The following is a 72,089-nucleotide window of genomic DNA, read 5'->3' as shown; positions in this document are numbered from 1 at the left end:
TGCAAATGACTCGTGAGAGAAGTACAGTGAGTCACTTGGGGGTATGTAGCAGGCACCAAACATTACTCCAGGTACACAACTCAGTTCAAACCACACCTGGTCACACATGCTCGTATCCACTCTTATTACATCTTCACTGAGACAGTTTTTTTTTTATCATAACAGTTGTTCCGCCACGATGAGCTGCGTTCTGATTGTAGCTCATGTAAGAAACATAGCCAGGCAAGCATACACGTAGCGATGTTTTCACTTCATTCAGTGCCACAATGTCATATTTCAGTAACATATCTTCCACATTCTTCTTTTCTAACTTAGTTTTGCAACCGTTAATATTCCAAGACAAGATTTTAAGAACTCTAGTATTATGTTGTGGTCGACCTAAAAACCCTGCCAGTTCCACTTATCGATCACAACACCATCCTTGTAGAGTTGACGCTCTCTTGCGTTAAACACAATGTTGCAGCCAACATTTTCCGGACGTTCCTTTTCTGCTTGCTCTGCTTCACGCAACCTCCTCCACTCTGCTCGGACACTCGGGTGAACATCCTTCTTAATGAAAATAGTCTTGTACGCTTCTGTGTTGCATTGTTTGAGATTCTTAGCCTTGTTGAGCACAACATCCCGGTCTTGCTTGGATCTCACGGTGACCAGGATGGGACGAGAGCGCCGTGGTCGTGCTCCCCCAGCAGCACCACCGTCACCCAGCCGTCGGACACTCAGCACCTCGCTCGTTACACCAGCTGCATCCCAGATTTTGTTAACCTTATCCACGTCCTCTGTCTCACCGTCCAGCTCTTCACCGTTATCTGGGACACCGAGTATTACTAAGTTGCATTCTCGTTCCTTCCTATCCAGTCCTTCAAGAAAACGTTGTTGTTTTGATATTATTTCAGCTTGCACGTTGACCTGCTGCTGCAACTCAGTAATCTTAGTGTTGATGACACTTCCAGATGACGTTAGTGCTTGTCTCAGGTCTGCCAATTCCTTTATTACATCGTTCAACTTCTCTGCAATAGAATCTTGTTCACTCGATGCAAGAATACTCTCTATTAGTTCGTCTTTTGACAACCGAGAAAGTTGAGTTTTCTGTAATTTTCTTAAATCTGACAACTGTCTTGCCATAATGAGAAGATGGGTAGGTAAGGTGTGGCAACTGTGGTTGCTATGAAAACAGCCCAGTCAGGTTCCAACTGCGCATGCGCCACCTGCAGAAATCTGGTCGTGGGGAGGGTTTGCCCAGGCACCACAGGTTTAAAGGCAAATAACGGCTAAGTCCAAAACTCCTCTTCTACATGAAGCAACCACAATGGACTCACGTACTTAATGCGTTGCTGAGTGAGTGTTGAAAGGTCGTAGGGTCTCTAGAGTCTCTTAAATCGCGATAAAACAAGGAGCACCTTCCCTCTTCTGTTTACTCCTCCGCCACACACACACTACACTACACTTGCCACCATCTCAGACAGGACGCCATCTTGTTGTGTCAGTCCGAGACGCCTCCTATCCCCCCAATCTCTCTCTCCTCACCACTCGCCAGCCACTCCTTCCCGTCCCACTTCCGCCAGCAGCAGCTTCTGGCCGCCCAATAGCCAGCAGCCCCTTCACGGCCACTACCTGCCACCACACCTTCCTGCCATTACCCCCTCCCACTCCTTCCTCCCCTCCCTTCAACCCACTCCTTCCTAGCCGCCATTCGCCACCCACTCCTGCCAGGCCCCTACCAGCAACCCACTCCTTCCCGCTCCCCGCCTGCCATCCGCCCCTTCCCGCCCCCCACCCACCATCCACTCCTGGCCCCCACTCGCCTCACGCTCCTTTCCCCTTTCCGCTGCCCACACAGTAGGTGCTCTACTCGCCCCCTCCCCCCCACTCATGACGTCACGGACGGCGATGACAGTGACTGGCTGGTGTGAACCGCACCTCACACTCGCTCTACCTAAATGCTGCTACTACTGCTACTACTGCTACTACTACTACTACTACTACTACTACTACTACTACTACTACTACTACTACTACTAATATAATATCTCCACCCCATGTTTATTGATGTGTCAATTAGGGGCTCCATTACTTGGAGGTCATTAGCCCCAGCTCCCGCTAATGACTGTGGCATCCAACCATATCTAATACTCTATACTACTACTACTACTACTACTACTACTACTATAATTACTAGTGCCACTACAATTACTTCTGTTACTACTGCTGCTACTACTACTAATACTACTAATACTAATACTCGTTCTACTTCTACTACTATACTAATATTAGTTCTACTACTACTACTACTACTATTATTACGATAACTTACTACTACTACTTCTACTGGTACTACTACGACTATTATTATTATTATTATTATTACGACTACTCTTACTACTATTTTGACTACTACTACTACTACTACTACTACTACTACTATTATTATGACTACTGTTACTACTACTACTACTACTACTACTACTACTACTACTACTACTACTACTACTACTACTTGTAAGCCTCCCTGTCCGCTTTACCGTCATTCCTAGATTCATATTTTTTTTCATTATTTTTATTATTATTATTATTATTATTATTATTATTATTATTATTATTATTATTAGTGTGTGTGTGTGTGTGTGTGTGTGTGTGTGTGTGTGTGTGTGTGTGTGTGTGTGTGTGTAGGATTACAGATAAAAATATTATTCATGGACACCGTAATTTATTCACAGAAATAACAAATAAAAAATCTTACAGTGCACTCTTCTCTCTCTCTCTCTCTCTCTCTCTCTCTCTCTCTCTTGTGAGTCAGTCAGCTGTTTTCAAGGTCGCTGGGCCTCGCTGCCCTCCTGTCTGGCTTGTATGATGCCACGTAGCATTTTACAGGAGTACTTTTAATCACCGCAGTAATGTTGTCGTGCAATGCTTGTCGGTAAATTACCTGCTTTTTATTGCCACTTGTCTTGTTATAACACACACACACACACACACACAGTTGTTTGCCTTCTCTCTCTCTCTCTCTCTCTCTCTCTCTCTCTCTCTCTCCATCCTCCTCCACCTGTGCATCCTCCTCCTAATAGTAGTAAATCTATTATTATTATTATTATTATTAGTAGTAGTAGTAGTAGTAGGAGGAGGAGGAGGAGGAGGAGCAGCAGCAGCACCAGTAGCAGTAGCAGAAATAGTAGTAACTGTGGTAGAAATAGTAGTAGTAGTAGTAGTAGTAGTAGTAGTAGTAATAGTAGTAGTAACAGTAGTTGTTGTCGTCGTCACCTCCTCCTCCCCCTCCTCCTCCTCCTCCTCCTCCTCCTCCTTCTCCTCCCCTCTCCTCCTCCACCTCCCCCTTGCTTCCCGTCATCTCCCTCTCCGCCACGCTCGCAGCAACGTCACGCGACCCGCTAAAGCTGCTTGCCGTCACTCACTGTTGTCTGTTTCCCTCCTTCAAAATTGTGTGTGTGTGTGGCTGCCAACATGAGTGTGCATTGTCACCAACACCATCACTGTTACTTACCGCAACACTCTTTCCTCTTTCACTACAAAGGAAAAACAAACTCACACAAAGGACACTCTTTTCTGCCCCCATGGCCTGCTACTACTACTACTACTGCTACTACTAATACTATTACGATTATTACTGATACTTCTACTACTACTACGATTATCACTGCTACTACTACTAATAATAAAAATATTATTACGAGTATTACTGCTACTTCTACTACGATTATCACTGCTACTACTACTATTACTGCTATAACTACTACTACTACTACTACTACTACTACTACTACTACTACTACTACTACTACTACTATTACTACTACTACTACTACGATTATGACTATTACTAATGTTAGTAGTACTTCAACTGCTGCTACTGTTAATACTACTGCTACTACTACTACTACTACTACTACTACTACTACTACTACTACGATTGTGACTGCTACTACTACTACTATTAATAATAATAATAGTACTACTACTACTGCTGCTACTACTGTTAATACTATTGCGACTACTGCTACTACTACTACTACTATTTCTACTGCTACTACTACTACTACTACCACCACCACCACCACCACCACCACCACCACCACCACTACCACCACCTCCACCACCACCATTACTGCTACTACTCCTATTACTACTACTCATAATAATAATAATAATAATAATAATAATAATAATAATAATAATAATAATAATAATAATAATAATAATACGAGTACTTCTACTACTGCTACTACTGTCAATACTACTGCGACTATTGGGACTACTACTGCTATTACTACTACTATTACTACTACTACCACTACTACTGCTGCTGCTGATGCTACTAGTACTGCTACTACTAGCACCACTACCATTACTACTACTACTACTACTACTACTACTACTACTTTTTTATGTAGGAAGGACACTGGCCAAGGGCAACAAAAGTCGAATTAAAAAAAATGCCCACTGAAATGCCAGTCCCATAAAAGGGTCCAAAGTGGTAGCCAAAAATTTAAGGATAAGTGTCTTGAATCGTCCTTCTTGAAGGAATTCAAGTCATAGGAAGGTGGAAATACAGAAGCAGGCAGGGAGTGCCAGAGTTTACCAGAGAAAGGGATGAATGACTGAGAATACATATGCAACATTGCGGCGGTGAGAGAGAGGTTGAAGACAGTCAGTTAGAGGAGAGGAGTTGATGAGACGAAAAGCTTTTGATTCCACCCTGTCTAGAAGAGACTAGTACTACTACCACCACCATTACTACAGCTGCTGCTACTACTACTACTACTACTACTACTACCACCGTTGTTACTACTACTACTACTGCTACTACTACTAATACCACCACTAGAACTATCACTACTACCACCATTACTACTACTTCTACTGCTATTATCACCACCATTGCTACTACTACTACTACTACTACTACTACTACTACACTAAAATAATACCTCCACCCCATGTTTATTGATGTGTCAATTAGGGGCTCCATTACTTGGAGGTCATTAGCCCCAGCTCTCGCTAATGACTGTGGCATCCAACCATATCTAATACTCTATAATATAAACATTAGTTGTTAACTATAAATTCACTCTACCTCTACTCTATCTACTCTTATGCCACTCTCCACCACTGTAGCCTCGCAGTCGAGGCCTCCTAAGTCTGCAGGTATGGGAGTGGAATGCCTTGTCCCCCTGAGACACAGGAGGGCAGATCTGAGGAGGGAGAATGAGAGACGGCACCTCATCCATGCGACGACATGGCTCCTTGGCTGGTGCTTCTTTTCTGCCATTAGGTCGGCTAGTCTTGAGTAGAAGCACTGAGCCTTGGAGCCCATCCCGCCAGATGTGGTGAAGACCAGAGGTGTGAAGCTGCCCTGGTCAACGTGTTGGATTCTCTCCCCATACGCTCGGATCTTCTCCTGCTCATTCTTGCGGTGGGCGGCCTCCAGGGAGAGTTCGTGGTGACAGGCGGCCATCGGGTCAAAGATCCGTATGTCCACGAATGCTTTCTGTCCCCTTGTCCAGAACCCTCGTGCACTGACGTCGACTCGAGCCTCGTTGGTGGTGTTGGCTGTTCTGTAGCGTAGGTGCTCGCCGTCTAGCGGCAGGAGGGTCGGTTCAGTGGAGACATCGTGGCACACCTCCCTGAGCATGCTGGCGGTCAGATCTCTCACCTCATCGTGCCTGATACATACGAATCCCTCCTTTTTGCACGTCATGGTGTGGTTGACGTCATTGGGGGAGCCACACACACAGGTACTGGGGAGTCCTTCCATCGGCCAGCCGTACCTCAGAGCAATGGCGTCGACAAATTATTCTTGTTTGTTGAGGCTGAAGCCCTTCGCTCTGATGGGCAGTGACGTTAGCCAGTTAGAGGCTCCCGTTTCCTGTGCGGTGAGGATTTTTCTCACTGTGGTTGCAGGCAGGATGTTTATCAGGTCTTCGAGACAGTTTCGTTGATGTTGTTGCCTATCTCTAGATATAGTTCGTCCTTGCTCAGTGACTGCACTTTGGGCTATTTCACCATGTGCGTCCTGAGCAATGATCTTCTCTGTGAGGGACCTGGTGAGCTTGAGGGAGTTGAGGTTCTCCACAGGTTCTCCACTACTACTACTACTACTACCACCTCCATTACTACTTCTGCTACTACTACTACAACCACCACTACTATTACTGCTACTGCTACTACTACTACTACTACTACTACTACAACTGCTACTACTACTAGTACCACCACCACTACTACCACTACCACTACTATCCCTAGCACCAGTGCCTGTATAATAGTCATCAGGTGTCACGGTGTGATGAGAGGAAGCCTTAAAAAGGAAAAACAAGTGTCTGTGTGGCAGCTTCGGCCTGACACAGTGAGGCAGAGTCAGACACGTGCACAGTGTGAATACAGTGTGTGTAAGGCAACGCCAATAAACACTTCCTTGCCTCTTCACACACACACACACACACACACACACACACACACACACACACACACACACACACACACACACACACACACACACACACACACACACACACATATTGTCATAAAATATATTTTTTATAGAAATATTTTTTGTTCATGGATTTACTGGAAGAGACTTTCTTCTTTCTCTCACCCCTATTCTGTCCACCTCTCTAACGCAAGAGTTAACCAGTATTCTCAATCATTCATCCCTTTCTCTGGTAAACTCTGGAACTCCCTGCCTGCTTCTGTATTTCCACCTTCCTATGACTTGAATTCCTTCAAGAGGGAGGTTTCAAGACACTTATCCACCAATTTTTGACCACTGCTTTGACCCCTTTATGGGACTGGCATTTCAGTGGGCACTTTTTTTATTAGATTTTTGTTGCCCCTGGCCAGTATCCTTCCTACATAAAAAAAAAAAAAAATACTGGTTAACTCTTGCGTTAGAAAGGTGGACAGAATAGGGGTGAGAAAAAGAAGAAAGTCTTGTGCAGCGAGGCCGCGGAAGGAGAAGAGACATGCAGTTAGCAAGATCAGAAGAACAGTTAGCATGAAAATAGCGGTAGAAGACATAATAATAATAACAATAATAATACTTTATTGCTCTTACAGAGAATTTGTCTTGTGCTTGCCAAAGTATAAAAGAGAAATTTAGAAGTATAAAAATTCTTAAAACTATCAGTTACATCTATTAAATTCTCAATCATAAACTATCAAAAATAGAACACATTAAAATATTAAAAACATTAAAAGTATTGCTGATGTCCCTGAGTGCTGCCTTCTTTTACAACTGTTGATTCCCATTCAATATCCTGATACTAGATGGAACATACGACTCCCTATACCGAGATGTTCGGCCCTGCACAGATCTCCATCTTCTGCCAGATGGTAACAATTCGAGGAGAAAGAGGAGGAGAAGGAAAAAGGGGGAGGAGGAGGAGGAGGACGAGGAGAAGGAAAAGGAGAAAGAGGAGGAGGAGGAGGAGGAGGAGGAGGAGGAGGAGGAGGAGGAGGAGGAAGAGGAAGAAGAAGAGGAAGAGTAAGACGAGGAGAAAGAAAAGAAGGAAGAGAAGTAGGACAAAGAGAAGGAAAAGGAAGATAAAGAGGAGGAGAAAGATGAAAACGATGAAGAGAGGCAAAGAAGGAAGAGGAGGAGGAAGAGGAGGAGTAGAGGAAAAAATAGTAGGAAGAAGAAAGAAAAGAAGAAGAGGAGAGAGAGAGAGAGAGAGAGAGAGAGAGAGAGAGAGAGAGAGAGAGAGAGAGAGAGAGAGAGAGAGAGAGAGAGAGTGTGGAAAGTTGGTAGATTCATGGTTCCTCTGGTCTCTCTCTCTCTCTCTCTCTCTCTCTCTCTCTCTCTCTCTCTCTCTCTCTCTCTCTCTCTCTCTCTCTCTATTATTGCTTTAGCACTACTACTACTACTACTACTACTACTACTACTACTACTACTATTATTATCGAATAAATAGATTAATACATAATACATGCAATAGTAACAATCAAAACAAACAAAAAGGCCAAATGACATGAATAAATAAATAAATAAATAAATAAACAATAAAACACAAAGAGGACAGACAACCGCCATCACCATCATCACCACCACAAGCACCACCACCATCACGACCCAAGCACCAATACCTGTCTCACTGCTCACCTTAATATAAGTATTTTCTCCCCCACATACACAACCAACTTGCCTGAAACCAATATTCTCAATCACTAAACACAACCACCACCACCACCACCACCACTGCCCTTGTTCGGAAGTATGTGTGTGTTCGGCTTCTTGACTTTGGCTTCGTCTTCGTCTGTTTATAAGAAGCGAGGCCGGAGTGTATGGAGAAGGATGAAGGAAGGGGAAGGATGGGGCAGGGAGGTTAGGAAGTGTGGGACACAAAAGGATACTGAGGATATTGGGGGGTGGGTACGGGGGTGAAGGATATTAGGAAGGCAATGTTATTTTGGCAAGGAGGAGGAAGAGGAAGGAGGAGATAAAAATATAAAAGGGATGAGGAGTAAACGGGTTAAAGGAGAGGAGATATAAAGGAAGAAGTGATGGAGGAATATACTGAAGGAAAGGTTGAAGGAAGGAAGGAAGAAAGGAAGGAAGGAAGGAAAGAAGAAAGAAGGAAGCAAAGTTATTGATTTTTTTCTTTGTCCTCTTTGCTTGACATCTTTTTTTCTCTCTCAGCGATCTATTTTCTTTAAGAACTCTCTTAAATATTTACTACACACCGACACACTTGAGAGAGAGAGAGAGAGAGAGAGAGAGAGAGAGAGAGAGAGAGAGAGGGGCACTCCAACACCCAATCATTACTTCTCTTCTTACTCTTCTTTCTTCCATAGCGCTTTCCTCCTTCTCCTCCTCCTCCTCCTCATCTCCTTCTCTCGCGCCTTCTTCTATTTTTCTTTCTCCTCCTCTGGCATTTCCTTTTACTTCTCTTCCTTTTCTTCCTCTTCGTATATAACCTTACCACCACATCCGCCGTCGCCACCACTACCGCCGCCGCCCAGCTGATGGTCCTGTCCCGAGCTAAGGACGGTCACCAATGATTACTCGTTTCTGGGACAAAGAAAAAGAAAAGAAAAAAAGCTTAATTAGAAAAGTTTGGTGCTCATAACAGACGCTTAAGGCTTGTTAATCTTTACACCAAGTTATCTTTGGCAAATCTGTTTTTCATGGCTTTAATTAAACTTTTTTATTTTATTTTATTTCCTGGGGGTGCGTGTGAATGACTTAAACACACACACACACACACACACACACACACACACACACACACACACACACACACATACTTTATAGGCGAAATGACGAATCACATACTGCAAAATACACGAGTAACAAAATTTATACAAATGAATAATAAAGAAAATAACACATAGAACTGAAACACATATCTGTCTGTCAATTGTCTAAATAAAACTACAATGTCATTTTTTTTTTTTTAGGTAGAGAAATAGGAGACCTGAAAGGAAGAAAAAAAGAAAAAAAGAAGAAAATAATGATAATAATAATAATAATAAGAAGAAGAAAGCTCAATTCTTTCCTGTATGATTGAACTTTCCAAGAACGACAAACGGAAAACACTCATTTAACACTCAACGTGAACCTTAAGTGTCGGTCTGTGTGTCTGTCTGTGCGTGCGTGTGTGTGTGTGTGTGTGTGTGTGTGTGTGTGTGTGTGTGTGTGTGTGTGTGTGTGTGTGTGTGTGTGTGTGTGCGTGTGTGTCTGTTTGAAAGGCGACAATCATCCATCATCTCCACGCTTCAGACAAACGGATGACTTGACAAGCCTTTCTGATTGGGAGAGCGAGGGCCAGAGTCAGGGAGGCGAGGAAATATAATGACAGACGACCAAGAGGAGGAGAAAGAGGAGGAGGAGGAGGAACGGAAAAAATCTATCAGTTTTCTCAAATTTTTCAGTGACGTTTTACAACTTCAACTCCTCCTCCTCCTCGTGGTCCTCCTCCTCCTCCTCCTCCTCTTCCTCGTAACTACCCTCCATTTTAACCACTAAGAGAGAGAAAGAAAAAAATACTTCAACACAAAGCTTTTCACTGATCTATTCTCTTCCTCGTCCTCTTTCTCCTCCTCCCCCTCCTCCTCCTCCACCTCCTCCTCTTCTTTCTCCTCCTCCTGTTCCTCGCGTTGTTTGAAGAGCCGTGCAGACGGACACTCTATAAAATAAGAAAAGGATGTCTTGGACTTTTTCTTCCCGAGTCTTTTTCTAAACCCTCCTCTGTGTGTCCTTCTCTCTGTCTCTCTCTTTCTTTCTCTCCGTCTATCTGTCCGGCTGGTTGGTTATATTGCTGAAGAAGGAGGAGGAGAAGGAGGAGGAAAAGGACGAATACAAAGGAATACAAAGAAAGTCCAAACAGCAACAGAGCTCCTTACTAAACTGTTTCGGTAACTATTCTACGCTATTAGTGGGAGAGACAGGATAATACAGACGCTCCTCCCCACCACTCTCATCACTCTAACCAATACTGCCCTGAAAAAAAAAAAAGATGTTGTATAGAAAAACCACATGAATTTGAGAGGAAAGTAATAAAGAATTAAGTCTAAGAGGAGGAGGAGGAGGAAGAGGAGGAAGAAGAGGAAGAAGAGGAAGAAGAGAGAGGGAGAGAGAGAGAGATAAAAAGCTACTCCAATTTCACTTGTTAATCGTTAAGACTGTAAAGATATGTAACAGGAGGAAATGAGAGGCAAGGGGGGGAGGGAGGAAGGTAACAAGAGAGAAATTAGAAGAAAGGAAGAGTAAAAAAAGAAAGACAGGTAGGAAAAGAGGATGAGAGGCAAAGAAGAGAAGGAAGAGTAAGTAGAGAGACAGGTTAGCAGAGAGAGAGGAGGATAATATGAGAGAGAAGTAGAGATAGGCAAGGAAAGGGAGTAAGAACAGAAAGGAAGAACGGAAAACAGAACAGGAGAGATAAGCAAGGAAAGGAAGATAAAGAAGAGAAAGGAAGATAATAAAAGCGAAATTAGAGGTAGGCAAAGAAAGGAAGGGTAAGGAAAGAAAGGAAGAAAGGAAAAGAGAACAGGAAAAATAAGCAATGGAAGGAAGAGTAAGAAGAGAGAGGAAGATAAGAAAATATAGAAATTAGAGGTAAGCAAGGAAATGAAGAGTAACACAAGAAAGGAAGAAAAGAAGAGAAATGAGAAGAGGTTAATCAAATAAAGAGATAGATAGATAGATAGATAGATAGAGAGAGAGAGAGAGAGAGAGAGAGAGAGAGAGAGAGAGAGAGAGAGAGAGAGAGAGAGAGAGAGAGAGAGAGAGAGAGAGAGAGAGAGAGAGAGAGAGTAAGAAAGAGACACAGCTAATCATGGAGAAAGAATAGGAAAGGGAGTAGCAAGATTTCCACAGCCTTTCGTTCAAAATCATCCTAATTAAACGCTGCCACTTTGCCACTTAAGCAGTCAAGAGGGGAAACTGACCGACGGAGCTTTTAAACCTCTCAACTCCCCGCCACTTCAAATCACACGCGTCGCAGGTCAAACGTAGCAAATCAAGTGGAAGCGAGGCCCTTTGCACCAAATCACTTGACCTCCATCACACGGACGCAAATGGAGGAGTTAAACAGAAAAAAAAAGACCAGAATCTATTAGTCGGAACTTGAAAGGCTGAAGGCTAAACACAGACGCACCCTTGACTGGGCCACTGCGACACTGCCTCTCCCAGTAATCAAGATGAGAACGGGAGGGAGAGAAGTGCAAGGAGACGATGAGGAAACCGACACGTGGATGGGAGGCTGGGGAGAGAGAGTAGGGTAGCATTGGTGTGTTGGGTATTAGTACGAGACAAACAAATGAGGAAAGACAGGCGTGTGGAGTGAGTACGAGTGACTGAAAGACTTGGAGGGGTTGGGGAGTGTCTGGAGATGGTGAAGATGAACAAGGAGTGACAGGGTTTGACAGGGAGTGACTATAGGAGTGCTTTGGAGTGAAGAAGAATGAAAATGGGAGTGATTTTGAGTGTTTTGGAGTGACGAGGTATGAAAATGAGAGTGATTTGGAGTGTTCTGGAGTGACGGGGTATGAAAATGAGTGATTTGGAGTGTTCTGGAGTGACGAGATATGAAAACGGGAGTGATTTGGAGTGTTCTGGAGTGACGAGGTATGAAAATGAGAGTGGCTGGGAGGCTTCTGGAGTGAGGAGTATAAAAAAATATGAGCGACTAGGAGTGTTTTGAAATTATGAAATTATATGGAGTTGACTGAAATGACTTGAAGTGATAAGAGATGATAAGGAAGGTGAAAAATGACTGCGAGTGACAAGGAATGACTAGCAGTGCCAAGAAACGACAAGGAATGATTAGGAATGAGTGGTAATGACACGTAATCCTAAAGAGTGCCAAGAGATCACAGAGAGGAATTAGGAATGACTGAGAATGACGTGGAATGATAACCAGCGGCAAGAAACGACAGGGAGTGATTAAGAATGAGTAACGAGGAATGGCAAGAAACAAGAGTGGTGGTGAATAACTGGTCAGGAGAGGAAGGGGAGTGAAAGCAGCAGGAACTGGTGATAAAAGAGACACAGAGAGAAACAGAGAGACACCAGGGAACTACAAAAGGGATAAATTAGAGGTATAAAATGATAGGAATGAAAGAGAGCAATTAATGAAACTTAGAAAAAGGAATGAGGACAACAGAAACTGGTGATAAAGGAAGAACAGAAAGCGACAAAGGGACACCAAGGGATTAGAAGAAAGTAGAAGTATAATAGGAATGAAAGACAACAAAATAATGATGCAGAGACAGCGGTAAAGTAAGTAGAAGAATGAGACTTGTTTCTGACACAAAGTAGAGCAGTGGAAGATGCGAAGATGGGCGTAAGGCAAACAGGGACGAAGAAAACGTAACACGGGTGAAGAAAACGAAACACGGATGAAGAAAACGTAATTCTAAAACTATCTTCCTTCCACGTCTATTCTATCTTGTCCTCCCACGCTCTCCCTCCGCTGTTTACTCATCGTGAAGAGGCGAATACCTTCCTGCCTCTTGGTATATGCTGGCTCGTCAGAGATTTAGATGCCTTACACCTTCCCCCTCATCCCTCTGTACTTTATCCTCTCTCCTCCTGCCTCCCGTGACCTCCTCCCTCCCCTCCTCACCTGCCACTCTGATCACAGGTAACCAAAAGGAGCCAGGCTTATGGGAAAGGTGTAAAGGTTTCTGACAGATGTGTAGTAGCAGGTGTGGATGGCTTTCTCGCCTGCGTATATGGAGGAAGGGAAGAAGGGAGGGAATGAAGGGAAAGGGAAGTACAATACGTGGAAAAATGAGCTGCTGAAAGGGAGGAAGGGGGAAAAAATAGATTTGTTGATTTTTAAAAAAGAAATTCTGAGATGAGGACTTTCTGTGTGTGTGTGTGTGTGTGAGTGAGAGAGAGAGAGAGAGAGAGAGAGAGAGAGAGAGAGAGAGAGAGAGAGAGAGAGAGAGAGAGAGAGAGTAATGGGGAGTATGTCATGATACACACTTCTCTGAGATTCACTTCCGTCTTAAGATTAATTACTGACAGCGTTGTTTCCTCTTGCCTTCCGTTACACACACACACACACACACACACACACACACACACACACACACACACACACACACACACACACACACACACACACACACACATTATTATTAATATTATTATTATCATTATTATTTTTATTATTATTATTATCATTATCATTATTATTATTATTATTATTATTATTATTATTTTATTGACCACAACGCTACTCTCAACATGTAATTACAAAGTTAAAGGTAAAATGGCAGTGACGCTGTCGGTCCACTGCAAAGTAGCAAGACTGTTATAAAGTCCATTAAGAACAGTAAGCAGTATTAATACACTATCAATATAAAAGGACAAGTTAAAATACGTAATGCTCTACAAACGGTTTACAAATAATAATTAGTTTCTATAGAGGATTATTTGATTTTATAAAATAATTGAATATTTCAAACATAGTATTGTTAAAGGAAAATAACATAATATAGAATTAACGCTTAAAAAATTCTAGCCAATAAAATTTAAAAAGTTATTACATACCAAAACTATGAAATAATAAAAGATAAAACTAACTAATAAAACTAACCTAATTAAAAAAGTTACTTATTGTTAATCAACGACTTAAAAATACAAAAATGTAAAATAAATAAAACTGCCTACATAGCTAAAAGTCACTTGACTAAAATAATATCACACAAAATGATCGACATGCCCATGATTTTGCATACAAGTGTGTTAGCCACATTTGCCAAAAATAAGTTAGTGGTGGTATATATATATATATATATAGAGAGAGAGAGAGAGAGAGAGAGAGAGAGAGAGAGAGAGAGAGAGAGAGAGAGAGAGAGAGAGAGAGAGAGAGAGAGAGAGAGAGAGAGAGAGAGAGAGAGAGAGAGAGAGAGAGAGAGAGAGAGAGAGAGAGACTAATAAAAGTATTTCTTAACCTGAAAAGAAAGAAAAAAGCAAACATTAGATGTGTGCAGTGTGTCATCCTTCGTGGCTTACCCAATGTTTCCTGACGGCGACGCGCGAGGCAGGCGAGGAGAGAACCAGAGATGAAGGGAAGGATGTCGTGTGAGGGGAGGGAATGTTTCTGTTGCTACTGCTGCTGTTGTTGTTATTGTTGTTGTTGTGTTGGCTATGTGTTGTACTGGCCTAACAGGACACCCGCGTAAGCTCAGTAACACAGTCAAGCCACACAGACGGCGGTGTGCCCTTTGCTGTAACACTTCGGAACCTACAAGGCGGTGGTTTGGATTCAGTTTTGCTTTTCCTGGGTTTTGTTTGCGCGTCTCCAAACAAAGGCCACGAGAAGCAAAGGTGTGAATGCAAACGACTGCTTTGTAGTGATGCGCTCCGTGTTAGAGCAGAGGCGACGCCCTCACTGTGACTGAGCGCTGGCGTCCTACGAGGCCTGCACGCAACACACCACCTGCACAACAACAACAACAACAGCAACAACAACATCTACCACTACTAGCAGCAGCAGTAGCAGTAGCTGTAGCTAGGAGTTCAGGACTGGCGCGTGGCCGTAAGGGGAATCTTCCTTTGAGGGAGGAGCAGCAGGTGACCTGAAGTCTCATGGCCTCATGGCCTGGGCTGTCTTGTTCATGCTCAGCCTGAGGGCCTGACCTGTCACAGATCTGCCCTCAATGGCTTGGCGGCGTGGTTGGCAGGGTGGTTGGCGCCACCCTCAACCCAGATACCCACCATTGCAGAACATGGCGGCGAGGCACTGCTGCTTTCACTTCACCTTGCCTCCTGCAGGGCTGAAGTGAGGCACAGCCTGTTGTGCTGTAGCGGTGCACGTCAGCACCTGCACGAGGGCGGCCAGCGCCACCTGCCTCCTGAAGACGGCCACCCCGTTCGCCACGCAGCGCACAGTGACGGGGGTCTGCCGTCCTCCCCAGCAGCCCAGGCCCATCTTGGCTACCTGGGCAGGACTGAGGGTTCCGCTCCCCCCACTGGAGAAGGTGAACGAAGCACTACGGCGCAGCACCCGGCCTGGGAGGGGACAGCCGCACACTCGCTGAGTCACGGGGCAGCCTCAGCCGCGCAGGGACACGCAGACAGTTGTTCTGTTGTTTCGTTGTGACGTCTGTCCGAAAAAGAAAATCCTGTTGCGTTGTGGTTCTGCGATGAACAAATTTCATGGATGGAGTGAATGAATGAGTGTGACATCATGGTGACTCCCTCACCTGCACACACACCTGAGGGCGCCACAGTGAGGCTGTGACTCACACGCCACGCACAGAGAGAAACAGAGAGAGAGAGAGAGAGAGAGAGAGCCAAGGGACAGCGAAAAAACAGAAAAAAAGGAAAAACCAGGAAAACGAAAAAGGAAAAAAAAGGGAAAAAGGGGAAAAAAAAAAAGATGTAGGAAACGAAGCATTTTTCCACCACACGAGCGCAGAGAATGAAGACAAAATATCCGTCCATTTTGTATCATTAACCTAACCACGCTGGCCTGCCCTAGGTAGCGGCTAAATTTACCGTTAATGTATAGTACTATACCTCCCTTGTATTACCTCCTGCACTTTACTACTAACCTACACCCTCCCTGGTACCGCGGCTAGTGTAAACAAAGGCCACACACCGCCAAGGCCTCGTCCTCTAAATATTTAAAACGATCTCCCAAAACCTGCTTCTTTTTACGTGCAGTAGACGAATGGTATAAAAAGATTGCGTAAGGGAAGCCGTAAGGAAAATGTTTTGGCAGAATGCTATAGTGTTTTTGCTTGGTGTAATGGAGAGCTATTTTCTTTCTCCCTCTTCCTCTAAATACTTAACACGATCTCCCAGAACTTGCTATTTATTTATTTTATTTATTTTAAGTACAGCAGACGAATGTTGTAGAAAAAATGACATAAGAGAAGCCATAATGGAAGAATGGTGTAGTTTTGTTGCTTGGTGTAGTGGAGACGAATTATTGGTAGTTTTTCTGCCTGTGGCTTCTGTTCGAACAAAGAAGATCTGGTATAGAAGAGTTGCATTAAGAGAAGCGAATAAGGAAAACGTATTGGTAAAATGTTATAGTTTTGTTGCTTGGTGTAATGTTGTTTTTTTTTTCTTTGTCCTTTAGCATTTATGTGGAAGCGTGCACTAGAGAGATCAGTTGTTGTAAGTGTGTTGCAGTAAGAGCGTGTTGTAGTAAGAGTGTGTTGTGGTAAGAGTGATTTGCAGTAAGAGTGTGTTGTAGTAAGAGTGTGTTGTAGTAAAAGTGCGTAGTTGTAATGATAAGGGAAGCGTATTGAGGGAAGATTATATAGACAAACTAGAAGAAAAAAGATTAGACATATTAAACAAAAATAGGGAAATTAAACAAAACAAAAATTAGACAGTGAACAAAAGATTTGACAAGTAAAATAAAAGAATAAACATAAAACAACAAATAAAACAGATAAAACAAAAGATTAGACAGATTAGACAAAAGATTAGAGAAATTAGACAAAAGAGAATTAGACAGATTAAACATAAGAAGAACAGACAGATGAGACAGAAAATAATTAGATAAATTAGACAAAAGAAGATTAGACAAAAAAAAAGATTAGGCAGATTACACAAAAAATAGACAAATTAAACAAAAGACGATTAGACAGATTAGACAAAAGGAGATTAAACAGACTAAACAAAAAAAAAGATTAAAGAGATTAAACAAAAGAGGATTAGACAATTAGACAAAATAATAGACAGATTAGAGAAAAGATTAGACAAAAAGTGGACAAAAGATTAGACAAATTAGACAAAATAAGATTAGACAAAAGTACACATACGGATGACGGGTGAAAATATGTAAAGTACCTCCATACAGACACTGCCACGTGAAGACCTAAGAACTTGAAGCAACTTCCCTAATTTTTTACGTTCTCATGTTCACCTAATCTCTCTCTCTCTCACATATCATCCCTCGACCTGATCTAATTTTAATCCAATCCAATCCTATTCAGCCCTATCCTATCGCATCCAGACCCCCAGTGAGGTCTTCCCAGTCCTTAACACCCCCTCCCCCCCCTCACTTGCACAGCTAGCCCTTGGGAAATCAGGGCTAAGGGACGACTGTAGGAGAGTCTTCTTATGGTACAGTAGGAGGTAGAAATCCTACTCTCTCTCTCTCTATCTCTTTCTCTCTCTCTCTCTACTCTTTCCCCCTGATTTCTCTCTCTCTCTCTCTCTCTCTCTCTCTCTCTCTCTCTCTCTCTCTCTCTCTCTCTCTCTCTCTCCTCTTCCTTCGTCCTAATCTTTCGCCATTCTTCCTATTTTTTTTTCTATTCTTACTTTCCTTGCTTCTCTCTCTTTTCCTACTCTTGTTTTTGTGCATTCTCTCTCTCTCTCTCTCTCTCTCTCTCTCTCTCTCTCTCTCTCTCTCTCTCTCTCTCTCTCTCTCTCTCTCTCTCTCTCTCTCTCTCTCTCTCTCTCTCTCTCCTTACCTCTCATTTCCTCCCTTCACATATCTTTACAGCCTCTCCCCCCCTCCTTTCCCCCTCCTCTCTCTTTTGTACACCTCTTTCCCTCTCTTTCACACACCTTCATATTCTGTCTTCCCTTCCTTCCCTCCTGTCCTTATCTCCCTCCCTCCCTCCGCCCATCCTTCATACGTTTATCTCCTTTCCTTCCCTCCTTCACACTTTCTTATCTTCCTCCCTCCTGCATCCTCTCCTCCTCTCCTTCTAACTTGACGCGTAAGGAAAAAGAAGGAATGTATTATTATTATGCTGGGACGAACATTTTTAAAACTTCTTTCTTTTTCTTCAGTTCTTCCGGTTTTTTTTTTTTTCTTTTTTGGTTCATGTTTTCATTTCATTCGTAATATTATCGTTATTGCTATTTTTGTTATTCATTATTGTTATTATTACATGTTGTCGTGATTATCAAAACGGCTTCACCATCACAAATGACAACAACAACACCAACAACAACAATAACATCAACAACAATAACCGGTACCCCTCCTTTATAAAAACAAAAGCAAGAACAATTACTACTACTCTTACTACTACTACTACTACTACTACTACTACTACTACTACTACTACTACTACTTTCACTACTACTACTACTTTTACTACTACTACTACCGCCACTACCACTACCACCACCACTACTACTACTACGTAGCTACTACTACTACTACTACTGCTGCTAATACAAATAGCATAAGAAAAATTAGCAGCAGAAAAGAAAAATTCGCAGCAGAAAAGAGAGAGAGAGAGAGAGAGAGAGAGAGAGAGAGAGAGAGAGAGAGAGAGAGAGAGAGAGAGAGAGAGATTCTTGTTTTCCATCTTATTATGATTTCTTGCACGCCATCACGCTTCCCTGCACCTACTTTTCTCCCTCCTCCTCCTCCTCCTCCTCCTCCTCCTCCTCTTCCTCTCTTCCTCTTCCTCTCCTCCTCCTCCTCCTCTTCCTCCTCTTCGACACAACACGGCTGCCTCATCATTCAGAGAGCGGCGCCCCCACCTTAGGAAACCCTAGATTTTACCACGAGGGTACTGATACGGGTGGGAGGAGAGGGGAAAGATGGGGGGTGTGAGAGAGAGAGGGAAGTGCTTAAGGGAGCGAGGAGGGAGAAGGAGAGAGGTAGGAGTAAAAAATATGTTTGTTATTCTCTTCCACTGCTGAAGGAAGGAGGAGGAAGGGAAGATGGAGGACGAAGAAGGAGAGGAAGAGAGAAAAATGGAGGAGCAAGGAGAGAAAGGGTATTGTGGGAGGAAGGAGGGAAGAGAACCGTAATTAGGTGGAGGAAAAGATTGGTAGGTTTTTCTTTATCTTTTTCTCGTTCTCTTTCGTTTGTCTGCTTCCCTGTTGATTAACTTAGTGCTCTCTCTCTCTCTCTCTCTCTCTCTCTCTCTCTCTCTCTCTCTCTCTCTCTCTCTCTCTCTCCCCCTTATATATATACCATTCACTCACTTTTCGTTTTCTGATCTTTTGTCTCACATTCTACAATTCTCATTCACTTTCTTTCTATCTCCTTCACTGCTTTTGCTCTACATTTTGTCTCTCCTTCAGTCCTCCTTTCCTTTATTTTTTTCTCTCTTTCAATCACTCTTTATCATATTTCTTTAATTTTCATATTTTTCATTCTTTCTTTTTTTCTTTTGCACATGTCTGGTATCTCTTTGTAGATTACCTCCTTTTCTTTCCTCCCTCCTTCTCTTCCCTCCGTCTCACCATCTTCCCTCCCTCCTGTCCCTGAATCTTCCTGTACGTTCTCCCTTCTCTCCCTCCCTTCCCTCTCTTTCTTCCCTCTCTCCTTCTCTTCTCTCCCTGCTTCCTGTCCTTCCTTCCCCTTCCTTCCGTCCCTCCTTCATCATTCTCTTTCTTCCTTCCTTCTTCCCTTCTTTCCTTTACGTCCCTCCCTCCCCCTTTTCTTCCCTTCCTTCTCTCTATCCTATCCTTACATCTTTCCTTTTCGTCCTCCCTCCCGCCGTTCACTCCTTGGATTTGCGACTCCCAGACCACAACAGGCGCTGCAGATGTTTCACTGCGAGCCGAGAAAACCTAATGATACCAACTTCTGAAGGAGTTTTCGGTCCGTTCTGTTCACTGGAAACTTCGTGGAATCTGTTCTTGCTTACAAAACACTTCACTCTTCCACTGTTCGTCCTTTCTTCTTCCCCGAACTTCCAACTACAAAGTCGTAACTCGTAACTCTTTCTCACGACCACTTTATGTTACTAATCACTCGCTAATTCATCGTAAACTTGTGTGTTTCTTCCTATTTTTTGTACTTTGTGGTTTTCTTTATTTAATCTTTTTCTCTCTTTCGTTCTTTTTTCTTTTTTTTTTTTTTTTGCTTTTTCCCGTTCTTTGTTCATAGTTTTCTGGCTCTCTTTCCTTCTTTTCTTTGTTGTCAGTTTTTTTGTTTTTCACACTCACCCCTCACCTTAAAAGCGGCAGCCTGAGGGGTCACACACACACACACACACACACACACACACACACACACACACACACACACACACACACACACACACACACACACACACACGCACGCACACACGCACGGCCACAAAGCGACAGGACGCCAATAACTGTGAGCCCTTCCCCTCTTTTTCCCCTCCTCGTACACACTGTTCCCCTCACTTGCCTCTTATTCCTCTCTTCATCACCTATTTTCCTATCTCCCTTTTCTGTTTTCCCCTTTGTGTTAAATGTTTTGTCTTGTGTCCCTCTTCTTTTTTTACATCCTTTTGAGTTTTTTTTTTTTTTCCAGAAGATACGAGTATATATAAGAAGTAACCCTGAGAAGAGGAGGAGGAGGAGGAGGAGGAGGAGGAGAAGGAAAAAGAGAGGAGGGAATCCAAATCAACATGAACACTTTAAAACTCTCACTCGACTTGGTGATAATAAAACAATAAAAACTCAAGTCTCAATTTTCTGCGAATGAGGAGGAGGAGAAGGAGGAGAAGTAGGAGGTGGAAGAGGAGGAGGAGGAAGAGGAGGAGGAGGAGGAGGAGGAGGAAGAGGAGGAGGAGGAGGAGGAGAGCGAGAACAGTGATAGCTAGGATAAACAGTGAATACTAAAACAAGATAGACGATGAGAAAGACAATGAAGAAAAGGAAGAAGAGGAGGGATAAGAAGAAAAGATTGAAACATCCTCAAACATTTTATCATACTTGCAGATTATTTACATTGTGACTATTTAAAGTACATGAAGAAAATAAGGTGCCAATAGTCCATATAAAGCATATTTTTATTTTTTTTTATTTGGCCAAAACAACAACAGCAAAAAAAAAAAAGAGAAAATAAGAGGAGAAAGAGGAGGGGAGGAAAATGAAAACGACGAAGATGGCAAGGATGAGGAGTGAACAGAACAAGGAGGAGAAGAGAGACGATGAGAGAAACAAGGAAGATGAGGAGGAGGAGGAATAAGAAGAAAAAAAAAAAAAAGGAGGCTGAAAACGATAATAGCAACGAACAGTACAATGACAGAAAAGACAAGAAGAGACGATGAAACAGACAAAGAAGAGGAAGAGGAGGAAGAAGAAGAAGAGAACGAGGATGAAAACGATGATAAAGATGAACAATAAACAGAACAATGAAAGAAAAGACAAGGAGACGATGAAAGAGACAAGGAAGAAGAAAAGGAGGAGGAGGAGGAGGAGGAGGAGGAGGAGGAAGACAGGAAGAAAGAGGAATCGCTGCTCGCTCACAGGTCGTTTGGCCAATTGATTGAGGCTGGAAATCGTGATATGATCTTTCTCCCTATCCTCTGTCTTCCTTCTCTCCCTCTCCTTCCTCTCCTTCCTTCCTTTCTCCCTCCATTTCTTCTTCTCCATGGAACAGAGACCACCACCATCACCATCTTTACCTCATTCCCATCTTCCTCTATCTCCCTTTTCTCGTTACCTGCCCTCTTTTCTCCCCTCTCTCTCTCTCTCTCTCTCTCTCTCTCTCTCTCTCTCTCTCTCTCTCTCTCTCTCTCTCTCTCTCTTTCTCTCTTCGTCTCCCTTTCTCGCCTTACCGCGTTGATACGTCTCTTTGAGCGTATATGTCCCTTCTCGACGTTCCTTTTTGCTTGGGTCAAAATAGGAGGAGAAGGAGAAGGAGGAGGAGGATGCATTTAGTCCTGTTTCTGAGGGTATGTCTGCGGAGTCTTCTCCAGTAGTAGCAGTAGTAGCAGTAGTAGTAGTAGTAGTAGTAGTAGTAGTAGTAGTAGTAGTAGTGGTGGTGGTGGCAGTGGTGGCAGTGATAGTAGTGGTGGTGGCGGTGGTGGTGGTGGTGGTGGTGGTGGTGGTGGTGGCGGTGGTAGTGGTAGCGGTGGTGGCGGTGGTGTTGGTGGCGATGGTGGTTTAAGGTTTTTATAAGGTTTTATAAGGTTTAGTACAAATATGAAAATTCATAAGGCATATTCTGCCGAGCCGAAGCTCCCTGGCAGAAAGACGATGAAGTTCGGGTGATTCACTCAGCACTGACTGGCAACACACAAATAATATAGGTGATTATAATTATAGAAGTAATAATCAGTAAATTTGACAATATTTTTATAATAAAAGAGCAAACTAGTAACAAAGAAAATACATAAACATAAATACCTTGAACTTTCTTTTGTTATTATATGCTAAAGAATCATTTTTAAATTATAGTTGTAGAAAGTAATGGCAGGTAGAATCAAATCATTATTTGGTGGCGGTGGTGATGGCAGTAGTAGTCGTAGTGGTGGTGGTGGTGGTGGTAGTGGAGGGTGGTGGCAATAATGATGTGTGTTGCAGAAGGGCTGTGTTTCCTTGAGAGAGTGAGTACGAGTCTCTTGCAGTACCAGTAGTAGTAGTAGTAGTAGTAGTAGTAGTAGTAGTAGTAGTAGTAGTAGTAGTAGGAGTCGTAGTAGTAACAGTAGAAGTAGTAATAGTGGTAGCAGTGATGGTGGTGGTGGAGGGTGGTGGCAATAATGAGTTAATAAGAAGTAGGTGGGGTAGGTGAGATATTTTGTGTGAGAGAAGAATGTGTAACACTGGAAAGGAAGAATGCAGATGAACTGGATGAAAGAATCAATAGGGATGAAGTGGAGAGGTGTGTGAGAAGGCAGAAGAATGGCAAGGCAGCAGGTCCAGATGATATACCCTATGAGTTCTACAAGAATGGTGGGGAGGTAGTGATAGACAGAATGACTGAGTTATTCAACCGAGTGTGGGATGAAGAGAGAGTGCCAAGAAAGTGGAATGAGAGCCGAGTGTGTCTGTTGCATAAGGGAGGATTTAAGAGTAAGAATGAGCTGAAGAACTACAGGCCAATTGCATTAGTGAATACAGTAGGTAAAGTTTTCAGTGCAGTGTTGAATGAGAGACTGTGTAAATGGATTGAGAGAGCTGGAGTGCTGGGTGAAGAACAGAATGGTTTTCGTAGGGACAGGAGAGCTGAGGACAATATGTTTGTGGTGAATGAAATGATTGAGAAGAAAAAGAAGGATGGGGGTAAATTGTACCTAGGTTTTTTGGATATAGAGAAAGCTTATGATAGAGTGAACAGAGAAATGTTAGGTAGAGTCTTAGAAAAGATTGGATTGAGTGCAAAGATAGTTAACGTAGTGCAAAGTATGTATGTGGACACAAGAGCTAGATACAGGCTAGGAGACATAGAAACAGACTGGGTGAAGAGTGAGAGAGGAGTTAGGCAGGGCTGTATATTGTCACCAACCTTTTTTAGCCTGTATACAGAGGAGCTAGCAGCCAGGATGAGAAGAATGAATGTAGGGGTAAGTGTGGGGAATGATAAAGTATGTGTGCTCCTTTATGCAGATGATGTAGTTGTTATGAGTGAATCGGCAGATGAGCTTCAAAGTCTGTTGGATGTAGTGGATGGCTATGGTAAAGACTTTGGAGTAAGGTTTAGCAGTAAGAAAAGCAAAGTAATGATTGTGAATAGGTCAGAGGATGAAAGTAATGTGGTATGGAGACTTGGAGAGAATGAGTTGAGACAGGTGCAAGAATACAAGTACTTAGGGATGTGGATGAGTCCTAGTGGGTGTGCAAAGGCAAAGAATGAAAAGATAAGTATGGTAAACCAATGGGTAGGTCGATTGGGAAGCGCGGCAAGAATGAGAGCAAGTAAGTATGATGTGTTGAGAGAAGTGTGGAAGAGTGTGGCTGTGCCATGTATAATGTATGGTATGGATGTGATTACATGGAATGAAAGTGAAATTGATAAGTTAGAAGTGGGCCAGAATAGAGTAGCAAGGATGGCACTGAGTGCACCGAGGTGCACAGCAGTTGAAGCCTTGAGAGGTGACATGGGATGGAGCACCTTCAGAGAAAGACTGACAAAAGCCACACTTAGGTACAAGATTAGGCTTGAGAGAATGGATGATGCAAGAATAGCAAGGAAGGTGTACCTGTGGAATGAAAGTGGAAGCAAATGGAGGAAGAGATGCATGAGAATGACAGACAGGAATGAATTGCAAGTTGTGTGGGCGATAAGAATGGCTGCTAGGAATCAAAATGAGCGTGAATGGGTGGTAACAAGAGGAGGAAGAGTGGGAGCCGAATGGGATGTGAGAAAATGGAAGAATGAGATAGACAAAGAAGTGAAATGTGTGGGACTGAATGAATGGAAGAATGAGATGGAAAGAAAGAAGACCCTGGAATGGTACAAGGAGAAAGAGGCCCCGAGGTATGAAAGGTGGTATGATGGAAGCCTGGGCGGTGATCTTCTCTTCCGAGCGAGGGCACAGTGTATGGATGTGAATGCAAGGAGTTACAGGTGGTCTGAGTCCCGCAGCAAAGTGTGCCAGATGTGTGACATGGGAGAGGATGAGACAGTGGAACATGTGGTGCTGGAGTGTGTGCAGTATGCCAGAGACAGGAATGAGATGATGCAAGTGATACTGACTGAGTTAGGGCATGATAGGAATGAAAGAGTGGAGAAGATAGGAAAGGAATGGATGGTGTTGTTGCTGGGACTGTGTAGAGAGGCGAATGAAAGGATGATTGAGGCGGTGAAAGAGTTTCTGGAGAGAATGTGGCGTGCCAGGTGTATGAACAATTAGGATAGAGGATGCTGTTCGTTTCTCTTTTTTTTTTTTTTTCCCTTTCTACAGGAGTTGCCGATCCAAAGGCCTGGCTCAGGAGTGATCCTGTGCCACCTGTACCATCAAGATCAAGATCAAGATGGTGAGTCTGCGTACAAAATTGCATCGGAGGGGTTGATAGAGGCAGCCACAATTATCCATCATCATCGGCGACACCATGGCTCTTGAGAAGGTAACATGGCTACCATTCTACACTCACATCATCTGGCTATCAACACACACGAGAATGGCGGCGGTGCGGAGGTTTAAATAGGGAAAATAGGCGTATATGTGAGGGCGGGTGGCGGGGATCCTATGGTGGAAAATCGAGGGTGATGCCCCACCATTATTAATTACTCCTTTATTTAGCGATTTACAACACACACACCTGCCCGCCAGTAAGAAGCAGGTGTGGGCGGCCATCTTGAGCGCTAAGGGACGAGGGGACAAGGGGAAATAAGGAAATATGGCTCAAAATGCCTCCTTATTTTATTGTATTTTCGATTTTTTTTTTTATTTATGGAATTGTTTGCGTGTGTGTGTGTGTGTGTGTGTGTGTGTGTGTGTGTGTGTGTGTGTGTGTGTGTGTGTGTGTGTGTGAGGGAAGGGAGGGCGGGAGTGGGGGAGTTCTTGTGTATGTTAAGGATAAAAAACAAAAGTTAACGTAAATATTTTCCTTATTTTTTTCTTCATTTTCTTGTGTTTGTTGTTTGTTTTGTTTGTTTGTTTTGTTGGTTCGTTATGTGTGTGTGTGTGTGTGTGTGTGTGTGTGTGTGTGTGTGTGTGTGTGTCAGAATATATCGTTTTTATTTTTTTCATTTTTTTCAGTTTTCTTGTCTCAACTGAATATTTGTTTGTTTGTTTGTTTGTATATCCATGTATGTTTGTCCTCTTCTTCCTCTTCCTCCTCTTTCTTTCATCTAGACCTCCTCTTCTCTCTTCCCATCTCTTCCTCCTCCTAGCCCAACCAAGCCTAATTCTCTCTCTCTCTCTCTCTCTCTCTCTCTCTCTCTCTCTCTCTCTCTCTCTCTCTCTCTCTCTCTCTCTCTCTCTCTCTCTCTCTCTCTCTCAGACAGACAGACCTCAATGACAGCGTGGTGAGCGAGGAGGGGGAGTCAACCAGCAGAGTAGGGGAGCATGACCCCTACTTTGAACCAGTGGTGACCTTGCTGGAGGTCTTCGTGGTTAGTGATGATGACCAGGAGGAGGAAATGATGAGACTGAGTTTCGAGATCAGGTCAGGTTAATAATGGTGTTATTTTTTTATTATTATTATTCTTGTGAGTTTTTTATTGGTTTATTATTTTATTGAGAAATGTTGGTAGTTTTGCTGTTTCTTATTGTTAGGTGAGGTCAGATCAGGTCAAGTACTGATGGTAATTTTGCTGTTTTATCATTGTTAGGTCAGGTCAGGTTTTCTTATTGCAGGTAAATAATAATAATAATAATAATAATAATAATAATAATAATAATAATAATAATAATAATGGATCACCTGAAGATCCGCCACCCCACAGGGATCACCTGAAGATCCGCCACCCCAGATTGTCTCACCTGAAGATCCGCCACCCCGAGTGCGGCTGGGGTGGCTGATCTTCAGGTGATCCATAATAATAATAATAATAATAATAATAATAATAATAATAATTATTATTATTATTATTATTATTATTATTATTATTATTATTATTATTATTATTATTTTTATTTTCTCTCAATCTATGTTTTCTTTCTTACTTTCCTCCTCCTCCTCCTCCTCTTCTTGTTCTTCACATAACCTCTCTTCATTTTATTAACCTAACCTAACATGCAGACAGTGCCAGCCTAACCTAACCTCCCCCCCCCTGCAGGCAGTACAAGCTGTTTCATTATCACACCTCTGAGTCGCCCCCACAGTGGAAGGAACGGGGCATGGGGGCCATTAACATTCTGAGGAACAAGCAGAAGAAGGCTGTAAGTGGTTGGGTTAGGTTTATGTGTGTGTGTGTGTGTGTGTGTTGACTGGGCTGTCTCATATGGGATTACCAGCCTAATATTGTGACAGACAGACAAGCAGAAAGACAGACAGATAGATTATTATCACTATATTATTACCAGTCATTAATTCAAATAGATAGATTATTATTATTGTTATTATTATTTTATCACCAGCCATTAATTCTCTCCTTATTTTTCAGGTGGAGTTTGTTCAGCAGCAGAATTAATGCCAGTGGTTGAGTTCAGATCCTCCAAGACACACACACACACACACAGCAGCCCCTCCACCTCCCCACAGCCCTCCACAGCCCCTGACACAGCATCTGACACAGCCCCTTCACAGAACACCACATACCTCACACATACATAAGAACATAAGAACATAAGAAATAAGGGAAGCTGCAAGAAGCGACCAGGCTTACACGTGGCAGTCCCTGTATGAAATATACCTACCTATTTCCATCTGTTATCCCCATCCATAAACTTGTCTAATCTTCTCTTAAAGCTCTCTAGTGTCCTAGCACTAACAACATGATTACTGAGTCCGTTCCACTCATCTACCACTCTTTTTGAGAACAATTTTTTTCCTATCTCCATCCTAAACCCAAATTTTTCAAGCTTGTACCCATTATTTCTTGTTCTACCCTGGTTGCTGATCCTAAGAATTTTGCCTACATCCCCCTTGTTATAACCCTTGTACCACTCAAAGACTTCTATCAGGTCCCCTCTTAACCTACGTATCTCTAAAGAATGTAAATTTAACAGCTTCAACCTCGCCTCGTAAGGAATACTCCTCATCCCCTGTATCCTTTTAGTCATTCTCCTCTGTAGTGATTTTAATAGACCTATATCTTTCCTGTAATGTGGGGACCAGAACTGCACAGCGTAGTCTAGATGAGGTCTGACCAGCGCCAAGTATAACTTTAATATTACTTCCGGCCTTCTACTTTTAACACTCCTAAAAATCACACACACCACAGGAGCCTCACAAACAGTCTCACAGCCTTCACAAGCAGCCCCACACTCCACCACAGACACACCAGACCCACAGCCCTTCACCTCACCCACTTCCCAGCCCCCCACAGCCCCCCGGCCACCACAGATGAAGTCAAAGGGAGGGACTGTGGCTTCACCCAGCCAGCCAGGACAGCCTACAGAGAGGGGGTAGTCCCAGTCAAGTCACAAAATATAGGCTTGGTTCTTCCTATAGTTTGAAGTCAATGATTGGACAGGTTCTCTTTGTTTACTTGTTATTGTTTCTCTCTCTCTCTCTCTCTCTCTCTCTCTCTCTCTCTCTCTCTCTCTCTCTCTCTCTCTCTCTCTCTCTCTCTCTCTCTCTCTCTGCCCTTCACTATTGTTAGGTAATAATTGCAGTAACAGCAGTAGTCATAGTTATTATTGTATGTCTTTTTAGCACTCAAGAACAGTGTAGCAGTAGTAGTAGTAGTAGTAGTAGTTGGCAGGAATTAAGTATAGTATTAAATATATTCTGATCCTGATTTGTGTTGCAGGCCAGACAGCTTAGTGGCAGAGCTGCAGGTGGTCCTCGTCAGCTTCCTGGTGGCACAGGTGTAGGATGGCTGGGAGCAGTGGAGGTGCCTGATGGGGCAGCTGTGCCGGGAAGAGGGGCTGCTACTGCTGCTGCTGCTGCTGCTACTGCTGCTGGGGAGAGCCACACTTGTATGGTAAGCTTCTCTCACTCCTTCTCTAACAGGTTAATGAGGTTGTTGTTGTTGTCGTTGTTGATGTATTTTTTGTTTTTCTCTATATAAAATTGGTCTCTCTCTCTCTCTCTCTCTCTCTCTCTCTCTCTCTCTCTCTCTCTCTCTCTCTCTCTCTCTCTCTCTCTCTCTCTCTCTCTCTCTCTCTCTCTCTCAAGTTAGCTTAGTGGTAGTGGTAGTAATAACAGTAGGAGTAGCAGCATTAGTAGTAGTAGGAACACCATACACTTAACACTCCCAACTCTCCCTTCCAGACCCTAGTAGTAGCAGCAGTAGTAGTATCAACACTAACCACTCATTATTTCTCTACTGGTGATCTTCTGGCTTTCCTTACTGAGTCTTGGTCATCCTCTTTGAGAGATTTTGGTGAAACTTTTGCTGTTGCCTTGGACATATCAAAAGCTTTTGATAGAGTCTGTCACAAAGCTTTCATTTCAAACTATCCTCCTACGGCTTCTATCCATCTCTCTGTAACTTCATCTCAAGTTTTCTTTCTGACCATTCTATTGATGCTGTGGTAGACGGTCACTGTTCTTCTAAATCTATTAACGGTGGTGTTCCTCAGGGTTCTGTCCTGTCACCACTCTTCCTATTATTCATCAGTGACTTTCTAAAACCAAACTTGTTGTCCTATGCACTCCTATACTGATGATACCACTCTACACTTATCCATGTCTTTTCATAGACGTCCAACCCTTCAGGAAATAAACAGTTCACGCAGGGAAGCCACAGAATGCCTCACTTCTGATCTCTCTAAAATCTCTGACTGGGGCAGACCAAACTAGTTATTGCTCACTGCCTAAAAAAAATCAATTCTTCCATTTATCACCTCGACACAACCTTCCAGACAACTATCCCCTCTTCTTCAATGACACTCAGCTGTCCTCCTCTTCTACACTGCCACACTCCCCTGCCTGTTTTCCCTTGGTACAAGCTTCTCATGTGATGGCTCACCCATAATTCTCCTCACATAATGGGTTCTGGCAAGCTTGACAGTGAAGAAAAGTGTTGCGATGGTGTTTGTTCAAGAAGGGATCAGTAATTGTGAGACAGGAAGGAAGATGGCAAATTCAGAAGCAGCCATCATCTGGGTGGCGGACGGAGGCCGCTCACCCCCGGTCATCCTGCAGCTCACAGGCCTCTTCTGACCAGGAGAAAGATGGCGTGGCAATTAAGTGTTCACCATGCATGTGTTTTGTCAACTTATTATTCCTGTATCTGTCTTCCTTTTTTGCCCTTAGACTTTCTCTCAGGAGTGGCAGCTGTGCCCAGCCCTGGTACAGCCCTGGCCACTTGTGTCACAGCTGTCTGTGATCTCCCTGTCTTCTTTCCAGACCCATGGTTACTGACCTCGACTCAAACACCATCATGGCACTCTCTTCCCTGTTAAACTTGCCGGGATCCATTGTAATGTAAAGGTGCGTCCACACGATCGAACAATGCTCGACGGACAAAATCGTTACCATATCAGAGGAGAAGCAGGATGACGTCATAAGCGGTGAAACGATGGAAGTGGATCTGGCAACAATCAGTGGTACCAGATGAGGCTGTTTACCACTGTTTCAACTCTGCTCACAGGGCAAAGACCGGTGGACAATGTTCGAAGGTGATGTCCGTTGGCAACTCAGGCATTTAAGTCAGTGTGTGGCCTTGGACGAGTGGTGCAGTACATCACTACCATGGTCCACAAGAAAAAAAAGAAGGCTAAAAAAAATTGCACTATGCAGCATGATCATTGCTGTACTCTGTGAGGAGGAGGAGGAGATGACAAGAAGGGAATGGTGCAAGGACTGGTTGCACAAACGAAATGAAAGGGGAAGCCATGCAACCATTTTGCAAGAATTGAGAACTGGCTATGAATCGGACTTTACGAACTATATGCGGATGGACCCAAATACCTTCTACGATTTATTGGAAAAGTTAAAACCTTTTATAACAAAGCAGGACACCTGTATGAGGGAGAGCATTTCACCTGCAGCACGTCTGGAAGCAACGTTGAGGTACCTTTCCACCGGGTGCTCCTACAGTTCACTTCAATACAGCACAAGGATTTCAAAACAGAGTCTGTCTGCAATCATTCCTGATATGTGCCAAACCATCTATGATGTGCTTAAGGATCCATACTTAAAGGTAAGTAATGCTTGTTTGTGACGGTGCATATATTATGAATATGACTTGCGTAATGTGAAGAACATCTCTACAGTTAAGCATAGACGCGAGATTAATTACATACATTATATACATCTTGTTAGGTGTATGTAAAAAGACCCAAATGCTTGGTGTTTGGCCACTCGTACATTACCCACGTTGAAGCGCAACCCGTCATATAAAAGTGCATCTCTACACATATGTCACATATGTAAAGTTGTTCATGAATATTGTTTCTAAACCAGGGACAAAGACATACTACCACTTAACTGTCACAGATTTATTGTTAACATATTAATGCCACTTCAATACAGACAATAATGGTCGTACTACATAATTAGCCAACAACCTTGGATGAAAAGGTGAGCTTCCCTAATTTCCCCAGATAAAGTACCTCAGAAATTAGTTTCTGTGCATGGATCCTATTTTCTACATTCATCTTTCGCAAATCATTGGTAACAACATCACCAAAAGCACTTTCTTCATCGCTATCCTTCTCCGATCGAGATAATTCTTTCAGTTGATGAAGCGCTTCTTCAAGCACCTCATGCCTCTCGTCAGTGAGTAAAGACCTTTTTCTCCCTCGGGTAGTTTGAGTCTGAATGCGTGAAGACTCAGGCGTTGCAGGTGGTACATTATCATGCGATGTACTTGGGACAGGTGTGACAGGCGTTGGTGTTGTATGGGTTACAGAACCATCTTCATTTTGTTGAAGTATAGGATCATTGAAAATCTGGAAATAGATACAAGCCATTAGTGTATGTCAACGTGTATTATCGTTTTAATTTCCTGTGAAAGAGAGAGAGAGAGAGAGAGAGAGAGAGAGAGAGAGAGAGAGAGAGAGAGAGAGAGAGAGAGAGAGAGAGAGAGAGAGAGAGAGGAGGATAATGTATTATATATATCGAGAACGCATACAAAAGACCTTTAATAACATTTTTCTCATTAACAGACACCCCAAACAGCGGAGGAGTGGAAGCGTGTAGCACAGGGATTTTCCAAGAAATGGAACTTTCCTAATTGCATCGGAGCAGTTGACGGGAAGCACATCCTGATAAGGCCACCACCTGATAGCGGCTCCTTCTACTACAACTACAAAGGAAGCCACAGCATAGTGTTAATGGCTGTCTCCAATGCAGACTCAAACTTCATATATGTTGACGTGGGCACTAATGGAAGAGTGTCGGATGGTGGAGTGTGGGGTAACTGTTCTCTCAACCAGCGTATTGAAGCAGGATCTGCCGGTATGCCAGATGATGAGGTACTCCCAAACAGCTCAAAAATATTACCATATGTGATCGTTGCTGATGATGCATTTCCTCTGAAGCGTCATATCATGAAGCCTTTCTCTCATCAAAATCAAAACCTTGAGCAACGTGTGTTTTCCTACCGACTGTCAAGAGCTCGACGCACCGTAGAAAACGCATTCGGAATACTTGCTAAAAGATTTGAAGTGTTTCATAAAGCCATTAACCTTGAACCAAAAAAAGTAGAGAAAATAGTTCTTGCTTGCACTGCACTACATAATTACCTTCGCAAAGCACCTATCACCCCAACTTTGTGTTCTGATGCAAATATAGAAAACGCTGATGAAATCCTTGGCATGCTACCGCTCGAGTATGAAGAACACACCACCATCAACGGCACAATTGTACGCAATCTGTATATGAAATATTTCAATGAGGAAGGTACTGTGATCTGGCAAAACAGACATACATGAGGCTAAGTTACAATAACTCGGGAGTAAAATTATAATAGTAATGTATCATAAAAATCACCAATGTTGCATATTGAACATATTTTACATTGCTTTGTTGACAAAATGTATTATAAAGGTAGATTGTGGCAATAAAGAATGTATGGCCATTGTTTGGTTTTTCATTTTTTTTTTCATTCAAAGACAGGTAAACAGACAGATATACGACAATTACGTACTCACCTCATGATCAGACACTTCTTCAGGCACAAGAGACACTTGGCTATCCATACTTGACACGGATTCTCTCTTGCTGTCGCCATCGTTGAGGAAGCAGAGGTCATCAAAACACCATAATATGGGGGTGTAAATGTCGTCAGCACCAGCCCCCGACTTCTTTGATTTCTCCTGTTTTCGTAGTTCTCTCCTATATTGACTACGGATGGATTCTATTTTTTTCTTCACTTCAGAAGCAGTAACAGATAATCCATTTCTATTCAGTCCTGCCGTTATTTCATTAATGGCCGCGACACGTTTGTTCCTATCCTTGTACACAGTAGACTTTACATTCCATAGGCATGGATTCTGCCGGTATAGTTCTATTAGTAGCAGGGTCTCTTTTCTGTCCCAGTGGCAACTCTTCTCATTGACTGAGGTACTGCTGGCCATGGTCACAGGACGATGAGAACTAATGAACTGACGGACTTTGAAAATCCTGTAACCAAGTGACTTTGCTCGTCGAGTGTCTGGCAGTATCGTATAATTCCACACCAGACAGTGTCTGACGTTTCGATGCTGCGAACACGGACAATGTCCGGTACACCACTTGGTGCTCGCTTCTGACGTCATCAACGAGCCTTTCCGCTTTCCACTGGTAGTTGGTAACAATTTTGTCCGTCGAGCATTGTTCGATCGTGTGGACGCACCTTAAGGGGTATTGAATGTGAGCGATGAAACAAGAAGGTAGTGGCAAGGGGGAAATGTACAGGGGAGCGCAGGAGAGACGCCTCTCTCCACTGTGCCTGACAGTCTCTCAGTGATTGAAAGACTGAGCATAACATCTTCAGGGCACGTGAGTTGCCATGTATGACAATTTGGCACTTTTTCCATGTCTTCTTATTTGAGTAGACATATCATATCTTGTCATAGTGAAAAGTCTAGTTTATCCTGTATGTGGAGACCTTCAAGTTACAATACACCCCACTGCTTTAAGAGTTAAATGTGCATGTCAGTGTTTTCTGTCGTGCCTTCTTTGCTGTGTAATGTGGTGAAATGGTTAAATTCTGGACTGAGTTGTGAGTCATGCAGCAGGAGTACAGATGTGTGTCTTCCCCGCAGGTGGTAACACGGAGAGGAAGTGGAAGAAAGCTTGGAACGCTCCCATAACTCAGGAGCAAGAGGTACACCATACTGGAACCTTGTGACTGACAGGTGGCTGTGACTGCAGGAACCAATTCATGTGAACACTGTGTTTTGTTGCTACACTTGAGAATCCTCTATCCTAAATTTAAAAATCTAAGATTTTAATTGTGTCATGTTTTGTCACATTTTTTTTGCCCCACCAAAAAATTGATAACCAGAGCTTGATTTACTGCCATGGGAGGTATCAGAAATTGGCAAGTTGTTATTCAAAAAAACTGGGGAAATCTAAAATCTGTACCACTCACTCCCAACAATTTTGGATAAGGAATCCTCAACTGTATGTAATCAGAGTATTGTTGAGAGTCTGTGTGTGTGTGTGTGTGTGTGTGTGTGTGTGTGTGTGTGTGTGTGTGTGTGTGTGTGTGTGTGCGTGTATGAATCCTTATGTATGTATGTGCAGGATAAGAGGAAAGTTGTTAATAAGATTAGTAAATGCATGGAGGAGAGGCGTGCTCTTACCAAGATTAGAAGAACAGCAAGTGTGAAAATAGTGGTACAGGATAGCAAGAGAGGCAGTGTGTGGGCTGGGTAAGTGCACGTGTGGTACTTTTATTAAGAATGACTAGGATGGATGAGCATTACCGGTGAGGCGTGTTGTGTGTGTTACTGAAGAGGGTTAGAAGGAATGGTTTGCAGTGATCAGTGTGAAATAAGAGATGTGTAGCTTGGGTTTTTTGTTGAGAGATGTGCACGTGAAAGGTGTTTGGCGAAAAATAAGGATGTTTTTTTGAGGAATTTATGGATATAAAAAGATAAGATATGGAAGAGTTGTGGGTTGTTTGAGGATTGTTTTGGCCAGGTGATGGGCTGTTAAAGGGAGTGAAATGTTTGTAAAAAGTAAAAAGCCAGCATTCGAGTGATAGAATTAGTGTGTATGTGTGATACAGGTTCACGTCTTCATAACTATCCATTTTCCCCAAATTGCGTTACTCTTTTGCAGATCTCACTTGTGTTGGCTAACATTCTGTCTGCAATCAGTCCGGTAGTGCCATGTTGCAGGCTCTGACGTCAGGAAGAGCCAAATGGAGGGTGTGTCTACAGCCAGTACTGGGTGTGCTGCTGCTGTACAAGTGCCCCAAGCCAGCTGACTCCACCAGTGTATTATCTAGTCCAGGTTGCATTGCTGTGTATGACTTGTATGTATGTCTTTGCCAATAAATAAATTTGTGACTACTATTATATATGTGAAATAAATATATAGTTTGCTAACAATGTGCTGGTATAGTGTAAAATAAATATTTGGTGGTAACAATTCATGCCCTCAAGGTAATAAAAAAAAAGTGCCAGGATTGGCCCAAGGCCCAAAAATAAAGTTTAAGGTATGATTTGCACAGAAGCCCCATCCCAACGACACCAGTTGCTGGCACAGGGCTTCTATGCGTTTTTTTTTTTCAGGGCATGACCTGTACTCTGCCTGAAACTTTATTTACACAAGATGGAATACTGAATGTTTATTGTTTTACTGTGAATGTTAAGTGAATAAATACACAACAGGATAATAAACATGGCACTTGTTTTCTTTAATACTGAAGTGCTGGAATGTACAAAACTTGTCCCAAGCCTGAATGAAGGTGGTGGTGGTGGTGGTGCTTGTTGAGTACAGAAGAGAGGGACTTCCTACATTCTTCCTTCCCAGACTGGAGTGGATTGGAGAACATTTGCAGCAGGGTCTCGGAGTAACAACACTTGAAGATTCTTGTGTCTTTGTGTCAACTTCAGTGAGGAGCAAACTCTTCCTGGTGAAACTGCCCACAACTCTTGTGCCTCTGCAGGTGTTGAAGGTTGCCTGTTGGTCCTGCCACGACTTAAGGGAATTTCACGCGTTCTTCCTGCCGTCAACTGCTTGACAGTCTTCCTCCTGCTTAAAATTCTTGCCACACTCTTCTTACTGCAACTTGACTCTTCCTTGATTGCAATGAAAACTCTTGTACCAGGCCCTCTGTTTTGTCCTGACAATACTTAACACCTCTTGTAGGGCTTGAAGGCTTGAAGGTCGTGATGCTCGGCCTCTCTTCCTGGTGAAGCTTGATTCCCCAATTGCAATGGAGTATGTCAGGCCCAGCGTGACAGCACTATTTGATAACCAGATGCCAATATTGCAGAAGCAGGTGCTGATAGAGATTCCTGCAGGCTGTTCATAGGATGGTGAAGTGGAAGCCACACACTTCACACCTGCAAGGAATACAGACCATTAGTTCCTAGACACGAAGTTTGTTGTATGTGCTGAGATTCCTTGTAATGTGTTTGATAACTGATTCCCTACAAAACTCAAAACAAAAATACGTCTCTCATAGGCATAGGAGATGTGCCAAGATTCCCTAAAAAAAATTAAGACTACACAAGAAATATCATAGGAAAACGGAAAAAGTTTGACAAGCACTGCACAAGCACTTTCAAACTAAATTTATCTGTGCTGTATACCTTTCACCTAACTCTTCTGACTATAAGAAATTCTTTGTGACTACTTAACTTCCAAAGTGGAGCACATTCTGACCCTCTTCCCTTTTGCAGAGATCTCCATTCTTGGAGACTTCAATGTTCACCACCAGCTTTGGCTTTCCTCTCCCTTCACTGACCATCCTGGTGAACTAGCCTTCAACTTTGCTATCCTCCATGACCTAGAGCAATTGGTGCAACACCCTACTCGTATTCCTGACCGTCTTGGAGATACGCTCAACATTCTTGACCTTTTCCTGACCTCTAATCTTTCTGTTTATGCCGTCACCCTTTCTTCTCCATTGGGCTCCTCCGATCACAATCTCATATCTGTATCTTGTCCTATCGCTCCAATCCCTCCTCAAGATCCCCCTAAGTGAAAGTGCCTCTGGCGTTTTGCCTCTGCTAGTTGAGAGGACCTGAGGAGGTATTTTGCTGATTTTCCTAAGAATGACTACTGCTTCCATGTCCCGTCTTTGTGTGCTGAGCGCATAACAGAGGTGATAGTGTCTGGCATGGAGGCGTACATTACTCACTCTCTTTCTCGACCTAAACCTTCCAAACCTCGGTTTAACACAGCTTGTTCTCGTGCTATACATGATAGAGAGGTACCCCACAAAAGGTACTTAAACCTTCCATCATCAGTATCTCATGCACTTTATATTTCTGCCCCGAACCATGCCAAGTCTGATCTCCAACTAGCCAAAAACTCCTTCATTAACAGAAAGTGTCAAAACCTTTCAAGATCTAACTCCCCTAGTAACTTCTGGCATCTAGCCTAAAATATCTCCAATAACTTTGCTTCTTCTTTCCCTCCTTTATTTCAATCAGATGACACCACTGCTATCACATCCATTTCTAAAGCTGAACTCTTTGCTCAAACCTTTGCTAAAAACTCTATCTTGGATAATTCTGGGTTTGTTCCTTCCTCTCCTCCACCCACTGACTACTTCATGCTACCTATTAACATTTTTCGCAATGATGTTTTCCATGTCCTCGCTGGCCTAAACCCTCGGAAGGCTTATGGACCTGATGGGGTCCCTCCTATTGTTCTCCGAAACTGTGCCTCCGTGCTTGCACCTTGCCTAGTCAAACTCTTTCAGCTCTGTCTGTCAACATCTACCTCCTTCTTGCTGGAAGTTTGCCTACATTCAGCCTGTTCCTAAAAAGGGTGACCGTTCTAATCCCTCAAACTACCGTCCTATTGCTTTAATATCCTGCCAATCCAAAGTTTTTGAATCTATCCTCAATAGGAAGATTCTTAAACATCTATCACTTCACAACCTTCTATCTGATCTCCAGTATGGGTTCCATCAAGGCCGCTCTACTGGTGATCTTCTGGCTTTCCTTACTGAGTCTTGGTCATCCTCTTTGAGAGATTTTGGTGAAACTTTTGCTGTTGCCTTGGACATATCAAAAGCTTTTGATAGAGTCTGGCACAAAGCTTTGATTTCCAGACTACCCTCCTACAGCTTCTATCCTTCTCTCTATAACTTCATCTCAAGTTTCCTTTCTGACCGTTCTATTGCTACTGTGGTAGACGGTCACTGATCTCCTAAATCTATTAACAGTGGTGTTCCTCTGGGTTCTGTCCTGTCACCCACTCTCTTCTTATTATTCATTAATGATCTTCTAAACCAAACTTCTTGTCCTATCCACTCCTACGCTGATGATACCACCCTGCACTTTTCCACGTCTTTTCATAGACGTCCAACACTTCAGGAAGTAAACATTTCACGCAGGGAAGCCACAGAACGCTTGACTTCTGATCTTTCTAAAATTTCTGATTCGGGTAGAACAAACTTGATATTGTTCAATGCCTCAAAAACTCAATTCCTCCATCTATCAACTCAACACAACCTTCCAGACAACTATCCCCTCTTCTTCAATGACATTCAACTATCCCCCTCTTCTACACTGAACATCCTCGGTCTGTCCTTTACTTATAATCTGAACTGGAAACTTCACATCTCATCTCTAGCTAAAACAGCTTCTATGAAGTTAGGTGTTCTGAGACGTCTCCGCCAGTTTTTCTGACCCTCCCAGCTACTAACTCTGTACAAGATCCTTATCCGTCCATGTATGGAGTATGCTTCACATGTCTGGGGGGTTCCACTCATACTGCTCTTTTAGACAGGGTGGAATCAAAAGCTTTTCGTCTCATCAACTTCTCTCCTCTAACTGACTGTCTTCAGCCTCTCTCTAACCGCCGCAATGTTGCATCTCTAGCTGTCTTCTACCGCTATTTTCATGCTAACTGTTCTTCTGATCTTACTAACTGCATGCCTCCTCTCCTCCCATGGCCTCGCTGTACAAGACTTTCATCTTTCTCTCAACCCTATTCTGTCCACCTCTCTAACGCAAGAGTTAACCAGTATTCTCAATCATTCATCCCTTTCTCTGGTAAATTCTGGAACTCCCTGCTTGCTTCTGTATTTTCACCTTCCTATGACTTGAATTCCTTCAAGAGGGAGGTTTCAAGACACTTATCCTTCAATTTTTTAACTCCCGGTTTGGAGCCTTTTATGGGACTGGCATTTCAGTGGGCATTTTTTTTTAATTGGATTTTTGTTGCCCTTGGTCAGTGTCCCTCCTACATAGAAAAAAAAAAAAAAAATGATGTGAGAACTGTGCCGAGATTTAATATGAAATGTGTCTAAATTCCATACTGTCACATTCAAGAAACGAAAATTGAAAGAAAGGAAAGCACCGGTTAGAGAAAATCTGAAAAGTACGGCAGTTTAACGTTTGAAGCCAAGAAATGTGTTTGATAAACATGTCCCTATTATAATTTAAAAGCAAAAATTTGAAGAATGATGTAGAGTAGAAGAAAACACCAGATAGAAGAAATCTGCATGGCATCACAGAAATTTCAATGACACCACAATATATACACAAGTTTAAAAGATGAACCTGATTAAAAAAAATGCTATCTCTGCACTCATGAAAAACACAAATAAAAATTTAAAATTTGAAAAGAAGTCATTTTAAACTTTGGCCCACACCTTTTATTAGTTTTATTTATAGACAGTTTAAGGTTGCAGAAATACAAAAATTTTAAGTGTAGTCCATCGTTTTGAAACCCACTATATAAAGAAAAGGTCAGATAAGGGAAAGAATTTTGAAGCCAAATACATGAGCAAATATAGGACAAGAAAATATTTATCAGATGAATAACAAATTAGGAAAAAAAACTATTTAAAATAAGCCAACTTTGAGGTGAACCGGGTAAAAAAGAAAATAAATAAAAATAAATAAAAATCTGCTTTAATAGAACAAAGCAGCATTAAAAAAGTCTAATGCAAATTTAGAATGTAAATGTGTGTGTGTGTGTGTGTGTGTGTGTGTGTGTGTGTGTGTGTGAAGGGGTTGTGTGTGTGTGTGAAGGGGTTATATTTTTTTTGAGTGCATGACCATTCTTTTGGCTGCCTGACTAGGTTTTTGAGTGCATCACCAGTTTTTTTTAAGTGTCACCAGTTTTTTGAGTGCATCACCAGTTTTTTTTTTAGTGCACCACCAGGTTTTTGAGTGTCACCAGATTTTTTGAGTGTCACCATTTTTGAGTGTATCACCAGTTTTTTTTTGAGTGTCACCAGATTTTTGAGTGCATCACCAGTTTTTTTGTCATTAATATTTTGTGTGTGTGTGATCGCCTGGGCGTGTGTGAGCGCGTGGGTATGAGAGCGCATGGGTATGAGAGCGCGTGGACATAAGAGTGCGTGGGTGTGAGAGTGCGTGGGTGTGAGAGTGCGTGGGTGTGCGAGTGCGTGGGTGTGCGAGTGCGTGGGTGTGAGAGTGCGTGGGTGTGCGAGTGCGTGGGTGTGCGAGTGCGTGGGTGTGCGAGTGCGTGGGTGTGCGAGTGCGTGGGCGTATGTGTGAGCGTGCGTGGGTGTGAATGTGCGTGGGTGTGCATATACCGTTACTAAAGGTAGGTAGGTGTGTGTGTGTGTGTGTGTGTGTGTGTGTGTGTGTATGATAATGAATAAGGGAAACAATGATCGTAGTTAACAAGCCAACTGCCACTCAGCACAGCGAATAAGCAGAGGGACCACAAAATAGCAGCCACAGACACACCAATCCAACATGATTTTACGTGCTTATATAATATAATCTCAAATTCACTTCCTTAATTATCACCTCAGTAAGCTTAATCAGACGTCAATCACCTGGACAAACAAGCAACCAACTTACCATCTGATCAGCATACTTCTCTCACCTGACAAATTAAATAACGTCACCTGCAGTCTAATCACCCTTGCAGCTTATTCCCTCGCAAATTGCTAAACTTCTATAACTTCCCATCTCTCACCTGATAAGCTTAACTACGTCACTTTGCCAGTGTTGTAATCACCATCTGTTTAACCTAATCACACCTACCCAACCTCACCTGGTCAACCTACATCAGGTCAGCCTAATCACATTACCTAACGTGGCGTATCTAATCACCAAACATGGACAAACCTACCCATCCTTATTCTCACCTATTCATCCTTATCATTCATAATCTCATAGGTTACGCCTTAATTCCACCCACTGAATAATAATCTAACAATCTTCCTATTACCAAACTCTTACCTTCACTCCTTCACCGCCTCCTTCAGGCTTCCGCCACAAGACCACCGCACCTCGACCTCTCTCTCTCGCTGCGAGTCGTGGAAGGGGCCGAGCGGGGACGCCAGGTTGGGGGAAAACGAGACAATGATCCCTATTCTGAAACACTTCTGCGCCGCACCTCCACTAAACTGATAAGACTCTAAATGAAGTTGCACAGGTTTTCAAAAGATGTTTTTATGGTTCTAGTGACAGATTAACACGATTTCTATATTATTAACAGGGGAAATGCATTTAAAACCCGGCTATTCAGAACCTATCATCATTTGAAAAGAAAAAAAAATGTGGTGAGACAAATGAAGCGTTTCAGAACACGTAGGTGTTGTTTTGCTTGTTGTCCACTGTATAAAAGGTGTAACGCGTGTTTCTGCAAATACTGAAAGAGGTGAAGGAACGTGCAATTCTAAGTAGGAAATGTTCTATACACATATGCATTTTAAGGCTTTGTTTACCCGTCAGAGGAGTTGAAAATGTATGGGACTCGCGGGTGTGCTGCTATGCGTGTAGCTGACGTGAAGAACAGACGGCTGCATTGTCGCAGCCTCGGAGGTGCCACTTATTTAATCTTATTTTTTGCAGGCTGTGGAATATTACAGTATCTTATAACAAGACAAATGGTATTAAAAAGCATGTGATATACCAATAAGCATTACACGACAACATTATTGCGGTGATTATAAGTACTCCTTTAAAATGCTAAGTGGCATCATCACTCAGCTGTTTTCAAGGTCGCTCGGACTCGGTGCCCTCCCCCGCTCCTCCCTCGTTTCGATGATGCCACGTAGTATTTTACAGGGGGGAGAGAGAGAGAGAGAGAGAGAGAGAGAGAGAGAGAGAGAGAGTAGCGCGCCGGTAGAGAAGCTAAGCATTAAGAAGCTGTTTCATTATAATTTCCTACGAGGCTGTTTCTTACGACGCTCCTTCCCCGACGCGCGCGCGCGCGCGTGTGTGTGTGTGTGTGTGTGTGTGTGTGCTTATTTGTATAGCAGTATGTCGTTCTGTGTAAGCTCGTTTTAAGCGGGCATACGTTTGGTTTAATTAAATGCCAATAAACACCAATATCACTGTAATAAAAAAAACTCCAGCCGCCAGAGTCTGAAGATAAATCAACATAATAATTTTTGGGCAAGTCAGCAGACAAACCTCGCAGCCTTCACACTACCATTGGGTGCCACCGCGCTTCGTTAATGCCACACAAAGCTGCTCTGGGAAGGAGTGACACGTTTGCAAGGCGTGGCACTGGTCACTACAACGTCGCCACACATTTAGGGAAGTACTCTAGTGATACGAAATAAAAAAAAAAGTCTGGGTAACTGTGAAGGATAGACAATGTATGCTTCCTTTTTTTTCATTTGATTCTGTTCATTTAGTCTGCCTGGGTGAGTAATGTAATAATTTCACCATGCTGTCATTGAACCCCTGGGCAATAATAAGACTGGAATAATAAGAGTGCTACTGTGAAGGAAAAACGCCATGTTTCTTTTTTTTTTTTCTATCAGTTTTGCTCAACTTCGGCTTCTTTTTTGGTTGGGTGAGCAATGTAATGATTTCACTAAACTACGGTGAAGTACTCTAGTGATTTGAAATGATAAGGCTGCCTGGATGGCACTGTGAAGGGAGGAGAACAATATATATTTTTCCTTTAAATTTTGTTCCATTTCGTCTGTTTTTATTTATTTATTTATTTTCTTTTATGTAGGAACGAAGTAATAATGCTCACGTGTTGTGCCGCACGGTGTACTGGCCAGGAATGTAATACGTGTAATGTGCCAACGTGCCAACAGCTGACCCTTCTATGCCTCAGCCACGGTTACAAAAATGAAAGGATACTCTGGGCATAAACACCACCTGCCGCCAGTGTTACCTGATGACACTTGAAGGTGATGAGCTGATGAATGTCTCCACTTGGCGGGAACTGTCCGTTGTGTGTCGTGTGACGTCATGAGGTGTGTGTGTGTGTGTGTGTGTGTGTGTGTGTGTGTGCGAAAGAGAGAGAGAGAGAGAGAGAGAGAGAGAGAGAGAGAGAGAGAGAGAGAGAGAGAGAGAGAGAGAGAGAGAGAGAGAGAGAGAGAGAGCAATAAATCACGATTTGCATTGTTCTAGGCATTGACGTGTTTCATTTTTAGTGTTGTACATTCTCTCTCTCTCTCTCTCTCTCTCTCTCTCTCTCTCTCTCTCTCTCTCTCTCTCTCTCTGTCTCTAGTGAATGAATGAAGGTATAGGAGTGAGGCGTAAGAGTAAAGGAGTGACTAAAAGCAAGGGGCGGAGGTGCTTTAACACCCTTAAAAAATTTCATCATACAGCAGAGCTACAACACAGACCAGAGAAATTTGCATGTCACACTCAATACAACCTGTGTCTATGAAGGAGTGAGTCACCCCAGTGCTGCAAGAAAATTATGCTTCTTTATCCGGTACCACCAAAAAAAGAAAAAAATAAATAAACTAGAAGACAGAGAAATTTGTAAAAAAAAAAACACAGAACATAGGTATCTCTATAAATTACCTGTTCTGTCTGATTACGACTGACTCACTGTTCCATATGTTTCACAGGCTACTGTGTGGAATTGTTTTGCGGACACTGAGCAAAGATGTTAGCAGCCTTGTCCCGGTAGTTTGTGCGTGTTTGCGTATTAAGCCTCACTGATGACTATTATATATATATATATATATATATATATATATATATATATATATATATATATATATATATATATATATATATATATATATATATATATATATATATATATATATATATTCTTTTTTTTTTTTTACCTGAAGATAAACAATTTTCTATACTGTCAAAAGTTCCCCAATTTTCAGGTTTTTCATGCATTTCTTACAGCAGATTTCCCAATAATATTATAAACACTCTCAGTGGTCAGAAGAGTTACTACCAGTACGTATCATTCAAAGTCACTAGTATCGAGCTAAGAATGTAGGAGTGAGATCTACACACCCAAGACGAGGCACAGGTCAGGATTAAGAGACAGGATTCGGATGAGTCCTCTCTTTGAAGACACAGTAACCTCGAGGAGCCAGCTGCTTTCTTGCTCTGAGGATAGCTCTCTCTCTCTCTCTCTCTCTCTCTCTCTCTCTCTCTCTCTCTCTCTCTCTCTCTCTCTCTCTCTCTCTCTTCAATTTTTGCTCTTAGAAAGCTCACACACGCACTTACACACAATTTACCAAAGTTTAACCCCTCGACCCCCTGTCTTGCCTGAAACTGAGGCAGACTGTCCGTGGCGGTTCCCGGAGGCTGGGCAAGAACGCACGGGAAAGAGCAAACCTTACACTGCCGCGACTACAATTTCAACACGGGATTAATAATTCAAACACGATGCCAGTCACCTCGCACATACAGAGTTTCCACCCTCCTTAACGCAAAGATTTGGGTCCGCGAACGAAAAGAAAAGAAAAAAAATATTAATAATAAAAAGTAAAAGGTCTGTTACGTTCTGGGGAGTATTAAGTAAGATTAAGGTCCGCATTCTTGAATATTCCAGGTTCTATCTCCAACACTTTTTATAGACTATAGTGCAAGTCACACAGCCACGCAACCAGGTGGAGGAGCTTTACATCACTGGAAATGGACAAGGTGCAGGTGAGTCAATCACCACCAGCCACACAATATTACCACACTCGCTCAGAACTGTAAACATTTCAGTGTAAGTAACAATACACTCAAAGTGACCCCACAGGAGTTGTCAGGAAACGTACAAGTGGCGCCACCAACTCCTCCACTTCACTCACTCAACCCAAGCTATTCCAGTCCCTCAAGCCAAGGCTGTCTCGCTCAGCTGGCTCCCAAAGGCCACAGCTGCCATGTCTTACTGAGTCCTTCAGGCCCGGACTGCCCTGCTGGACTGTGTCCTTCGGGCACGGACTGTACCGACAAATTGCAAAATATAACTTCATACTGCACCGCCCCGGCCTGGATTGTCCCACTCCCGGACACTTGTTCCAGCAGTCTACCTTTAGCCTTTTTGTTAACAGTGCGACAGTCAGGTGGCTTCCAGGTTTTGTTCTCCCTAAGACTTGAGCTCTTCCTAAAGGAAGGATCAGGACACGTCCACAGCTGTGGAACTGATTCCGTGGCTTTCCTTACTCCAGCCTTTTTCTTTGTCTTTTAGAGAACGCCACTGACAGGCATTCCATTCACTTTTTCTTTGCAGCGCCTGCCCGGCGGCGTTGCCTTCATACATGTGAAAGTAAAGAAAGAAGAGACTGAGAGAAAATAAACAAGACCAAAGTTGCTATTTTGATCCATGTATATTGTTAGTGTACTTCTCCACGTCATGAAGAGTTATTTAAGGAAAATGTATTTGTTGTTGTTTTGATAAAAGAGAACTCTTCCTAAGCCAGCACTCCACCACCACAACTACCACAACCGCCTCTGTTGCCTCCAATACTTCTACCACCACCACTACAGTACTATCACTGCCGCTGCAGAACCATTGCCTCACGTCAGACCCTCGAGGCTCACTCAGCTTCGGCGCAGCGTTGCCCTGAACGGCGCCGACCGACCAAAGCCTCCGCGTCACCTTGGAATTTTCAGCACAGAAGAGAGTGCAATTGAGAGTATTGTGTTTATGCCGTCCTAAGAGGGCACACTGGGGACCGGCAGCCTTTCTAATGCCTTCCTTTGCTCGCTTTCATTACTAGTGACCATTTTTCCCCTTTTTTTTCTGTTTCCTTTCCCCTGCGCGAAATGACAATATTCGTGACGGTGTGTCTGCAGGGGACGGTCAGGGTAAATACGGGTGTTGCTCGCTCTTATCTCTGATAATGTTTTGCTGCAAAATACGAAATGTTGCAGCGTCCTGACGGCTTCTTTGCATAGAGGGCAAGTGGGATCTCCATTGGGCTTTTTTTTTTTTTTTTTTTACTTTATTCTTTTGTTGGGGTTGGGAAAAAGAGATGGAGGGGGGAGGGTGGGATAGGGTTGCTCCAATTTAAAGCTGAGTGTGTTTGTACTCTCTCTCTCTCTCTCTCTCTCTCTCTCTCTCTCTCTCTCTCTCTCTCTCTCTCTCTCTCTCTCTCTCTCTCTCTCTCAGAAAACAAAGTGTCCCTGAATTTGTACATTTTCTTTGTGGTTTCTTCCTGTAACTGAATAATGTTATGTTTCTCGATGTGGAGGCAATGCTCATGTCAGATTTCCATTGCACTTCTGATGACAGTGATGCATTTTTACTAAAGCCATGAAATGATGCATCTTACCCGCACACTGGTCTGCTAAACTTGCTCACTGCACATTTCCCAGCCTAGCACAGTCTTCGCCTGCCTATCTACCTTTAATTGGCACCACACACACATGCACACATCATCTCCGGCGGCTCATGGTGGAAAAAGACAGTCTCGTGGACCACCCTACTACCCACGAGAAACTTAGGCTTAGCACAGCTGGCTACAAACATTCATGATAAGATCCAATAGCACACATTAGTTACCGCTGCCCCTTCATAATGAGGCTGGTCCTTGTCACGCATGTACTTCAGTCCTGAGACCACAGCAGCTACTCAGAGATTGTCACCATAATTTCTGATGTCTTCCTGAACGGCTAGTTGTGTCACAAGACGAACAGAAGGCGGTAATTCAATAACGCTCACAACTTGTCTGTAGTTCAATCTTGCATAATTATACAATATTCCCCGTCACTGTTGCATTGGCTGTACCGTGATGACATCGTGCAGGGCCACACAGGTTCACCCGTTGCCGGGCACCTCTTAAGTGGTGAGGCGACCAAGGAATTTGTAATTACCTCATATGTAAAGGCTGGCCGCTCCAGAGTCACTCTCTCGCTCTCTCTCTCTCTCTCTCTCTCTCTCTCTCTCTCTCTGATGGATACGACGATAACAATAAAATAACTTATAATAATTATAATAACACTACTACTACTACTACTACTACTACTACTGTTAGTGCTACAATAGTAGTAGTAGTAGTTTTATTATGATTATTATAAGTTATTTTATTGTTATTTTAGTGCTAATCATCACAATAAAAACAGCAAGAACAAGAGTGAAATAATAATAATAATAAAAATAATAATAATAATAATAATAATAATAATAATAATAACTATAGATTCTTATATACTGCAGTTTAGAATACTGTAAGTGCCGAGTTTCTCCAAACTCTTTATTGATCAGAAAAGGGGTAAAAGACGTTATATGATATTAACAATACGCTATGAGTTGTGGCCTGACTTACTCTTAAATCAGAGTGGGCGAAGACTAACAAATATATTACATAATGGTATACCACGTAAGCCTACACCCCTCCCTCCATGCATATATATATATATATATATATATATATATATATATATATATATATATATATATATATATATATATATATATATATATATATATATATATATATATATATATATATATATATATATATATATATATATATATATATATATATATATATATATATATATATATATATATATATATATATATATATACACATACATACATACATAACACCAGACAAGTATTCACACGGTCTCGCTTCCGTACACTTAGAAAATATGGACAAGCACGCAACCCCATACATAGCCATAAACACAACACACACACACACACACACACACACACACACACACACACACACACGAGGAACTATCAAGAAAGGTCAAGAAAGCGTCTGGCTTCTTTCTCTTTTCCGGCACATTCTCTTCTGCACTATTTTGGAGGGAGCGTCGCCCCCTGCCTGCTGCCCCTCCCCGTCATGAGTGATGCCTGTTAATTAAGGTTATTGCTTGCAGTAATTAGACGTCTCTCTTCCCGCGCCACTTCCTCGCGCGCTGCTCCACGGCAGGCGTGACTTTACTATCATTTTGCTGCGATAAATTACTACACGTTGGCTATTTCCCGGATGAAGCGCTCCAGGGAGCAGCTGCTGCTATTTTTTCTCTTTTTCCCCAACTACAGTGCTTTTATTAAACCTGCGTGGTCTCTAAAACCCTGAAGCTGATGCTCCGACAAATCGGTTAAAGAAACTTGTACACCGCCGTCTATTGCTTTTCCTTTTTACTCCTTCCGTCTTTCCTTTGGGTGAGTAACTGGGGCACCATCAACAGGCCTTCCCTGGGGTGAGTGGCAGTAATTCCCTCCTGGGATAATAACTTCCTGGTAAGAACACGAGTCCGTTGGAAAAAGCGTGTCACAGGAAAGTTGCGGTGATAAGGAAGAAAGGTCAACGCACGTGTGGGTGACCCTTTGGAATGCAGGCACTAGTTTAACAAGGGATCCTGTTCACCGTGACTTACTGCTCTGCCTCACTAAACAGGCAATGGTTGAATCTACGTGCTGCTATCAGATGTCAACACTAAGGAACTCATGGATAGGAATTCAAAAGACTTGGATCATTTAGGTATGATACACTGCACTTACTATAGTGTCAATGAAACATGAATCATAGTGCTGGGTGTTCTAAACTGTTTGATTTTTTACACTACACTTACTATAGAATTATTGAAAGACGAACAACAGTACCGAAGAATGGATAGCTATAAATGATTACTGGTATGGTAAAGTGGTGTGTGTACAGCATTGGTGGCTGTAGCGTGGAAATGGCCAGCTGTAAGACGGCGCGGCGGCTTGGACTATGCTGATGAGAGGGATTAACAGTTGTCGGAGCTCTATTCTTTACATGCAGTATTGTACGTGTATATATAATGTACAGTGACTAGAGAAGTTCGTGACGCCGACTATGATGTGAATCTGTCCAGCTTGCAGAACCACAAACACTTCACGCTGAGGTGCTTGACGCAGGAACCGTGTGAAGCCCAGCAAGGTGATGAGAGGCGCCGGTACTCACAATAAAAGGTTCGTGCACTACACCTTGTAATCATCGCGGCAATCAGAACACTATTAGCGCCACCAATGCCATCACCGCCCACACCACCACACATCATTACTGCCACCAACGCCCACACCTCCGACACACCAGGGGAATGGACAAATTATTACTGCTCCGCCACTACCACCGCCCACACCTCGGCCACACCAATAAAATAGAACCTCACTCTCATCAAATAACAATTAGGAGCTGTTTGTTAGATTAGAAACACATGATTGGAACATAAGAGTGTAAGAAAAGGGAAGCTGCAAGAAGCCGTCTGGCCTACACGTGGCAATCACTGTATGAAACATGTCTACGTATTTCTACCTGTCATACTCATCCTCATCCATTAATCTTTCTAATCGTCTTTCATAGCTCCATAATGATTCTGAATAAGTACCATGTTTATAGTATTTGTTGTAAGAGGTCTTGATGGTCCTAAAAATTGAAGTCCTTGTCATTAACTGAAGCACTTTCCGGAGCTTACTAACGAGCAATTCCTATCATTATTGCATCAGGAGACTTATAACAAGCATTGAGGACCTAGCTTTGATGAAACGTAAGAACACTTGACTTGTTCTTCACGCCAACACATCATTGATCCATTTGTTCTTAATATTCTGCTGCGAATACAAACCAGTTGAAAAGTTTCATAACGGGTCGGATTGGATAATTTAGTTCCAGTGGTGTTTTGATGCTCCTCTCCTGAAACAATCTGATTCACGCGGGAAAACAATCAGGCAGAGATGAAAGATGCAGAGACTCATGCATTAGTGAGGTAGACCGAATAGGAATGAGGTTGGAAGCAGAAAGTGTTGTGCAGGGAGGTATGTGATGACAGTACAGTGGGAGGAGTGTGTGGCGAGGGAAGGAAACAAGAGGAGAGTGTTTTGTATGTAAGCAGTATGTAAGATTGATTTGAATATGGAATATGGTCAGAAGAGGGAGTCAGTCTGGAAGAAGAGATGAAAGGATCGTAAAGGTTTGATAACATAATAATAATTAAATAAGAAAATATATAAAAGTAGTTTGTATTACTAGAAGCCTGAACCACGTGGAGAACACTAGTGAGGTAGTGACCACATGACTTAGATAAATAAACGGATAAATAAATAAATAAATAGATAGCCATATAAGAACAGGAGGACGCAGTAGACACCTGCCGAGACGATAATTACTCCCAGCACTGTTCAGGGGGTGGTGTGAACATATCATTAAACCCAGCTGTGACCTCACTGAACGTTTCCCTTTGTGTCTCACAACACAAGGGGGCAGTCAGAGCCTGCCCTCTAAAGACAACTCTCTTCCTCCACACAAAACTACAACCACCTGATAACACACACACCCTTCACTCAAAAAATTTAAAATCATCATGGCGACTCCTACACCAGCCTCGGAGTCCCCATCTGGGGAGGGGACCATAAATGTCTCCAGGTCGGACTGCCTTTCTGTTGACGACCCTAAGTGTCTTGACACCCCCCTTCAACTTTTTTTTCATTAACTTCTGCAACATTCGCGGTCTAAGATCTAATTTTCGATCAGTAGAACACCACCTCTCCTCTTCTAAACTCATCTTCTTTTCCTCACTGAAACTCAGGTGTCTGAGGCAACTGACAGTAGCCCCTTTTCTATTCCCTCCTACTTTCTCTATTCTCATTTTCGATCCAAAGCTGGATGCTGCGTTTATGTGCGCAATGACTCAACCTGCTCTCGTGCCCACGCTCTTGAATCTTTCGAGTTTTCCACCATCTGGCTACGACTACAGAGTCACTCTCAAACTAAATTTATATGTGTTGTATACCTTTCACCTAACTCCTCTGACTATAAGAAATTCTTTGACTACTTAACTTCCAAAGTGGAGCACATTCTGACCCTCTTCCCTTTTGCAGAGATCTCCATTCTTGGAGACTTCAATGTTCACCACCAGCTTTGGCTTTCCTCTCCCTTCACTGACCATCCTGGTGAACTAGCCTACAACTTTGCTATCCTCCACGACCTAGAGCAATTGGTGCAACACCCTACTCGTATTCCAGACCGTCTTGGAGATACGCCCAACATTTCTGACCTTTTCCTGACCTCTAATCCTTCCGCTTATGCTGTCACCCTTTCTTCTCCGTTGGGCTCCTCCGATTACAGTCTCATATCTGTATGTTGTCCTATCGCTCCAATCCTTCCTCAGGATCCCCCTAAGCGAAGGTGCCTCTGGCGTTTTGCCTCTGCTAGTTGGGGAGGTATTTTGCTGATTTTCCTTGGAATGACTACTGCTTCCGTGTCAGAGACCCGTCTTTGTGTGCTGAGCATGATAGTGTCTGGCATGGAGGCGTACATTCCTCACTCTTTTTCTTGTCCGAAACCTTCTAAACCTTGGTTTAACACAGCTTGTTCTCGTGCTATACATGATAGAGAGGTGACCCACAAAAGGTACTTAAACCTTCCATCACTAGAATCTCATGCACTTTATATTTCTGCCCGGAACCATGCCAAGTCTGTTTTCCAACTAGCCAAGAACTGCTTCATTAACAGAACGTGTCAAAACCTTTCAAGATCTAACTCCCCTCATGACTTCTGGCATCTAGAAAAAATATCTCCAATAACTTTGCTTCTTCTTCTTTCCCTCCTCTATTTCAACCAGATGGCACCACTGCTATCACATCTATTTCTAAACCTGAACTCTTCGCTCACACCTTTGTTAAAAACTCTACCTTGGACGATTCTGGACATGTTGCTCCCTCTCCTCCATCCTATGACTACTTCATGCCACCTATTAAAATTCTTCGCAATGATGTTTTCCATGCCCTCGCTGGCCTAAACCCTCGGAAGGCTTGTGGACCTGATGGGGTCCCTCCTATTGTTCTCCAAAACTGTGCCTCCGTGCTTGCACCTTGCCTAGTCAAACTCTTTCAACTCTGTCTGTCAACATCTACCTTTCCTTCTTGCTGGAAGTTTGCCTACATTCAACCTGTTCCTAAAAAGGGTGACCGTTCTAATCCCTCAAACTACCGTCCTATTGCTTTAATTTCCTGCTTATCTAAAGTTTTTGAATCTATCCTGAACAGGAAGATTCTTAAGCATCTAACACTTCACAACCTTCTATCTGATCGCCAGTATGGGTTCCGTCAAGGCCGCTCTACTGGTGATCTTCTGGCTTTCCTTACTGAGTCTTGATCATCCTCTTTTAGAGATTTTGGTGAAACTTTTGCTGTTGCCTTGGACATATCAAAAGCTTTTGACAGAGTCTGGCACAAAGTTTTGATTTCCAAACTACCCTCCTGCGGCTTCTATCCTTCTCTCTGTAACTTCATCTCAAGTTTCCTTTCGGCTTACCGGATTTTTGGTGACCAGTCTATCTCTGCCAGCTGCTTCCGGTGTTTTATTCTTCCACTGCTGGAGTATTGTGCTCCTGTGTGGTCTTCCGCAGCTGTGTCCCACCTCCGTCTCATTGACAGAGTTGTCTCCTCCGCTAGGTTCCTCTGTGGTGGCGAAGCAGCTTGGGATCTTGGTCACCGACGCAATGTCAGCAGTGTCTGCATGCTATATAAGATCCATGCCAACCAGCTTCACCCGCTGAATGCCTCCATCCCAAATGCATTTGTGCCCACCAGAAACACTCGACTTGCGTCAAATTCACATGCGCGCTGCTTACAGCAGGTTAGGTGTCACACCAGTCAGTTTCAGCGAAGCTTTGTTCCTTGTGCTGTAAGACTTTGGAACATGCTTGACGAGGGCACATGCACTGCGAGTGATGTGCAAAAATTCAAGTCTGCTTCGAACAAAATCTTGAAGAGTCTAGTCAATTAAACTCTGGTTGCTTTTGCAGCTATACCGGTGATAAATTATGTAACTATACCTGTGATTTTATACCATCAAGTTTTAAGTAGTTATACTACATTTACTCGTGTTGTCTGACATATATTAAATAAGTCAGAATTGTTGATTTTTTTTTGTTGAATTTTTTTGTGAGTTTTAATAATTCTCAGTTCGTTGAGGCGTTCTTTATAATTGTTTAACCTATTTTCTCCTCCTGCTCTGATTTCATCCTACTATTGTGCTAATTGCTTTTCCTTTCTTCTTTCTACGGTCAAGGTGGGTGGGGGTTGTCATCTGGCAACTTATAGCGCTTGCGCTCGTCCCACTCTGCCTTCTCCGTTATGTTTAATAATAATAATAATAATAATTCTGACCATTCTATTGCTGTTGTGGTAGACGGTCACTGCTCTTCTCCTAAATCTATTAACAGTGGTGTTCCTCAGGGTTCTGTCCTGTCACCCACTCTCTTATTATTCATTAATAATCTTCTAAACCAAACTTCTTGTCCTATCCACTCTTATGCTGATGATACCACCCTGCACTTTTCCACATCTTTTCATAGACGTCCAACCCTTCAGGAGGTAAACATTTCATGCAGGGAAGCCACAGAACGCTTGACTTCTGATCTTTCTAAAATTTCTGATTGGGGCAGAGCAAACTTGGTATTGTTCAATGCTTCAAAAATGCCTCATCCATCTATCAACTCGACACAACCTTCCAGACAACTATCCCCTCTTCTTCAATGACACTCAACTGTCTGTTCCCCTCTTCTATAATCTGAACTGGAAACTTCACATCTCATCTCTAGCTAAAACAGCTTCTATGAAGTTAGGTGTTCTGAGCTGCTAACTCTGTACAAGGGCCTTACCTGTCCATGTATGGAGTACGCTTCACATGTCTGGGGAGGTTCCACTCATACTGCCCTTCTAGACAAGGTGGAATCAAAAGCTTTTCGTCTCATCAATTTCTCTCCTGTAACGGACTGATTTCAGCTTCTCTCTCACCGCTGCAATGTTGCATCTCTAGCTGTCTTCTACCGCTATTTTCATGCTAACTGCTCTTCTGATCTTGCTAACTGCATGCCTCCCCTCCTCCTGCGGCCTCGCTGCACAAGACTTTCTTCTTTCCCTCACCCCTATTCTGTCCACCTGTCTAACACAAGAGTTAACCAGTATTCTCAATCATTCATCATGGTAAACTCTGGAACTCCCTGCCCTCTTCTGTATTTCCACCTTCCTATGACTTGAATTCCTTAGAGAGGGAGGTTTCAAGACACTTATTGATCAATTTTTGACTACTGCTTTGACCCTTTTATGGGACTGACATTTCAGTGGGCATTTTTTTTTATTGCATTTTTGTTTTCCTTGGCCAGTGTCCTTCCTACATAAAAAAAATAAATAAATAAATAAATAAATAGATAGATAAGTAAAAGAGGCCTGTATGAATAGAAGACTGAACCTTGTGGAAAAGACTAATGAAGTCCAGTGAACATATGAACATGAAAAAAAAGTTCCTCCGAGACAGTGACATTGAATACTTTCAGATTGTGTTGTATAATGTAAAGTAATGTGAAGTGGACACTGTGTGTCTCTACCATAGTTACCCACAATTGTATCTGTCGTCTGGCCAGACTTGAATTTCATATCACGGATAAACAACGCCTCAAAATGCATATGTGCATAGAACCATACAACATTTCCCACATAGAATAACCTGCACCTTCACCTCTGACAATATCTGCACAAACTCGTGTTACACCATATATATATATATATATATATATATATATATATATATATATATATATATATATATATATATATATATATATATATATATATATATATATATATATATGTATGTGTGTGTGTGTGTGTGTGTGTGTGTGTGTGTGTGTAGGTAAGAGGTGGGGAGGCATACGTGTAGAGCTCGCACTATCACGTCACCGCACGTCAAACAACATGGAACTTTCCTTGGTCCATCTATTCTCATCCTTCTCACCAGACGCCAGTTAGGCTATAAGCCTGTCAGCTCGATGACATCCGGACAATACTCCTCCATCCGTCTGGGTCTTCATATTCTCTGTCCTCCATCACCTCGACCATTGTCGAGGTGATACTAAGGTCTACTAAGGCTCTCTTCAATACCTTGCTTCCATCTCTTCCTTGGTCTCCCTCGTGGTCGCCTGCCTCTTGGTATCCACTCCATATATTTCTTAGCATGCCGATCTTCTTCCATTCTCTTAACATGTCCAGACCATCTCAGTCTTGCTCTATCAGCATCCTCCAGTAGCGGCGTCACTCCCAACTCTTCTCTTATTTGAACATTTCTCATCTTGTCCCTTCTTGTAACACCCCTGATTATTGAGCACTCGCATTTCGGCTGCCTGAATCTTCGATTCTAATTTTGTAGTTAAAGTCCACCACCATTCAGCACCATATAACAGGATTGGTATAACAAGTGTATTGTAAACTATTAATTTGCATTTTGTAGGAACATGTTTATCTTTTAGTATTGGATACATCTATTGCCATGGATAAATATAACCAGCATTGCCTACATCATACTATTTATTTTTTCATAGTTACTCTCTTTATCTCTAATGCATTTCAGCACGCATTATTCTAAGCTATAAACAGAGTTTCTCTTGTCTTATTTATGTAATTAAAGAACTATAACTAAGAATATAATGAATTGCCCTACGCTGGAACAACGGTACCGGGGAGGAAGGTCGATTCACGCAGCGAGAGGAGAACCAATACGAGAGGAATTCACAAACTCCTGGTAGAAAGTCAAGGGCACAACATGTGAGTGAAGGTTAATGGAAGGTCACTTGACTTTTGTGTGCTTAGTTTTCGATAAAAATACTCATTTCATCTCAGTGTAGGAAGTCAGACTGTGGGAGAGTGAAGGACCCAGAGAAGGAGGGAGAGGGACAGGGTAGGTTACTCGATTTTTACGCTCAGATTTTCACCAAATATACTTGCGTCAAGCTAGGGATGTCCTCCTGTTTGTCAACCGTAGTCTCAATACGAGCGCCCGGCAACTGAGTGAGCTGTGTTGCCTAAGCACGTCTAGTGCCTGTCAGGAATACTAAGGCAGGATAGGAACCATGCAGTGGTGAGGCTCAGATGTGCTGATGCATTAAACCATCTCACACCAAAGTAAGAGCAAGAATGGAAGTAATTGGATTATATATTGTTATTATTATTATTATTATTATTATTATTATTATTATTATTATTATTATTATTATTATTATCATTATCATTATCATTATCATTATTATTATTATCACCATTATTACCATCATCACCAATATTATTTGTTATAGCTATACTGTCATCAACACACACACACACACACACACACACACACACACACACACACACACACACACACACATACACACATATGATCATCATCAGTATCACCACTCGTCATTAAATATTAAATATTTCCTTGAAGTTCATACGGTTTTCGTGTCAGCACTCTGTCTCTTTGTGCAGGACGCCTTGCTGAGGTGATTACCTGACACGAAAGGACTGAGTCCACAAACTTTCTCCAATCGTTAAGTTTGTAAGCCTTGATTCAACTCAGGTTGCGGAAGGATGGCTAAAAGACTGTGTGTGTGTGTGTGTGTGTGTGTGTGTGTGTGTGTGTGTGTGTGTGTGTGTGTGTGTGTGTGTGTGTGTCGCGCTCATAACCGCATTCCCAGTACTCGTACACAACTGTAGTACACAATTTCACGGGCCCTGTGGGAACTGACAACTCTCGTTCATCATGTTCCTTTAAATCTACTCGAGTGATCAAGCTCTCATATAAAAGGAGCGTCACGGAGCATGTGCGTCAGTCTGTCACCCGGCCCGCGCACTAAACAACCCGACTCTCAGCACTGAGGGAGCATTGTAAGTTCTGCAACGCAGTGCAGATAATCTTATATTTCTTTTGTTAAGGAACGAAGCATTTGTGCGCGCTTATCTGTGTGTGTGTGTGTGTGTGTGTGTGTGTGTGTGTGTGTGTGTGTGTGTGTGTGGGCTGATGTACAAATATGAGTTTACTTTTGTGGCTGGTATGAAATTACCATGTGTGTTTTGTCAAAAAAACGCGTTAGTGAGACAATGCAGCTCCTACAGTTATCTGTATGAAGACTAAGACATGGCACGTGACATTCCTGGGGAACCCCTGTGTTGATGACAATCAAGCTGGACTTAACAAGATCTAACTTAGTGTTCTGTGGTCTCGGAGTTAAGAAGCTGAACATCCCCCTATGGACGGGAAACTTAGCGTAGCATCGTGTGGCTTCACTTCTATTTTACTCGTTGAAAAGACTGCTTTGTGTATTTCCTATGATGTTCAGTTGCCGCTTTGCTTCCTTTATGCACCCATCTTTGGCGTCACAGTGCTGCCCAGTGTGAGGAAACATTTTGTTTTGAAAAAAATCACAACAGAAAATATACAGACAAAATAAAAAGCCACTAATACTGATTTTAGTTGTTCCTATACTCTTCCTCTCGCTTGTATCTCACAGCAGCAGAATAGAGAGGGATGGCGCGTGGTGCGGCTCTGGTGGCGACGCTGGTGGTGGTGGTGGTGGTGGTGGTGGCGACTGCTGCTGATGTGCCATTCGTTGATACCAGGGATGGCCGCGTCTCAGGCATTGTGGAGGAATCGGTGAAGGGCCGAGACTTTTCGTCATTCTACGGCATTCCCTACGCTCGGCCACCACTGGGGAGGCTGCGATTCAAGGTAGGCCGGCAGACGGTGAAAATTTGCGGAGTAATGAAAGCACTTGACTTCATCAGAGTGAGACTGTAAAATGAGGGTGGGAAAATACTGGAAGGTAGTGTGTCCTTTCTTCCAGGATCCCGAACCCTTCCCAGACTGGGGGGCCATGGGGGAAGCCTCCATTCCCGCCCCGCCGTGCATCCAGTATTTCTCCGCAGCAGAGAAAGTCGGAATAAAGGAAGTGCTGGGTGAGGAGGATTGTCTGTACCTCAACGTGTTTGTGCCCAAGGTGAGGCGGAGAACCCCGGAGAGACTGCTTTAATCTGTGACATGTTAGCCTAAGAGCATAAGGGAAGCTGGGAGAAGAAAGTAGGCCTACACGTACTAGGTGACAGTCCTTGTCTAAAACTTGTGTCCACCTGCCTTCCCGATCAGTAAATTTAACTAATCCTTTTTTAAAGCACCCAGGTGACTCGGTACTAGTAGGCTGATTACTGCATATATTCCAGTCATCTACCACTCTATCTGAGAACCAATTTCTTCCCTTTTTTTTTATTTATTAGTTGTAGTCCTATCCTGATTACTAACACTAAGGATTTTGTTTAAATTGTTCTTGTTATACCTCTTAATCTAAGCTTTTCTAACGAATGTAAAATTTAAAACTTTAATCTTTTGTAAGGAATATTTTACATCCCCTTTTAGTCATCTCTCTCTCTCTCTCTCTCTCTCTCTCTCTCTCTCTCTCTCTCTCTCTCTCTCTCTCTCTCTCTCTCTCTCTCTCTCTCTCTCTCTCTCTGTGTGTGTGTGTGTGTGTGTGTGTGTGTGTGTGTAATAGTACCAATCTTATCACAGATTAATGGAGACGCTAGCTTCCCGGTGATGGTTTGGCTTCACGGAGGAAGGTTCACCCATGGCAGTGCCCAGGAGTACCCTCCTCACGTCCTCCTGGACCACGACATCGTGCTGGTGGTGGTGCAGTATCGGCTGGGTGTCCTGGGTGGGTGGTGTGTGGCGAGCTGGTGACTTCTCTCACACGCGGCGCGGCCTGCGTACTGCTCTTCTCACTGCTTCTCTCTCACTGTACAGGCTTCCTGTCTACCGAGGACTTGGCGATGCCTGCGAACTTGGGCCTCAAGGACCAGACCCTGGCGCTCCGGTGGGTGAAGACCAACATTCACCTCTTTGGCGGAGACAACATGCGGGTCACCATCTTCGGTGAGAGTGCCGGCAGCGCCGCCGCCCACCTCCTCATGTTCGTCCCGGAAGTTCAAGGTAGGACTCCTTTTGGACTTCACATTCGTTCTCATCACCTTTGTTTATACACACACACACACAATATATATATATATATATATATATATATATATATATATATATATATATATATATATATATATATATATATATATATATATATATATATATATATATATATATATATAATTTCAACCTTGTATATCCATTTGTTCACATATTTGTATGTAATGAGACAAGTTGTATTGTTTTGACAGATCTTTTCTCCCGTGCTATCATGCAGTCTGGAACAGCACTGACGTCCTTGACTATCAACAATAATCCTCGCAAGGAGGCAATTGAAGTGGGTGGCAGCCTTGGGTGTCCCACAGACCAGGGCAGCAACACGCTCCTTCTGTGCCTGCAGGGGCTGGATGCAAAGGCTCTCTTTCCTCGTTACGAAAGCTCCAGAGTGAGTGGCACTCACTGTGCCAGGTGTCAGGACTACTTGCTCATTTAACTTGAACATTCAATTGTGGATATATTCAAATTACAGTTCTGAGGCCATTTAATTTGTACAGAGATGGGGCGTGCTGCCGCTCACCTTCACGCCCTGAGTGGACGGCCGTTTCCTGCCGCGTCACCCTGCCCAGCTGATAAGTGAGGGATGCAACACCCAGGTGGACATCATATCAGGCATTACCAAAGACGACGGGGCTCTTTTCGCCTTGCGTAATTATCACCCAACTTACGTGGTTAAAAATCATGCTTCACTAACTAAAATGTCTGAGGAAATAATTACCTTCAAAATCTATTGTTTTGAAGATTTTTTTTTTTCCAGCTGCATTGGCAAAGAAACAGTTACTGGAGGAGCTACAGTACAATTTTAGCATGGCCGGGCCTGCGTCCCTTCAGCTTGAGGGCAGGAGCGAGGACCCGGAGGCTGTAGCCCGCCAGCTGTACCTCCACTACTTGGGCACCACGCACGTCACCGAGGCGCACGCTGACGACTTCATGAGGGTGAGCACCAACACTGGAGCCTAAGCCTGTTTTTTGCTGCACATGTTCCGTAAACTTTGGATGTATTTGCAATGTGAAAATTACTTGTTTACATATACGACATAAGGATGAGAAGACACGGCTCTACGTGAGGGGATGTTACACCTTAACACTTGAGACAAGAGGATGCCGGCAGTGTTTTCACTGTTCATTCTTAAATTTGCGCCTATGTTACATCTTAAACATACAGAACTGCCAGCTGGTGTTCTGTACGGTGAACTTTTCCGTGATCATTCTGCTGTGAAAAAGCCTTGTAACCGTAATTGTTAGTGATTAGTGATGAATTATGAGGGAGCTTTAAAAACTAGATTCACGTATGAAGATGATAGGTGGAGATGAACAAGCATGTTGCATTCAGGGACTGTCACGTGTTGACCTGATGTATTCTTGCCGTTTCCCTTATTATCTCATGTTCGTAGTAGTAGTAGTAGTAGTAGTAGTAGTAGTAGTATAGTAGTTGGTTGGTGTGAACATTCTAATTCTTTTAGTTATCAAAATAATAATAATATATTATTTAAAAAAAATGATGAAGACATAATAATAAGTTATTATTATTGAAAATAACAAAAATAACTCTTAGTTATTATTCTTACTAGTCTTATTATATATAATTTTGACAGATGTTCACTGACCACTACTTCGCCGTGCCTCATGACCGCATCTCCGCCCACCACGCAGGGAAGATTTACCGCTACGAGCTGCAGCACTACGCCCAGCTCTCCTTCGGCCAACTGATCTGCCCTTCCTGCGACAACAAGTGTAAGCAATGCCTGGCCCACAACCTGCCCGAGGCACCGCGGCGTCAACACTGACACGAGGCGGTCAGTTCAGTGACGAATGTTTAGGCAGATGTTTTAAGAACACTGGCAAAGTAACTGGGGACTGGCACCTTTAGTGGGCTTTTTTCTGCCCTTTTATTGCCCTTGCTTGGAGCCACTCTTACATAACAGATCCTGATAATTGACCCAAAGAATTTTGCTTGTAACATCATATCCCCTATGTCACTTCAAGGCAATGAATAACTTAGAGATTTTATAGACATCAAGGGTGGTTCTCGACTTAAATACTCATAAAAACAGAAGGTGCTTGGCATAGCCACTACCACTCCTGATGTTATCACCAGCGCTGTCGCCACCACCGCTATACGTAGCAACTATCACCAGCCTTCTTACCATCACCACTACCACTACCAATAACTCTTATCCTATACTATTAATATCCTGCATCACGACAAATTCCAGTCATTATTGCCATCACCACCATCTCATCGCTGCCATCATTTTTATTAGTAATAGCACTGCACCCCTTTTCATCATTACTTAACCTTTTAATTTATTTATACATAATTTGTGGTATGAGATATAATCTTGTTGAAAAACTAAAACACAGCTGTGTCCGAGTCACTGTGAAGTGTGCCATGAGTCACTGTGAAGTGTGCCATGAGTCACTGTGAAGTGTGCCATGAGTCACTGTGAAGTGTGCCATGAGTCACTGTGAAGTGTGCCATGAGTCACTGTGATGTGTGCCATGAGTCACTGTGAAGTGTGCCATGAGTCACTGTGATGTGTGCCATGAGTCACTGTGATGTGTGCCATGAGTCACTGTGATGTGTGCCATGAGTCACTGTGATGTGTGCCATGAGTCACTGTGATGTGTGCCATGAGTCACTGTGATGTGTGCCATGAGTCACTGTGATGTGTGCCATGAGTCACTGTGATGTGTGCCATGAGTCACTGTGATGTGTGCCATGAGTCACTGTGATGTGTGCCATGAGTCACTACGGAGCTTTAAAAGAGGAGTGGCCAAATTTGAGGCTGAGGATAATGAAAGGAGGTAGGCAGTATGTTTCATGTGGGGAGTGCCACGTGTAGGCCTGACAGCTTCTTGCAGCTTCCCTTACTTTCTTATGTTGTTTTGTTCTGACATGAGTGAATCACATCTTCCTTTTCTTATCTTTTCCGTTCGGCGTTTCCCTCGAGTGAGTGGTTGGCGCGATGTACGAGCCTTGTCCTGTTGTTTCTGTCCCTTGAATCTTCCTCTGTGACTGCTATTGTTTGCAGTTCTAAAGCAATTCCTCCGCTCCATCTCCTTCTCTATCTTCCTCCCAGTTTTCTTCCCTTAACTGGTTTTCTCCAGGAATTTTTAATCGGTTTCTGATCGTCAATTCTGACAGGGGTGAGTCACGTAGACGATCTGTACTACTTGTTCCGCGGCGGCCCTCTCTTGTCGCCACGAACAGCACCCCCACAGCGCCCCAAGGACTTAAAGCTGCCCGACGACCTCACCCTCAGGGACATCATCACGACTCTGTGGACCAACTTTGCTGCCACAGGGTGAGATGGAGGGCAGAGGTCCTGATTTCAGAAGTCTTTATGGAGGACTCTGAGAGCTTTGGAGTGGGCAAGATGATTAAGTATTGCTTATCAGTGCACTAACTTTACTGAGATGGAAGGCGGGACCCTTTTGTGGAGGAGACTGATAGTTTTAGAGGATAAGATGATAAAAGTAAGGCTTATCATTGTACCATTGCTGCATTAGAGGCTCTTCAGGAAGTGCTGATGTCAGGTAAGACTTATCAATGCTTCCATCAATTCACTGTGACACGGTGACACCAACAACAATGATAGTTTGCCCGTGTACTACATATCACTGCAAAAATTACCTCTTTACTGCATAGATTAGACAAGTGAGTTGGAGTTGGTGGTGGTAGGCAGTGGTGAGAGAACAGAATTAAGCAGGGGATCTTTATTTCTACAATGTTTTGATGGTGTTGAAAAGTTAGAGAAAAAGATCTGCTTTATCCTGCTATTTCTCACCACCACACTCCAATAATTACTTTTTGTATTACTCATCATTGCAGCAATAGTTTATTTTTGTATCACTCATCATTGCAATAATAATAAATCTTTGTATTACAGTAGACTGTCTTTTATTACTCATCATTATAATTAAAATTTTTCGTTATTTCCCACCAGGAACCCAACCCCTGATAGCTCTCTGGGCTTCACGTGGGAAGCCAGCACACCAGAGAACCTGCAGTACCTCTCCCTCACGCCCTCGCCCTTCACGAAGCCAGACGACCGCAAGGAGGTGAGGAATGCTGCTTACTTAATTATTTACTATGGAAAATGTATTAGGCACTGATATATTTCTATTCGTGTACTTATAAGCGTGTAAGGCGAACGCTTAGGACTTGTGTTGATGAGGGGGTGAGGGGGTAACAGACCTTAGGGCTACAAAAAAAAAAAAAAAAGGTAGAAAAAAAAAAGGCCCACTGAAGGTGCCAGTTCAGGAAGAAGAGAGCAAGAAGAGTTATTCATAACTAGAAACCTTATGTATTAGATAATTACATGGTCCATTTTCTATTTAAATTTTGACGTGGCAGAATTATTTACATAAAACTACATTTTTTTTTCTTTTTTTATTTATGAGTGTCGCTATTTGTGTTTTATAAATGTCACGCTCCGAGTATCTAGAGCGCATCCTTTGTCAAGCACTATCCATTTCACCCCCTCAGTAAGTGGTTCATGCAGGTTCTTTCTTTTCACAGACACGTAAGTTCCACAACTCTCTTCCCATCCAGGAAAATCTGATGCTTCACCCGCACCTGGTGAAGGTGCCTCAGGGCGCCACGCGCAGTTCACGTTATGAATTGTGATTTACCAACTCCTGACTAAATGCGAACAGTAACAAGCACCGCTTCCTAACAACATAACTTAGATATAACCACTTTTTTATATATATATATATATATATATATATATATATATATATATATATATATATATATATATATATATATATATATATATATAAGATAGGCCCTAACTCAGGGCAAACAAACGAAAAAAAACGTCCACTGAGGTGCCAGTCCGTAAAGAAGAAAAAAAATAAAAAATTAAGGATAACGGTCTTGAAACCGAATACTTTCATTATTACCACGCTTAGAGAAATGCTTAGGTGTTATGATGGAGTGATTATGAAGTGTTTTGAGGAGTTGTATGGCTTATGAGTTGTGATGTGGTGCAATTGTGAGGAGCTAAGGAGGTAAACACCATCTGATTACTAAGAAAGTCGAGGGTGTAAAGCGCTGCTGCGTCTGATTTACTCCTATAAAAATGGGTTGATTTGGTGTGAGGAGTCACTTCGAAGCAAGCAGAGGTGGCGGCAGTGGTGGGCGCGGAAGTGAAATATAGAAACAGTTTTTGAAGAGGCTGGTGACATTTCATGAGGTACCGGCGTGCTCGGAACTAAGGGTACACGTGGAAAAGTGCCACGCAAACCTCGCGCGAACACACCCAGGACGTGTCCTGCCGCGGCGTGCATAAAACATCAAAGCGCTCTTTGCTCAGTGGTCACCTTTACCTGACCTAGCGTCGCCTCATAGCTGGGCGGGGGCGAGGGCGGGGGCGGAGGGAATCCAGCCCTCTTCCCTTCGCATTCCACCCTTAAAAAAAAAAAAAAAAAAAAAAAAAAAAAAAAAAAAAAAAAAAAAACAAGCTGAAAACAAGGCAAGGATTAAGAGGAACACTGTGTGCACTTAGAAAGCTTAAGGGCGCGAAAAAAAAAAAAAAAAGGAGGGAAAAGTAACGAGAGACGGCGCGTGCACTCAAGACTCAAAAGATAATGAAACAAGGAAGGGCCTGAGACAAGAGACAAGAGACAAGAGCTGTGGCCAATTGAATCTACACAAAAAAAAAAAAAAATAAGGTGAGATCACAATGGAAAGTACAAAGATCCAAAAACGACGACAAAGGAAATGTCGTTAGGGACATTTTGTGAAGTTACATTACTGTGTGTGTGTGTGTGTGTGTGTGTGTGTGTGTGTGTGTGTGTGTGTGTGTGTGTGTGTGTGTGTGTGTGTGTGTGTGTGTGAGAGAGAGAGAGAGAGAGAGAGAGAGAGAGAGAGAGAGAGAGAGAGAGAGAGAGAGAGAGAGAGAGAGAGAGAGAGAGAGAGAGAGAGAGAGAGAGAGAGAGTCCACACCAAGGCTCACTTGCAAAACATAGGAAAATCACGACCCTACGTAGATAAAAGAAAAAAAAAAGAATAAGAGGAAAGAAAATCAAATTGTAAAAAAAAAAAATCGGAGGACAACACCATACATACATACGGCAAAAAGAATAAAATAAATAAAATAAAAAATAAATAAATAAATAAAAACAAGTGCAAATAAATCTAAAGATAAATAAAAGGAAAAAAAAGCAAACAAAACACACCCAAAAATAAACCCTGCGATTTACACACAAGTATATAAGAATATAAGAACATAAAAAAATAAGCGAAGCTACAAGAAGCCGTCAGTCAGAGATGCTCTGGCCAAAGGGAAGAAAAAAACAACAAAAAAAAAAAAAAAAAGAAAAAGAAAAAAAAAGTTTTAAAAGTTGGTGGCATCAACATCTGGAGAGTCATACGACACATTTTTAGTGTCCAGGAAGCTGTATTCCTCATAGCCTAACTTAAACCAACTGAGGGCGGAGCAACACATGTACTAGTGTCCACGAATGTGCCCACAATCTAGCCTAACCCATCCTAACCTGACAGCTGAGCAACACACCAGCTTATAGTCTCCACGAACCAGTGCTGCTCGCAACCTAACCTTACCTAACCTAACCCAACACGAGAGAGAAGTAACACATCTACATCTAGTCTCCACTAACCTGTACTGCTCGCAACCTGACCTAACCTCCACGAACCACTGCTCGCAACCTCCTTCTAACAGTGTGTGTGGTTGAGTGGCTGTGTGCTATGTGGCTCTATCTTTGTGGCTGTGCTGTTTGGCTGTATTGAACGGCGGCTTCTGTTGCTGCTGCTGCCGCTACTACTACTACTCGTGTTGCAATGTTTAAAATAAAAACTATCACAGAGAATCCAGAAACACAAGCGTGTGGCCAGTACAGCAGTTATCCGTGTGTGTGTGTGTGTGTGTGTGTGTATGTGTGTGTGTGTTTCCAGAACTGTGCATTTAGGTCACTTGATCTGTGACAGTTAGAAAAAAAATACTACCCTGCGGGAAGCACTCAGAGATTATAAATTACGATGCCCATAAAGTCTAATAATCTTGACAAATCTTTCAGATGCTCAAACAGGTCTATATATATATATATATATATATATATATATATATATATATATATATATATATATATATATATATATATATAGAGAGAGAGAGAGAGAGAGAGAGAGAGAGAGAGAGAGAGAGAGAGAGAGAGAGAGAGAGAGAGAGAGAGAGAGAGAGAGAGAGAGAGAGAGAGAGAGAGAGAGAGAGAGGAGAGAGAGAGAGAGAGAGAGAGAGAGAGAGAGAGAGAGAGAGAGAGAGAGAAATTTTCCTTCACGGAATCACGCGACATTTTTCCCCGTAAAAAAAAAAAAAAAAAAAAAAAAAGAGAGAAAAGCCTCCCTTGAAGCGCCTGTATTCGTGAGAGCAATGCATCCAGGGAGCGACGCGGCGATGCGAAGCGGCGCATGGCGGGAAATATTAGCAACACCTGTGACACACCAACAGCGGCTGGGGGACGCGCTGTACTCACGGGTAATTGAGCCATCACAGTGCGGCGAACGTTGTGATGGACAGGGTGAGAGGCGCAACGAGGTACGGATGTGGCAGAGTGGGGTAGAAGTACAGGCAGGGTGAGGCAGAGAGGGGGACAGGAATGAGGCAGCGTGAGGTGAGAATGGGAACAGGACCAAGGACAATAGTGACAATAGTGACCTTGGTATTGTTGAGCCTCACGCGTGCAGGAAATTGCATACGGCGTCTGCATCTACGGCGTACTGACCTACCTGTCCGGTCCATGCGTACACCTTAATTCAAAACAGTGGGAAACGGTTTTCTGTCCTGCTCTGCACTAAGCCGCCAGTGTCGCCTCCCTGTTATGAAAGGCAGAAGTGACGCAGGAGTGTGACGGGAGTGAATCAGGAGTGAGACAGGTATGACACAGGTGTGATATATTAGTGACGCAAGAGAGAAAGATACAATATGGTATGGTGACGCAGGAGCGTGACTGAAAATAACGCAGGAGTAAAATAGGAGTGACGAGAGAGAGAGAGAGAGAGAGAGAGAGAGAGAGAGAGAGAGAGAGAGAGAGAGAGAGAGAGAGAGAGAGAGAGAGAGAGAGAGAGAGAGGTAATGAATCAGAAGTGAGACATGTATGAACCAGGAATAAAACATGAATGAGGGAGGAGTTTAAGTAGAGGTGACGCAGGAGTGAGACAGTACAGGGGAGTGGCGCAGAAATGGCGGGGGTGTAGACAGGGTAAGGTAGGGTTAGTCTGAAATGGAGACGAGGCAGGAGATAAGTAGGAAAGGAGGACAGATGGAAGCAGGAGAGTGGCAGCATCAGACAGTAGTAGTACCTCTTCCTCTTTTTCCTTAGCTAATACTCCTGGCAAACCGCACTGCGCTGCACACCAGGCACTGAGTATATGATGGTCTTCATATTATTAAGTGGACCCCGTATTTTTTATTTTTTTTTATGTAGGAAGGACACTGGCCAAGGGCAACAAAAATCAATAAAAAAATATGCCCACTGAAATGCCAGTCCCATAAAAGGGTCAAAGCAGTGGTCAAAAATTCATGAATAAATGTCTTGAAACCTCCCTCTTGAAGGAATTCAAGTCATAGGAAGGTGGAAATACAGAAGCAGGCAGGGAGTTCCAGAGTTTACCAGAGAAAGGGATGAATGATTGAGAATACTGGTTAACTCTTGCGTTAGAGAGGCGGACAGAATAGGGGTGAGAGAAAGAAGAAAGTCTTGTGCCGCGAGGCCGCGGAAGGAGGGGAAGCATTCAGTTAGCAAGATCAGAAGAGCAGTTAGCATGAAAATAGCGGTAGAAGACAGCTAGATATGCAACATTGCGGCGGTGAGAGAGAGGCTTAAGACAGTCAGTTGGAAGTAATCAGTAACCTCTCCCTCTTCCTTCTCTTCCCCGGGTACATCTTCACCAGAGACATGGAGACCAACACTCATGTAATACGACAGGGATGGGGCAACGTGAATAGGAATGGACGGAACGTGGGGCAACAGTCCCTCGCCACCCTCACGCGGTGTGCTGTCCTGCCCTCTCCCTGGAATGTCAACAGGAATTAAGGACCACAAAATATTACAAGCAATTCAGCATAACTTTCTCCCTGCTGTTGGATTCGACGGCGTCTACGTGGTCGATCATAATTAACTCTTTGACTGGTAATGACAGGCACTTGTTACTTCATTTCAGTAACCCTTCATGATTTAACTGTGGAAAGTGTCAAACTACAAGCGGTAGAAAGTCTGAAATGCTGTGTCACTCCTTTAGATGTCATTGGTGTGTCTCCAGATCACATATTCATCTAGAGTGGTAGATGAATGGAATGGACTCCGTAATCAGATTGTTAGTGCTGAATCATTAGGGAGCTTTAAAAGATCAGACAAATTTATGGATGGAGATGATAAATGGAAATAGGCAGATGTGTTTCATACAGGGACTGCCATGTGTAGGCCTGATGGCTTCTCGCAACTTCCCTGATTTTATTTTGCTCTTATGTTCTCATTTACAAAAGATGTGGACATACCATTTCAATATAACCTACAATGACCTAACCTATCATTTGCTTGAACTTGAAGAGATGGCAAAGATGTTGAATGGTTTAAACTGAATATGCTAAAATCTATGAGAAAATAAGCCACTTGTGAATGAAGCAGCGAAAAGCAGTGAAGGAGATTTTCTCGTGAACCAGTGAGGAGACGCCTGGAGGTGTGTACGAGATGTCTTTGAGGAGAGAGTCTGGTGTACAGTGACATAAAATTTAGCCACCTAGCTTATATTCAGGCTGGATTGTGTTAAGATGAGCTAGGTTAGATTATATTGTTTTAGCTTAGTTTAGATTACATTGTTTTAGCTTAGTTATCTTAACCTAGATTAGATAACTTAGGTTAGTTTGGTATGACACATCAGTTTAATTTAGTTTATTTTAAATCGTGTTACCCAAGCTAGATTTGGATTATATAGATTCAAAGAGGGCAACTTAGAAACTAAGGTGGCTGGTCTTCCATGTCATTCCGAGTGTTTACTAAGAACTAAAAATAATAAGAAGAAAAGAAGATAAATGCACTTAAGCGCCTGTTCACTGTTCCCTCCCCGACACCTGACGCGACCCCATCTTTCATAATGCACTGCAGGTTGTCCTAAAGGGGATGAAGTAACACTTGTGAGCACGCTGTTCCAAGGAAGGTCAAGTAACAAGACGATAAAGTAACAGGTTGTGCATTTTTTCTGGTTCCTCATCATTATCCACAAAATATTTACATACTAATCCCAAAACATACATCACCGCCAGAATAGAAACTACTGCCATAAAATATCAAGGTGTCGACAGAATACATAACAGAAAAGAACGAGCGCTGCATTGCTCATCATTTTCAACGAAATATGTGTAAGAACAAATCTCCTGCGTATACACGAGTTTATCACAGATATTGCATCAGATGAACGGCTCCTATGCAGGCCATTTATCCTGCCTCGGAGCCGCGTGGCCTGCCAGCCTGCACTGCCCGTCAGCCAGTCACTGCAGCAGGAGGAGAAAGACAGGCAGTAAGAAAGACAGGGAGGCAGACAGGCAGAGCATTATCCTGTCCTAATTGGAAGGATCGGCGTGGCGGAAGTAGCCTTTTCCTTCACTATCCTACATGTGTTAGTTCAATATAGTGCAATTCAACACAAACAGCGCAACAAAGGCTAGAGAATCTGTACTGTTTGTTCTGCCGCGGTGTTTTCTTGTGCGTGCATTGCGTCTGTACTCCGCGAACTGGCGATGAGATACAAATGGCGCAAGGAGGAGGATTACCACAAGGCTGCGCGCTGGAAGGTAATGTGACTGGTGTTAACGTCACCTCTGCACTTTGCTCCTTGCACTCCCGCGTACAATGGCCGCGCTTACCCTCACAATATTACGGTGAATTAGTGCATGTGTGTGTGTGTGTGTGTGTGTGTGTGTGTGTGTGTGTCGCCACGGTACAGGAGTGGATTCACCGGGAAAAATAATATAATAATAATAAAGATAATAATAAGAAGAATAAGAATAAGAATGATGATGATGATGATGATGATGATGATGATGATGATGATGATGATAAGAAGAAGAACAACTACAATGACGACGACGACGACGACAACAACAACAACAACAGCAACAACAACAATAACAATGACAAGAACAAGAAAATGACAATGACGATGATAATAATGCTAACAGCTATACAAGACAGAGCACATCAACTTAAATCATCGTATTAATCCAGGAATTCTTTTGCAACCGATGTGCACGTGAACAGAAAGGAAGAACAAGCAGCAGCAGATCTATTGACCCTCAGACACTTGCTTGTAATAATCTGCACTTTCCAAAGTAAGAGACGTAGCATAGTTAAGGCGAAGGTTATAAGATTATTGATCGTCTCCATGAAGCATAACAACACACAGTACGCACATTCTTACGTACCATATCGGACATTCATAAGTACTACATCTTACAAGCTGCAGCACGTGTCCTAATCCCCTATGGTCGTATTGAACGCGCGGGTCAAACAACATGAATTACAACCACAATACATGCAAGTTGTGTTCACGGTGGACACTTCAGCACGAGACATTCCTGCCTCCATTCTCACGCGCGTCCCTCTCCTTTCATTAATTTGACGTCAGCCTGAGGTAAGACTGAATATACTCGCACACTCAAGGTTCCCAGCAGAGATAAGGCAGCACACACACTCAAGGCGTCCCAGCCAAGGTCTAAGTCGCAGGATATGATGCGTAACATTTCTTAGCATATTTCTACCCCCTGGCAAACATTCATGAACCTCAATTGCAAAAAAAATTATGAATAGTGAAAAAAGAGTTATGGCGATGCAACTCAAATTACTTTACATGCTTTGTGACTTTATAACAATTAAAATTTAAGAGAAGCTCGCCACTCCACCACCAACACAAGGTTCATAGCTGGTCCTTAGTGATGCTCAGATGTAAGTCTGTGTCAACGTTCTCAAACCTAACCTAACTCTCTGGAGAAGCTTTATTGGTCCCTTTGACATGGGGTATTAAAGGGTAGCACAAAGAGAGAGAGAGAGAGAGAGAGAGAGAGAGAGAGAGAGAGAGAGAGAGAGAGAGAGAGAGAGAGAGAGAGAGAGAGAGGGAGAGAGGAAGGGGCAATTTGGAGGCTGAGCTTAAGTGGGGGTAGATAGTTCTCTATAGGGTAACCTTTCCTTCTGGTGCCTCGATCATCTCCCGGCCGACTCTCCCTTTTCTGTCGCTTTTTCCGCCCCCTCCTCTACATCCCCGTTAATTCCCTTTTGTCCCAGGCTGTCTTCACGCAGGATGCTCATGGCCTTCTTCCTTTAGCGGCGGTGTTCAGTGTTCACTGTGGCCACGTGCGTCAGTAGTAAGCAGGAACTACATACGTGAAGCAGTAAACCTTGACTTGAACAGCCATCACCCGCCATGATGTTGGCGGGAGTGGCGGGGGGGCGCCTTTCCCACACTCGCCCCGCACCCGCCTCGCTGCCAATCAGAGCCTGGGCTTTGTCTTTCCCAGCCGTTGGCGGCACTGCACGCCTGTCAGGGAGGAGCCTCGGCCAGTCTGGCCTATCGCGTGGCGGCGGGCTTCCCTGCTCACGCTGTCATCCAATGAAGGAGCGAAGAGAGGCAGCTGAAGGAGGACGAGGAGGAGGAGGAGGAGGAAGAGGGTGGCGGTGATGCGTTGCTACAAGCTCATGTTGTTTCCGACAATAAATTTGGTATCCCGTGTGTCAGAATTCACACAGGCCTGAATTATTGCTTCATAAGTTCTGAAGGGGCGCGGAACTCGTGAAATATGGTGATCAAAAACTGCAACACATCACAGCTGACGCACGCACGCGGAACAGTTATTGAGTGCGGCGGAAAGAGGGAAGCAGAGTTGTGAGGCCTCGGAACAAAACGCAATACGAGTACAAGCATGGACAAAAGTCGAGTAACATTCTGTATTCGCTTTCACTGCATCGAACATTTTGATATTTTTCTCTGTCTTTAAGTCCTCTGACCCGCCGACACTGTCTGTTCTCTGTTCCGTAAGGAGGCTGTCAGCAGATCAGACTTCAAATTGAGAAAAAAGTTAAACACAATGGAAATGAGTGCAAAATGCTACACTTTTGACCACGCCTGTACTTGGTAGAGGGTCTGTGTCAAGGCATGTACAGCTATTGATACACTACATTAAAAGATTATTCACTAGGCAAGGTTGTGAGTCCTCTGAGCAAAGATTACGCACCGGGCAAGGTTGTGAGTCCTCTGAACAAAGATTACGCACCGGGCAAGGTTGTGAGTCCTCTGAACAAAGATTACGTACGCACCGGGCAAGGTTGTGAGTCCTCTGAACAAAGATTAAGCACCGGACAAGGTTGTGAGTCCTCTGA

The 72,089-nt window shown here is 43.0% G+C and overlaps 2 protein-coding genes, 2 long non-coding RNA genes and 1 pseudogene across 9 annotated transcripts; 3 read left to right on the top strand and 2 right to left on the bottom strand.

Annotated features, from left to right (window-relative positions):
- The first annotated feature begins 24,094 nt into the window (after positions 1-24,094).
- On the top strand, positions 24,095-35,440 carry LOC135098119 (uncharacterized). Of its 6 annotated transcripts, none has more exons than XR_010266589.1 (7): positions 24,095-25,075; positions 26,045-26,209; positions 26,823-26,925; positions 27,150-28,181; positions 28,461-28,634; positions 33,850-33,970; positions 34,874-35,440. It is a non-coding gene; the product is annotated as an uncharacterized LOC135098119 (long non-coding RNA). The 6 variants fall into 6 exon arrangements; XR_010266588.1 differs by having other exon boundaries at positions 24,095-25,165; XR_010266587.1 differs by having other exon boundaries at positions 24,095-25,165; positions 25,897-26,209; positions 27,150-28,113.
- On the top strand, positions 30,076-32,684 carry LOC135098116 (uncharacterized). The gene is made up of 2 exons (XM_064000323.1): positions 30,076-30,800; positions 31,768-32,684. Exons 1-2 carry the CDS (start codon positions 30,267-30,269, stop codon positions 32,533-32,535), a joined length of 1,302 nt encoding a protein of 433 aa, XP_063856393.1. The 5' UTR covers positions 30,076-30,266; the 3' UTR covers positions 32,536-32,684.
- On the bottom strand, positions 31,084-33,450 carry LOC135098117 (uncharacterized). Its single transcript, XM_064000324.1, has 2 exons — positions 32,755-33,450; positions 31,084-31,551 (listed from the first exon to the last, which is right to left on the bottom strand). Exons 1-2 carry the CDS (start codon positions 33,358-33,360, stop codon positions 31,156-31,158), a joined length of 1,002 nt encoding a protein of 333 aa, XP_063856394.1. The 5' UTR covers positions 33,361-33,450; the 3' UTR covers positions 31,084-31,155.
- LOC135098118 (uncharacterized) lies at positions 35,430-41,703 on the bottom strand. Its single transcript, XR_010266583.1, has 2 exons — positions 40,945-41,703; positions 35,430-36,105 (listed from the first exon to the last, which is right to left on the bottom strand). It is a non-coding gene; the product is annotated as an uncharacterized LOC135098118 (long non-coding RNA).
- Positions 41,704-56,708: 15,005 nt separating this feature from the next.
- On the top strand, positions 56,709-63,390 carry LOC135098108 (juvenile hormone esterase-like; annotated as a pseudogene).
- Positions 63,391-72,089: the final 8,699 nt, after the last annotated feature.

Source organism: Scylla paramamosain, unplaced genomic scaffold, assembly GCF_035594125.1.
Source record: "Scylla paramamosain isolate STU-SP2022 unplaced genomic scaffold, ASM3559412v1 Contig45, whole genome shotgun sequence".
NCBI lineage: Eukaryota > Metazoa > Arthropoda > Malacostraca > Decapoda > Portunidae > Scylla > Scylla paramamosain.
Note: the sequence above shows the minus strand (reverse complement) of the source record. Positions and strands in the feature narration are given on the sequence as shown.

Bases quoted from the DNA above. Each gene is read 5' to 3' on its own strand.
- LOC135098116 (XM_064000323.1), top strand. From the start codon at position 30,267: ATGTTCGAAGGTGATGTCCGTTGGCAACTCAGGCATTTAAGTCAGTGT. The intron at 30,801-31,767 runs GTAAGTAATGCT...TCTCATTAACAG, and splicing joins TTAAGGATCCATACTTAAAG to ACACCCCAAACAGCGGAGGA.
- LOC135098117 (XM_064000324.1), bottom strand. From the start codon at position 33,360: ATGACGTCAGAAGCGAGCACCAAGTGGTGTACCGGACATTGTCCGTGT. The intron at 31,552-32,754 runs GTGAGTACGTAA...ATCTATTTCCAG, and splicing joins AAGAAGTGTCTGATCATGAG to ATTTTCAATGATCCTATACT.